The sequence below is a fragment of the Ambystoma mexicanum genome, chromosome 2p (genome assembly GCF_040938575.1).
Source record: "Ambystoma mexicanum isolate Mex_15411 chromosome 2p, UKY_AmexF1_1, whole genome shotgun sequence".
In the NCBI taxonomy this organism is placed as follows: Eukaryota; Metazoa; Chordata; class Amphibia; order Caudata; family Ambystomatidae; genus Ambystoma; species Ambystoma mexicanum.
The window spans coordinates 1,458,890,260-1,458,962,348 of NC_090923.1; the positions used below are offsets into that span (position 1 = coordinate 1,458,890,260).

Sequence of the window (72,089 nt, forward strand, 5' to 3'; positions counted from 1 at the left end):
CAATACTGAAATGTCTTCAAGCTCGCTTTATGGCCATGCGCAGCTAGATGAGTCAATAACAAGACAGTACTTTTTTTTACAAATCTCTTCCGTGTCAGCAGCAATTAACAAGTCGTCAATGTACTGGAGCAATACACAGCCTGTCGGATGTTCTAACATGTCTAGCTGTTCTTTTAATGCTCTACTGTATATACTCGGGCTTTCAGTGTAGCCTTGTGGAATGCGTGTGAATGTGAACGATCGCCCTCCTAACGTGAAGGCGAACAAATATCTGCTTTCCTTGTGTACTGGAATGCTGAAGAAAGCATTCTTCAAATCAATAACACTAAAGTATTCTGCTGAATCAGGAATCATTGTCAAAATTGTGGTAACATCTGGAACTAACGGAAATTGGGGATCTACTACTTTGTTTAATGCACGCAAATCAATTATAAAACGGTACGGTACCTCATTACCCCCTTTCTTATACACTGGAAAAATGGGGCTGTTGCATGTGCTGCCTGTAATCTCTTCAATCACTCCCAATTTCACCAAATCAGAAACAATACTTTTCAATCCTTTCTCTCCTTCTGATGAAATGTTATACTGCAGGATGCATGGTAACGTTACTCCTTCTTTAAAAACAATTTTCACTTGCTCTATCTTCAAGCATCCCACATCATTGTCATTCACTGCCCAAATACAAGTTGGCACCTCACTCAATTCCCCTGTTAAAGGTTTAGTCACAAATTCAGATGTTGGCATATTCTGAGGAGAAATGGTCAAAAATAACCCATCTGGTGTACAGTGGATAACTGCGCTTAGTTTTTTCAATAAATTCAATCCCAGGAGATTTTCCCCACAATTCTCTGTTAAAAGAAATGGACAATGTTCAGTAAAAGGCCCTATTGTCACTGCTACTGATTTGGACTCAGGATTTATTACTGGGGTACCTGCGAACCCTACTGAGATATTTTGTTGCCCTGACAGAGGTATACCTGGAACCAAGTGATGGTCTATCGAGCACTTCTGTGCCCCCGTATCTACGAGGAATCTATGCTCTTCATTCCCGACTTTCATCTCTACATAGGGTCCTTTCTGATTCACGGGAATGGACACCGGTTTCCGACCCCTGTCGTGGACTGTCCTATTGCAGTAACAACACATCATCCAAATGGGAAGTCACTGATATTATTCTAATACGCACCCGATTGAGTATCAAAAATGTTCCCGCCTCTTCCTCTATTTCCATTTTGTATACCCTGCTGATTTTGGCTCTGGGTAAAATTAGTTTGATTCGGAGCCTGACCTTGATTCTGTGCACCATTCCCTTGATTATTCTGGTGCAGTTGCATATGGTTTCTCTTGTGGTCATTTGTTCCTGGGTGCCCTCTGTGCTGCCTTCTCTGACCATACCCGCCTCTATTTTGCAAGTGTGGACATTGCGCTCGCCAGTGTCCTTCCTCTCTGCAATACGCACGTTGATTTAATCCCAAAGGCCCTCCATGCATGTTTAAATTATTCCTGCCCTGTGCATTTCCCCTTCCCCTGTTGTGCCTGATACTTGCTGGAGTAACCACCCTACTATTGTCTGCAGGGCTTCTATTCTTATTTGCAATGGGTACTCTTTACATATCTCATTTATTTCCCCCACGGAAATCCTAGGGCTTGACATCCATCTCTTGTCTCCCGCATACGCACTCGCAGTTTATATCTATCACCTGTCTGCCCCGGTGGCGGCAAGGATTTCTGCTGCATATAAGGTCCTGCCGCCTTCTTCCTACCAATATCCATCCTCCCATACCCGGGTGTGGCAAATACTTTGGAATATTCCTCATCAATTTCATTCTTAAGTTCAAACAGTCTGCTCACATGTTCTTTTATTTCTTCATCTCTCCCTCTACAACGGGCTAATGCATTCAAATCTAAAAATCGTTGCGGTGGTAACTTCCCAATTAACTTTTTCCATTGTGCCGACAAATATTCCCCCATGCATTCCAACAATACCGGTCTCTCGTTGTTCCTTCTGAAGTCATACAGTGATGCTAGCATGGATGCCCCATCATTTTCGTCTATATACATTTCCGCCTGCTCTTGCAACTCACGCTTTCTCTCCTTGCTGATCGCGCTGCCGGTCACTGTCATACATTCACTTTGCTCAATTTCGCTCATTGGGGGCGCAATCGGGACAGAGGCACCCTCTTGGGCGGGAGGTACGGAGGGGGCAGTGAGAGTGAGAGATGTCTGTTGGGGCTGTGATATTTGCGAAACACTCGGGGCTGGCTGACTAGTGGGCAGTGCAATTACTGATGCAGCCTGTGGCTGTGCAGGAGTTGGGAGGGGCTGAGCAACGGGAGGGGGTTGGATGACAGCTACTGACGGAGTCTTTTTAGTCCCTCCCCTCGGGCCTTGTAACTCTCTCTGTGGATATATTTTTTCAATATTCAATTGATCGCGTCTATTTGCCTTCCTCAAACTATTACTCCACTCATCCTCCTCAGCTTTCTCCGCTTTTGACTTATGCCTGCACGCATGTTTCTCTCTACTTCTAGATAGGAGCATTGCTTCCCTCCTCCAGTCCCTAAGGATATCAAGTGCCGCAGGGCATGCTTTCTTACTTATCAACACCTTTTCCAGGTTATCTATCGGATCCATCTCAAAACTAGAATTTCTCAGCCACTGAAGATCTTCCTGGTTTCTGGTTTGCTTATGCCAAATGTCACAAAACATTAATGCTATCACACCATACTTTACATACATATCATAAACCAGCGTTCCCCGCGGAGGCGCGACCTGGCCAGTTTCCAAAGATTGTTCGCCGCAGCGGAAAAATCCTGCTAAGTTGGACAATACCCCAGGCATGTTTTAACCTTACCCTTGGCTAATCAAACTTACTCTGGGTGTTCGATTTTGCAAAATCAACTCTCAACCAATATCAGGATCACTTACGAATCGGGGCACGACTCACCTGATTAGTCAATTTGTCTTTTCAAGACACAATTCGTCCGTATGCTGACGCAACCAATGACGTCATGTCTGCGTATCTTGGCTTGGCCTCGTTTCGGGACCCTCGCCCCTTGTTCGCTGGCCGGGGATGTCGATCAGGGATCAGCTGTGTGCAGATCTGCAGCAAGGAATCTCATCACTTACGCAGGGCGCCTCAAACACCTCTTGATCACGGCTCGATCGCTCCCGTTCTCGCCGTTCTTACCACCTTTCTTATTTTGCAACGTACACAATGGAACAAGTAGGGGAGGGTCCCTATTCAGGCGCCATCTTGAAGGGGCCCCTGAGGGACCCTCAGATGTGGAAACAAGGCACAATCACCACACACGAACTGATACGCCAGACACGAGGTTGTATTCCCAAAATCTAGGGTTTATTGCAAAACAAATAGTCCCAGTTGGCCAAATGGTCCCACGCCCCGCGACGTGTGTCTAACAGACCTCGGGGGACGCAAGAGAGTAAAAATCGTACATCAGTTACATATATACAAAATGAGCATTTTACAATCAGTAATGACACATTTGACACATTCGATGCCGCCGCTAATTCATTCCCTTTGAAGTGGAGGCGAAGATTGACCATGGTGACGAATATGACACTTTAGATCACCATATTTAGTAACAGTTTGCAATCTCGAATTTACAGACACTATTCTTTATTTGTGAGAACACAGCGCTTCTGTTTTCATGGACAAGCTGCGCGTAGGGGGACTGGCACATTCCAGGCCTTACTATCTCCTGGTTTCGATTCAGCTTGCTCTCCGGGGCCTCACAGTGCTCAGAAGGGGGGGCCGTAAAGAAGAACATAATTCAAACCCTTTGATATTAGTTTCGTACACTGCTATTCTTTTAAGGAGACTCACTGGCATCCGTGTACTGATTAAAATGCCTTGCTCCTTGTCTTCAAGGATATGTGCGGGAGTGAACCGGGCATTTCTGTCTGGCTCTCCAGCGTCATGTTTCAACATGTGTTTAGTAACCTTGGACCATTGAAGCAGAATAATATCTTCAGCAAAGTAGTTTTACATGAGGCAAAGTAGCAGCGTTAGAGAGAACAGAGAGAGAAAACAAAATGGCGATTCTGGTCATCTTAAAATGGCCGCACTTTAGTTAAGCTAGTAACCATGTAATAACTAATGAGTATATATTCTTAACACTTTAAATGAGGCGGTTGGTCTTCGGCCAACCAATTATCCTGCATTACCCTCCATTCGAGGGGTGTCTAATTTTCTAGACTGACACCACCTTAGGCAGGAACCCAGGCCTCAGTTTAAGAGACATTTTGCCAGTGTCAACCCTTACCTCTTTAGTTTTGGTGTCCTTTGCTGTGAAGAGGAAAGGCCTGTCCTTCCAGGTAGCCACTGTGCAACCCAATAGCTAAGAACAGCTAGGCACCGTGGCCACCCAAGGAGCCAGGTACCAGGGAAAAAAAACCTTGAGGGGCAAAAAAAAACAAATTGAAGAGAAGCCTTCCAGGTAAGTTGTTTGGCCACATAAACTCCTGGTGTTGAGTAACTGTTGGCTCCGATTTCCAGAATGTAAAGCAGTGGACTCCAATTCCCAGGAAGTGCAATGGTGGATTCCCAAATACCAGGATGTGCAGCAAAGGACTTCGATTCCCAGGATGCACTCATCCTGGGGAACTCCTGCTGCGACTGAGTAGCGATGGACTCCACTTCCCAGCATGCACTGGAAAGTAGTAATGGATAAACCCGCAGGAGAGCGCAATGGTAAGGTGAGAAAACAATAGCAGCCAGAGCCGAAACCGGTGAGAAGGCAGCAAAAGCAGAGTGGAATGAGCTGCAAGGAACAGGAGAGAAAGCGGGAAAATGCAGAGCTGTCGTGAGAGTCTGGTGGAAATCAAAGTAGAAAAGCGGACACGAGCAAACCTGTGAGGGAGAATGAGAAGATGCCAGCAACCCTGCAGGCATGCGGCACAGGAACCCGGAGGGAGAGCCAGAATCTAAGAGAAGGAAAAGTAGAAAGAGGTTTCACAGGCGCAGAATCGCCAAGCAAGGGGGAAAAACAGGAAACTAGCGTTTCACAATTAAAAGCAATTGTAACGCAAGGAGATCCAAACCTGAGAGCTTTTTATTTGCGGGTAGCTGGAAAACTGCAGGCACGCATGTGTCATGATACCATCACGAGATTCAAACGTGCAGACGCCATCTTGGGATGGGGAAGCACCCAAAGGCATTTCAAGAGGGAAACACGATCAAAGAGTCGCCAGGAACGAGGAAGCATGACACACTTATTCATGAAAAAAGCAAAGAAATGGTATTTGCAATAAAGGGCCTGCAACTCGCTGATCCGCCTGGCTGAAGTGACGACTACCAGAAAAATGGTTTTCAATATTCCCTGCAGCAAGCAGGAATGTAATGGCTCAAAGGGAGCCTCATAAGGAATGTGAGCACCATATTCAGATCCCAATCAGAGACAACAAAGGAAATAGGCGAAAACGTATTTACAAGGCCCTTCTGGAATTGGGCCATAACCGGGACCGCGAAGAAGGATCCTTGATCCAGAGACCTTTTTGGACACAGACTAAGCCACCAAGTATCCTTTCACTGTCGTGACCTGAAGGCCTGAAGAGGCCAGTGACAGAAGGAACTCCATAACTGTAGTGGTGAGGCAGGATATATGGTCAATCTCACGTTCCCTGCACCACACCTCAAATCTTCTCCACCGGCACACATACAGAGATCTTGTCGACGGTCGGCATGCAGCCAGCAGTACCTCCTGAGAGAGGTCCCAGTCATATGTCATCCTCTCAAGAGCCACTTATGTAGGTTGAGGAATTTCGGATTTGGGTAGAGCGCCTTACATTAATTCCCACTGTGTTTGAAGATCTGGACGGAGAGGTGGGCAGATGGTCAAGTCCAGAAGGTCCAAAACCATGTCCTCCTCGCCCAATCCGGGCCGATCACGATTGCTCGAAACCTCCCGAGAACCCATGTGTTGACATGAATCTCAGGGAAGGCGTAGTGGAGAGGAAATGTCCAAACCACCAGAAACGCATCCCCTATTGCACCATTCACTGGGAATTCCCTCGAGTGAAACTGCCACGGAGTCCAACAGGAAGTGCAAGCAAACATCCAACATTGGGGTACCCCAGAGAGAGAATACCTCGTCTAGGACTTCCTGGCACACTTCCCACTAGTGTGAGACCATGCTCTGCCTGCTCAGAGTGTCCGCCTAACTGAAGTTCATCTGGCAGGAACAGAGACCGAGATATGGTTCTCCAATAACCAGAACCACAGCTGCATCGTTTCTCTGCAGAGGAGGAGAGAGCGCATGCCACCCTGCTTGTTCAGTTAGTGCATCACCACTGTATTGTCCGTCAAGATCAGGACAAGCTTTCCTGCCAGAGAAGACGGGAATGCCTTCAGGGCTAACCTAATGGCTCACAACCCCAGCCTGTTAATGTGCCCCCGGCTTCTGTAACTGACCGAGGGTCGCTCACCTGCAAGCCCTCGCAGTGAGCACCCCAACCCTTCACGGTCACATTTGTGACCACTCCGACCTGAGGACATGGAGGCCAGAAGGGTTCCGCAGCTAGTATGTTGTTGCTGTTGGCCCACTAAGAGATGTTCTCAGGGTGTCCAAGAAAGGCAGTTGACCACGGACCTGAAGTGCTGAAGTACTGGGAGCACTGATTCCGCAGGAGCAATTGTAAATATTGCATCCACAGCCTGGCCTCTGGCACCTAGGAAATGCAGGAGATCATGAGACCTAAGAGGTGGAGGAAGGAAGCTGCTGGTAAGGTGGCTTGGTTCTGGAACAGTTGTACCATCTGTGCAATGCTGGGGACTCGCTCCCCGGGCGGGAAAGCCTTCCCTGCCCGAGTGTCTAGGACAGCTCTGATGAACTGGAGCCTCTGAGCTGGTGTCGTGTGGGACTTCTGCAAGTTCAGGGAGAAGCCCAGCCTGTGGAGTAGTGAACAGGTGCCCTTGAGATGGGACAAGACCTGCCCTGCTGACTTCACTCGGATCGACCAGTCATCCAGGTATCGAAACACATGGACGCTGAATCTCCTGAGATAAATAACCCATAATATATCATGAGCCACAACTACCACCATGAGCTTGGTGAAGACCCTTGGTGTGGAGGTCAACCCAAAGGGAAGCACCTTGAACTGATAGTGCTTGCCCGCAATGGGGAACCTTCTGTGCTTCTGATGTATCGGCACATGAAAGTAAGCGTCCTAAAGATCTGTGGACACCAGCCAGTCCTGTAACTCAAGAGCGTGGAGAATGTCTCTCAACGGCACCATCTTGAATTTGTTCAAAGCCCTGAGGTCCAAGATGGGACGGAGATCCCACCCCTCTGTTTGGATACCAGGAAATACCGGCAATACCAGCCGACCCACTCTGCTCGGGCGGTACCTCTTCCACTGCACCCTTCAACAACAGGGCTCGCAGTTCTTCCTGGAGCTCCTGTTCTGGTTGGCAAGAAGGTGGTGGGGGTCTGTCTGGAGGTCTTCTTAAGAAAGGCAGACAACCCCATGGCAGGAGCTGCAGAGCCCAGGCATCAGAGGTAATCTCCTGCCACTGGGCCCAAATCTCAGTCAGCCAGCCGTCCAGCAACCCGTGAGTTGTGGGAGGAGAAATCAAAGTGGCTTTGAGGACGGAACTGCCCCAGCCTCTATAGGCCCCCCTGCCCCTTCCGGAATGTGAGAAATGCCTCTGCTCCTGACTGGCTCGTGGGAGCAGAGCCTTCCTGCCATAGGGGATGTAGTGCCTGTAGCCTCTGCCCCTTGAACAGAAACTAAAGGTACGTTTGTCCGGCTGCTGTGACTGCAGCAAGCTTTAACTCCATGAACCTTTCCAAAGAGTCATCTGTCTTCAGACTAAATAGGGAGAATCTCTTCAAAGCAATGTCGAGTAAATTACTATGGACATTGGGAGAGAACCCTGAGGAGTGCAGGTAGGGCTGGCTCCTAAGAACCATAGCTGATCCCATTGACCGTCCAACACAGTCTGCCTCGTCCATGCCCATCCACGAAGACTGTCTACCCACATCCTTTCCATCTTCCACCAACTGCAGCAAACCCTCCCACATCTCCCCTTCAGGGATATTCTGGGCTGCCTGCTCAACCGCCTTCCACAGTCCAAGAGAGTATTTTTCGAAGCAACAGGAGACTTTAGTTGCCTTCAATGCCATGCTGCTGGAGGAGAAAATCTTCTTTGCTAGGACATCGAACTTGCCAACCTGATAGGAAGGGCAAGAAAGTGGAAGTGGCAGCCCTGGTGGACACTGACCACCTGTACATCCAAACCTTCCGGCGTGGGGTGAGAGGAGAGAAAAGAGGGATCTCCTCTTGCCGGCCTATATTTTTTAGGTCAGGTCTGAATTGACCGGGGGAATGGTGAAAAGATGTTGCCATAAGGTGGCAATGGGGGCGATTATAGCCGGATTGAAAGGCATAGTCCTTTCTGTGGCAGGACCTTCGTTAAGAAAGTCTGTAAGGTCATAACCCTGGACAGTCATAACTGGGGTATTTAACCCCAAGGTATCCACTACCCTGTAAACAAGAGCCCTACATTTTGCATGTGTATGGGCATAGGGGTGGGCCTGCTGCATTACAACATCTGGAGAGGTATCCAATCTGCTAGCGTCATGCAGTCCCTCGGCCAAAGCTATCAGGTCCACATGGTCGGTAAAGAAGTCTGTACTGCCAGCCCCTGAGTAAATGGGGTTGATATCGCTCAGATTTTCTACTTGAGCACCAAAGTTGTCTGCCATTGAGCTGAATAAGTCGGACCTAGACATTGGAACAAAGGACCGCTCGACAGCGGTCGACGTCGTTGGATTGGTGGGTGGTGCCGTCAAGGCCTTGGGTGCATCAAGGACAATCTGAGCCTGAGACACGCGGGAAAGACCCAGCATCTAATCCCAGACAGGTTTGCTCGGCATCAGGTCTGGAAACTCCCTTTATACCAAAGGGGTCTAAATCAGTGCTACTCTAGCAGCGCCCAGTGATTCCAACCCCAGAGCTACCATGGCTGGCTGTATCAGGGGCTCGCCCGCACCCACAGCCGCATTCTTGAACATCTCCAACATTTGGTAGTCCTCCCATTCCACTCAGACGCAATTCCAACTCCTCATCAGAATGTGTAGTAAGTCGTCGTCAGTCGGTGACGTCTCTTCTTTTTATGAGAGGAAGATGATGAGTGGCTCAGAGAATGGGATATTTTCTTGGCTTGCGCCGGTGCCTTTCTTCCTTTTCAGCAGTGGGCACCTCCGTTTCGGCCTCTGAAGAACAAACGGTTGACTGCACCAGTGACTTGGACGGCAGTCAGCCCACTGCGAGCTCAGCAGCCCGCTCCTGCAAGGGCTTTGGATTTATCTTGCCTCAAGATGAGCAACTCTCAGTTTTGTGACCTGTGCCGAGACACCACAGGTTGGTCACTGACATCTTCGAGTCACAATCAGAGCAGTGCTTGAAGCCCGAGATCCTCCAAGTTTGATGGCATCTGTCTTTTGCATCACACAGCACTCTCTGGGCAGTGTTGCTGTGAGCCCTTTGGACTTCCCTTTTTATTTTCTATTATAGGAGGATATTTTTATCCTTCCTATCTTTTCAGATTGTGAGGTCAGCACACCCCACCTTATGTGTAGTGCTGAGAGTCTATATAGTATCCCTTTTCTCACTGATCCTGTAACCTTTTGGTTATAGTGACTGGCTAATTAGAATGGCTGGTGGCAGTGGTCCTGCCTACTTTGGTGCAATGTTTACTTCCAGGCTGTACTCATAGCCGTGGTAGTGCACAGAAGGGTCACCGTTGACCCAAAATGGTGCCAGTATTCTTTTTTTTTGCAATATCTCTTTTGCTTGTCCCTTCTTGGTCCTTCTGTCGTGCTGGGTGGGAGAGGTCCTGGTTTGACTTTTGCCTTTAGCAGGAATCCTTTATGAATCCTGCAAAGGCTCCAGCGTGTCTGTGAGGACAGAAAGTGGGGTAGGAGTCTGAAACTCTGCTGTTCTTTGTCTTCTTGTGTGCCTTCCTGGAACCAGTTCCAACTAGGGAACTGGCTGTCCTAAAAGGACAGCCACCACCGAGAGTTTGAATGGCGCATGGGTGCTGATTGACTGGGTTCCTGCAAAAAAAAAGGCATGGATCCTGAGGCTGAAGACAAGCTGACCACTCGAACTGAAGAAGAGGAGGAGGAATGCCCTAAGCCACTTCCAGATGACTGAAGATGCCCTCTGTGTAACTGCTGCTATGTGAACCCTTTTTCCAAGCATGAGGAGAACTCTGAAGAGGATGACTCTTTCCCTTAGACTGGTGGGACCAATCAGTCTTGAGACGACCTGTATTTCGAGCCATTCCACAATGAGCTGTAATCTTCACGGGCTGCAAACTGCCAATACCCTGGGTCCTGTGGCCATGGTGGAGTGCATTGTATTCCGAAGATCGAATCCTCCCGAGACTTTGGACTCCTGCCGGGCCTCGAGAGGCAAGATTCCACTCCATGAAGTCCCCTCACCAAAGTGCTGGACCGATAAAGTGAGACGATTCAACCGGGCGGTAATCGTTCTTCACTGGTGCTTCCCAAAAGGTGCGAAAATCCCAGAACCGAGAAGAGCTTGTTGCTGAGAGCCTCTTCACTGGAATGCTGCTGCAAGATCTAATCCAGTGTCCCTCCTTTTGTCTATCTGACCAGGAATCCAGTGACCGGGTCTTCTGCTACTGCATCGTGAAGGCATTGTGCTGCATCCTCTTCACTTACACTATGGGACTCAAGGTAGAACTTACCTAGCATTGCTTTGCTGCTCTCGTGTTGCTGGATTGCTGATTTGTGTGTTAGGCCTGGGCGAAGAATGCATGGGGAACTCCCAAACACCTGTGTGCCTTCAGGGAGCCCTCTATGAAGTCCCGACCCATTTTCCAACAAAGAATGTTACTTTCTACAGAAGATTTTCTCTGGAACTTTTGAACTTTCTATAGCTGTGACTAGCCTTTTTTGCCTCCAGTCTGACACAGAGACGCTCATAACTAGATAAGTATTTACTTAACTTATGTTAGTTTTGTTTTATCCATTTGTACCCGAAACTGTAAATAACTTTTCAGAATATCTAAGGTTTTACTTACCTTTGAATGTAATACTTTTAGAATAGCAGTATGCAAAAGTGGTTTACTTACTGTGAATAATGGATTGGGTTTTTTCTAAAGTTACTTATTGTGTGTTACAGTACTTGACCTTTTACCTTAGCGTGTATATATAGAATTAACAGTTATATAAAAATAATGGTTAGTGTTGCTTTGGTTTAAGCGTATACTCGGACACACACAGTTCTTTGTACCACCTACAGCCTTTTCTCCCTCCTGAGATAGGCCTGGCTGCTCAGCCATTCCTACCAACATACTTGTGTCGTTCAGGCCTATACTTAGAGTTGGAGCACTGAGTCCCAAGTAAGAGTCTACTCTAGTCCTCTCTTAGATGGACTTTTGTAAAACTCCCTAAAAGTGGGCTCATGGGCTGGAGGGGCTCCGAGCATTAGGGAGAAATCTTGATTAAAGGCTAACTCCGCTCCTTCAGCCCCCTTGTTTTATTGTTCGTGTTTCGTTTGTCTTTCTGGTTACACAATCACGGTGAAGGTCTCATGCGTGCTTACACAAAGGGCAAATAGCATAATGAATAAGATAGGGAGCTCTGCGCTCTCTCCTGAGAGCAAGTAGTATAGATAAGGCAGGGCTGCCCTCTTTCACCCATGCTGTTTGTCCTGGTGGTGGAACCCCTGGCTACTAGGGTAAGAATGGGTGAAACGATCAAAGGAATCCCCTATGGAGACAGTGAAAGTATGATCAGAGATTAGAGCAGACCTTAAATCATGGACCACACACACAGTAGCGTTACTAAGCAGGGTGGCCTCAATAAAGATGAATATCCTGCCTATGCTGCTGTACATGTTTCAGGCCTTCCATGTTGTAAATTCTTAAGCATTCGAGAAGGGATTACAACAGGAATTGCTATCCTTTGCCTAGCACAATGCTGCTCACAGGATCTAAAGAACTGTGTTGTATAGAACAAGGATATGGGAGGTATGGCACTCCGTAATATCTTTTAATAGTCAGAAGTGTCCCAATGAAGAGTTCTTCATGAATGCATCCACCTGCACTCTAGTAAAGGCTGGACACAGATAGAGTAAGCAGTGGCAGGCAAACCTCTTAGATACATGCCCTGACTCCCGTGGAAAGGGAGAACCCTGGGTCTGTAGGAATTCCCACCTACCAAATCAACCCTATAGGCATGGGATAGCACTGCTACCAGGTTGGGACTATCCTTCTTTCACTCTCCAATCACCCCCATGAACATTGAATTCTCCCCAGCATGTGTTGGGAAGGCCTTCTCCAAATGGAAATTAGGTGGTTGCGAATTCCTTTCCCTTCTGTTTGACATTGGTCAGATCAGGTCCTTCGCCTCTTGCAGGTTCGCCCTGGATGAACTCAAGCACTTCCGTTATTAGCAGGTGCGACACTAAGCACAACACGCACATCAAAGACTGCAACCACTATACCCCTGACCGTCTTTGAATTTTATTTCTCTTTGGGCAAAACTGCAGGGTTGATATGCTGGTTATATGCCTCATTGAATGCCAAAGTGAACAAAAGCATGCCTTCTTAAGCCAAAGCTTGGCATAAGGACATGGGTATATTTCTAGAGAACATCTGAAGTAAATCTGGAGGAGACTCCAGCAATCTATGGTTTGACCACAATATGCCTAGGAATAAATTCCTATCCAGGTGTTATATCCCCGTAAATATAGCATATGGGGGCATGGATAGTTTGTGCTGGCGGGGCTGTGGAGGAGCAGGAACATGTATGCATATCTGGTAGCACTGCCCCAAGCTGACTAGGTATTGGATGGATGTAGTCCACATATGAAACCAAATGACTGTCTGGTCAGTGCCGGTTGAACCAGACCTTTGTATACAGACATGTCTTCTAGGCATATTTGAGGAAAAGCATCAACCACACCAACCTTCACTGTGGTGTGTGCTTTAGTAGCAAAAAGTACAATCCCGGCGCTTGTAAGTCAACAAAATAAACCTATCATGACAACTGCTGGGTCGACATGTGGACTCTACTAATAAGTGAAAAGACTAGATATACTGTGATATAAGTCATTTATAATGGTCCTGTACACAAGTGTTTCTAGGCATGACAAGGGAGGGAAGACAGGGAGGCTAAGACAAGGTCTAGCAAGATCGTTTGTGTCATTCAGATCGTGCAAATGCAACAGCGCAAGGGGAAGCAAAGTGGGAAGTGCCAGGGAGAGGAAAGGGGGGAAGTGCAATCAGGGCAGCGCAGCTCTGGATAAGTGCAAGGAGGTGGGGGACCGTAGAGGTTACAGGACCCTAAATGCGCAGTAGGCCCGGAGGAAGTGCAAGGGAGTATGATGATGGAAGAGCCAGGTACTCAGTGAGATTCTGAGGGTAGCCAAGCAACCAGTCGGCACAGCTTACATGTAGGTCAGCAGGGCAGGGAGTGTCACGTCTGCACCTGTTCCTCTCCAAGTGTCTAAGCCTTGCAGCCATAAGAAGGAATTGTCTGCCTTTCTGAAGCATAAAAAGAAGCAGTTTGCTTATGGTAGTGACTAGTTCCCATCCCAGAAACGGACCATAGCAACGGCTCGCCCACTCTTCTTCACGTGACTTCCTACGTCATCATTGTGCTTTTTCCGGTGCAAGTGCAACCGGACTCTTCCTGCCTTTGGCTTGCAGCAGTTGGGGTGGGCATTTTCTTTGGAATACCTGCAACATTTCTACAGACTCTGAAGCGTCCGACTTCGTCTTGTCTGAGCGGCAAGGCTCTGGCTGCCAGGCTGCAGGAAAATCAGCAATCCGTGTGTTCTTGGCTGGCTGCAAATACAATTTGCATTTTCTTGGGGATACCGTGAACGTTCCTGCAAAACACCAGATTTACACAGGGGAGCGGGAAATTACATTTACTTTAAAAATCATATTCAGCTATTCAACATGAAAGGTATGGAGGGCTAAGAAAAGGAACAGGGAGACAGTATATGGTGGTGTTTAACTGATCAAAGGGGACTAATCGAGTAATTTAATGTTTCATGAGGGTGTGTTTAGGATGGGTGGTTTTAGAGGGGGTCGGCTGGGGCTATCTGCGTGTGATTCAGGATCGGCACACAGGCATCTGTTGCAAGGGGGAAGGGGCACCTTGCTATGTGGAGGGGGATGGGGCATTAAGGTATTGGTCTAGACTCTAGAGGGAGGGATGGGGTATCTTGGTCTGAATGGTTGGCTAGGGGCACAATGGTGTGGGTCTGGCAGGATGGGGCACATTGGTGTGGGTCTGGACAAAGGTGGCACATTGGTGTGGGTCTGGGGGGAGGGATAGGAACATAGTGGTGTGGGTCTGGGGGGAGGGACAGGGACAATGGTGTGGGTTTTGGGGGAGGGTTGGGGTACATTGGTGTTGGTCTGGGGGAGTGATGGGGGACATGGGTGTGGGTCTGGAGGGAGAGATGGGGCACAGTGGGTCTGGAGGGTGGCATGGGTCATCTAGGTATGGGTTGGGAGGATGGGATGGGGCATCCTGGTGTGGCTCTGGGAGGTGGTGGGGGCACATTGGCATGGGTTTGATGGGACGGATGGTACACATTGGCGTGGGACTGGGGGGAGGGGGTGGGGACACATTGGTGTGTCTGGGGGAGGGATAGTTCATCTAGGTGTGGGGTGGGAGAGGGGCATCTTGCTGTGTGGATGGAGGGATAGTGGCATCTTGGTGGGGTCTGCAATGGATAGGGGCACATTGGTGTCGGTCTGGGGGCACATCCGTGTGGGTTTGGTGTGGGGGTGGGGCACATTTGTGTGGGTTTGATGGAAGGGACGGGGACATTGTTCTGGGGAAAGATGGGGTACATTGGTGTGGATCTGGGGGAATGGGGCATATTAGGATGGGTGGTTTTAGAGGTGTTCGGGGGGGTCAGCTGGGTCTATCTGCGTGTGATTCAGGAGCAGCACATGGGAATCTGTTGCAAGGGGAAGGGGCATTATGGTATTGGTCTAGAGGGAGGGGTGGCGCATCTTGGTGGGGTCTGAATGGTTGGATACGGGCACACTGGTGTGGGTCTGGTGGGATGGGCACATTGGTGTGGGTCTGGGGGAGGGATAGGGACAGTGGTGTGAGTTTGGGGGATGGTTGGGGTACATTGGTGTGGGTCTGGGGAGGGATGGGGCACATGTGTGTGGTTCTAGAGGGAGAGATGGGGCACAGTGGGTCTGGATGGTGGCATGGGTCATCTAGGTGTGGGTTGGGAGGGTAGGACGGGGCATCTTGGTGTGGCTCTGGATGGAGGGGGCGTGGGCACATTGGTGTGTCTGGGGGAGGGATGGAGGCACATTGTGGGTCTGGGGGAGGGATGTTCATCTAGGTGTGGGTCTGGAGGGTGGGATGGGGACATCTTGCTGTGGATTTAGGGATGGTGGCATCTTGGTGGGGTCTTCAATGGATAGAGGCACATTGGTGTGGGTTTGATGTGGGGGCGGGGCACATTGGTGTGGGTTTGATGGGAGGGACGGGGACATTGATCTGGGGAGGGATGGCGGGATATTGGTGTGGAGGGGATGGGGCACATTGGTGTGGGGATGGGGCATATTAGGATGGGTGGTTTTAGAGGTGGTCGGCTGGGGCTATCTGTGTGTGATTCTGGAGTGGCACATGGGCATCTTTTGCAAAGAGAAGGGCCATCTTGCTATGTGGAGGGATGAGGGGGCATTATGGTATTGGTCTAGGGGGAGGGATGGGGCACCTTGGTGGGGTTTGAATGGTTGGACAGGTGCACGCTGGTGTGGGTCTGGCGGGATGGGGCACATTGGTGTGTGTCTGGAGTGAGGGATAGGAACATAGTGATGTGGTCTGGGGGAGGGATGGGGCCAGTGTGTGGGTCTGGGGGGATGGTTGGGATACATTTGTGTGAGTCTGGTGGGAGCGATGGGGAGACATGGGTTTGGGTCTGGAGGGAGAGATGTGGCACAGTGGGTCTGGGGGGTGGGATGGGGGCATCTTGCTGTGGATTTAGGGATGGTGGCATCTTGGTGGGGTCTGCAATGGATAGGGGCACATTGGTGTCGGTCTGGGGGCACATCGGTGTGGGTTTGATGTGGGGACGTGGCACATTGGTGTGGGTTTGATGGGAGGGACTGAGACATTGTTCTCGGGAGGGATGGCGGCATATTGGTGTAGGTCTGGAAGAAGGGGATGGGGTACATTGGTGGGGGATGGGAGCATATTATGATGGGTGGTTTTAGAGGGGGACGGCTGGGGCCATCTGCGTGTGATTCGGGAGTGGCACATGGGCATCTGTTGCAAGGGGATGGGGTATCTTGCTATGTGGAGGAAGGATGTGGCATTATGGTATTGGTCTAGAGGGAGGCATTGGCCATCTTGGTGGCGTGGGTCTGGAAGAAGGGGGCACATTGGTGTGGGTCTGGATGGTGGGATAGGGACATAGTGGTGTGGGTCGGGGGGAGGGATGGGGCACATTGGCGTGGGTCTAGCGGTAGGGGATGGCAGACATTGGTGTGGGTTTGATGGGAGGGATGGGGACACTGGTCTGTGTGTGTCATGAACCATCGCCTACGTCCCTTTTGGACCTCGTGGTCCCTGACCCATAGAGCACTGAATGCAGTAACCTTCCCAACATGGCCGTCGCATTCAAAACGCAGCTTGCCCGCCTTTACGCTCCACGCTCGGAGCACTACTAAACAGACACACCCCCGCGGCTCTGCGCGTCTCAACACTACTCTTCGCCGCAGCTGGACGTGTGCTGTCAGAGTTCGCTCGGGGCTAATATCCTGATCTCTCTATTCCCGGTTCCTTGATTCCTCCTCCTTTCCTTTTATCCCTCAAACTTACCAAACTTTCCTGGATTCTCACCTGCGCTTGAGCCACGGTTTCCGTGCCTCCGCGTGCAGACATTGTTCCTTCCTGGTTCCGTCCTGGACAACCTGAACGAAGCACGCTGGAACCTAAAGACCCGCGCGTGGGCTTATATAAATCCTGGACCGTGTGGAAGAAGTCACAAAAGAAGGTTGCAAGCAAACAGGAAAGACAGGTGAGAAGGGGAGAGACTTGTGACAGATTGAGACACCTAAAAATCGATACGGATACAGGGATGGAAGCCGCGGTTCAAGACCTCATGCGAGGCATGCAGGAACTCACCACAGAAGTTCAAAACCTTAAAGCTGAGAACGCTGCCTTAAAGCAGCTGGTATTGTCTCGTGATTCTGCTACCAAGGAAAGTGTGTTATTGGGAGGACTGGTGGACAAATATGATGGCTGCCCAAAGACCCTTTGTGCCTTCCTAGATTCATGCTTGGTGCATTTCACCTTCAAGCCCTACTACTTTTCCACCCCTAGAGCAAAAGTAGGGTTTATGATATCACACTTCACCGGCAACGCATTAACCTGGGCAACTCCCCTACTCAATTCGGTGACTTCCTCCTGGATGATTACAATGGATTCGTGGAAGCCCTAAAGGCCATGTTTGATCGCCCTGAGCAGGTTTACAGCGCTCAAGAACGTCTACTTGATTTTCGACAAGGATCCCAGGATATGCTTACCTACGTCACCCGTTTCAAACAATTTATGAAGGAAGCTGATTGGTCCCAAGAGGCTAGCTTCACTCTCTTTCGCAGAGGGTTGAATGAAGAAATAAAGGACGAGCTAGCCAGGGTACCTCGCCCTAATTCCTTCCAGGCCCTCTTGGATCTTTCCTTGCAAATTGATTTCGAATCCAGGAAAGAAAGGCGGAGAAAAAGAAGTCAAAATCATCATTCCCAAAGGCTGACATAGACCACCCTTCTAATCCAGAACCCGCACTCTCTCCGACCTCAGATCCAGAACCCATGCAACTGGGGGCATTCTGTGGACCCATCACCCCACAAGAAAGGATGCGCCGTCTTCACACTGGTCTCTGCATGTATTGCGCCTCCAATAAACATCTTGTCAGAGAGTGCCCTATTGCTCCTCCACGGCGTTCGGGAAACGCCAACTCCCAATCCTAGATGTGGCACAGTTTCGGGAGAATGATGTCTGCTCCACATCAATTCCTTCCTTGAACTCTCCTGGACAAAATAACCTTGTGATTCTACAGGCCTTTCTATCGCCTTACAAGAAAGAATCCTACCCCATCCTGGCATTACTGGATTGCAGAGCCATGGGCATATTCATAGATCATGATTGGGTCACAACTCTTCACATTCCATGCGAAACACTAGAGACTATGCAACCTGTTGAAGCTATTGATGGAAGACCCCTGTCTTCAGGACCCATAACCCTTCAAACCATAAACCACCACCAAGAAAAGGTTCAATTTGATGTTATAAGATCTGCCCATTATCCAATGATTTTAGGCATGCCCTGGTTACAGAAGCACAATCCTTAAATCAATTGGGCAGCAGGCTCTCTATTTCTTGGTTCGGAACATTGTATGTCCCACTGTTTGTCCCTGAACACCTTACCAAAAGCCTCTGAAGACTTCCAAAAAAATCAACAAATACCAGTCACCGTCTCTAACGTCATCCAGATTCCCAGGGCCTATCAGGTGTACACAGATGTCTTTTCAACAGCCATAGTTCAAGCTCTACCACACCACAGACCTGAAGATGGTGCCATCAATACCGAACCTTAAGCAGTAATTCCGTTTGGAAGAATGTTTATCTTGTCAGAACCTGAAAAGAGGGCCCTCTGGGAATACCTGGATACCAATCTGGAAAACGGAACTATTCGACCATCCAAGTCCCTGGCGGGCGCCTCCCTATTTTTTGTTCCCAAGAAGGATTCCAAGGAGCTTAGGCCATGTCTCGATTACCGTGGTCTTAATCAATGCACTCTTAAGGACCGTTATCCATTGCCTCTCATATCAGACATCCTGGAAGCCGTCAGAGGTGCTGTCATCTTCACAAAACTAGACCTCAGGGGTGCCTACCATCTTATTCGTATAAAGGAAGGTGACGAATGGAAGACAGCCTTTAGAACACCCTTCGGCCATTTTGACTATCTAGTTATGCCCTTTGGACTTGCTAATTCTCCAGCAGTCTTCCAACGCTTCATGGATCGGGTATTTTCTGATATGCTGTTCCTCTTCGTCGTCGTATATCTAGACGACAAACTGATCTACTCCAAGAACCATCAAAAACATGAAGAACACGTAAGGGCAGTCTTACAATGTCTACGGGAACATAAACTCCTGGCCAAACCCGAGAAATGCCTTTTTCACCTTATTTACTGTTCACTGTTGGGGCTCCCGCCCACCAAATGCAAAAATGAGGGCTCTCGGCGTCGCCAGCCTCGGGGGTGGGTTGAGCGCGGCATAATGTCCTCTCGCCATTACGTTGACTGAGGCCCCCGTGTCGACCAGCACCGGGACCGGCGAGCAGTTCACCTTCACGACGCATCTCGGCTGTCTCCTGCTCCTCCCCTTGAGGACTTCCATGCTGGAGACGAAGAAGATATTCTCCTCATCCTCTTCCTCCGCTTCTTCCGCCGGCGTCTCCTCTCCCGCCTGTTCCACCTGAGCTACATTGGGCGGGCGGTTTTGGCGAGGGGTCCACAGACGAGGTTGTCCCCTCGGAATCAGTACAGGCAGGGTCGCCCTGCACACCCTCGAGAAGTGGTCGGGCACCCCACAGCGTCCGCAGATCTTTCCTATTGCCATGCACTCAGACGAGTGGGGGAGGTCATAGCCGCACTTCTGGCATGACTCCACTGGCTTACCAGCTCTGTCTCTGGGAGCCCCACCGGGCCTTCGCACCCCTCTGCCGCCTCGCCAGACAGCGCACACCTCTTCCAGCCTCGCTGCGCGGGATCCGGCCTCCATCTTGTTGGCACGGGCCTCCGCCACCTCATGGCACCGCCCGAGCTCCAGGATTCTGGGCAGGGTGAGTCCGGGCTCTCTCAGGACCTGTCGCCTCAACTTGCCAGATGAACATGCCTGGATTAGCATGGTCCTCATCATATCCTCCGCATCCCCCCACGCACACCCTTGGGATAGGCGGCGCAGGCGGCCATAGAAGGTGTCGAGCGTTTCATCCTCCTTTTGTCTAGCCGACAGCATGACGAACCTCTCATAGTCCACGTTGGCAAGGGGAATGAAATGCGCGAGGAGGGCGGCTTTGGCTTGGTCATAGGAGTTGTCCACCGGAGTTAACGACTCAAATATCTCCTGTACAGCTGCCCCGGCCGAATACAGCATCGTAGCCACCCTGCTGTCATTGTCAGTGACCTGGGCGGCCCGAAAGTACATGTCCAGCCGTCCGATCCATCTTCTCCATCGGGGGCCCAGGCTGGACGGAGGACCCGTAGCGTCAAACTCCGGAATGGGCTGCAAGGCCGCTTGCGCCCTGGCTTGGGCCATGGCCAGGGGTGGTGGTTGGTTCGGGGGAAGAGCGGCACCAACCGTGGGTGTAGGCAGCCCAGACGTCGCAGGATGTGGGGTTGGCTGTGGGGGATTCTGTTGAAACAAATCTGCCAGGCCTTCGTCCTGCGAATCCTCCGAGGTCGTGGCAGTCGCACCCTCCAGGGCGCCGAAATCACTCATAGGCCCAAGCGCACAGGCACCCTCGTTCTAGTCCTGAGGGCCGCAACTTGCACCTCTCCCCACACTGCCACCACCCTCGTGATGATGAAAGGGTTAAAGAAGCTACCTTGAGACGTCTCGTTCCAACGTGGATCTCAGGAGCGGGTATGCCATCACCCACGTGATGATGAAGGGGTTGAAGAGGGTCCTTGAACCAAATGTTCCAAAAATTGAGCTTCAAAAATGGAGTGGGCTGAGAAGGCCCAGCCACCTCAGTCCATCTTCCAGCTACCACACGACGTTACAGACTGAAAATTGGCCAAAACATCAAAATTCAGGCATGGGCCTGCGGGTTAGGCTGCCCGCAGTCAGCAAATCCAAAAATTGGGCTTGGATGGCCTTCCGACTCCAAACCGGAGCTTTCGGAAGTTCCTCAGCCACGTACGCAAGATGGCCGCCAGCCGCGTGTATGGTCCGCGGCCACAGCGTGAGACGAAACATCCGCGGATGTTTCGTCGTCGGAGAAAAAATTATCCGGGATCGCTCTCACCGCCGGGCCCGGGCATCCAACACTCGTCGCCACTGTTGGGGGTCTCTGGGTGCCCCCATGCGTGCCCGTGAGCCCCTCCACCCACAGACTCAGACCAGACACGTCTGTGTGCTTCGGGCTCCCCGGTCGCTCTGACGCGGCCGGGAACGCCCCGTTTATTTAAGACGCACGCGGCGACGTGCAACGTCACGTCGCCGCGTGCGCGTCTCCCTCACGGGGCATCGCCACATTCACTATCTCAGATTTGTTCTTAGCCAAAAAGGAATTGGAATTGACTCTTCGAAGGTTGACTCCATTCTATCTTGGCCTGTTCCCACTAGCGTTAAGCAAATTCAATCCTTCCTGGGGCTTGCTAACTTCTACAGAAAGTTTATTCCAGCATTTTTGGAAATTGTTCATCCTATTGTTACATTGTTAAAAAAGGACACCTCCTTTCAGTGGATCTCAGTCCAAGATTCGGCGTTTCAACAATTAAAGTCGGAGTTTACACAAGCTCCCATCCTTGCTCAACCTGACACAGACAGACCCTTCATTGTCGAAACTGATGCTTCCAAATACACCATTGGGGGAGGTCCTGATACAGGAACTTGGAGACAAACTGGAACACCCCATTGCCTATCTCTCCCGCACCTTGACTCCCAGTGAAACCCATTATTCCGTCCTGGAGAAGGAATTGTTGGCCATCCATCAGGCCTTCGCGGATTGGCGTAATCTCCTTCTGGGAGCTAAACACCCGGTTCAAGTTCGCACAGACCATCAGAATCTCCAAGTCCTAAAATCCCTAGAATGTAGAAACAGTCGCCAGGCCCACTGGGCTATCTTTTTCCCCAATGCCAATTCCAAATCCATCACTTCCCTGGAACACATAATGTTATAGCTGATGCCTTATCCAGGCGTCCTGACTATGAACCCCTTGAGGATCGGACCTTTCCTAAGATGTTTCCCCACACAATATTTGTTGCCCAAGCAATTACTCTCCTGGAGGATATTCAAATTCAAACCCAGTCCTCTGAACCTTGGAAGGAGTTTAAGAGAAACAATCGATGGAATCTTAAAACAAAGGACAATCGCTTGGTCATTCCCACTCCTGGACTGAGACAAAAGATCACAAGCCTATGTCATGATACTTTCCATTTAGGACACTGTGGCATCACCAACACTCTCCATCTAATACAAAGACAGTTTTGGTGGCCAAAGATGAAGGATGATATCAAGATCCAAATCCAGACATGTGCAGTCTGCAATCAGAACAAACGTGATAACAAAAGACCAGCAGGTCTCCTGCTCCAACCGGCGATACCAACAAGACCCTGGGAAATCATTGCCATGGATTTCATCGTGGAACTACCCTCTTCCAGGGGCTACACAACTATAATGGTTACCATTGATTTGTTCACTCACATGGTACATTTTACACCTTTATGCAAACTGCCATCTTCATCCGAACTTGCTGGAATTTTCCTGGAACACAAATTCCGGCTTCATGGGCTGCCTTCCAAGATCATTTCAGATAGAGGGCCCCAGTACATATCCCAGTTCTGGAAACAGTTATGTCATATACTGGGTTTCCAGTGTGCCTTGTCTTCGGGTTATCATCCACAGACCAATGGAGCTACTGAGCGAGTAAACCAAACTCTGGAACAATATCTTTGTTGCTTCGCCACCAAGGTCCAGGACGATTGGTCACTCTTAATACCTGTGGCCAAATTTGCATACAACAGTTCGAATCATTCAGCTATCAAAATCAGCCCTTCAGTCCTATTTTCCATTCTTCCACATCCAACCCCAGTTCCTACGGTTGATTCCTGGATTGACACACTAATCAATGTACATGAAGAAGCTAAAGAAAACCTAGAAAAGGCTCGAAGAGAGGTGAAACATTATGCTGACTTCAAAAGAAGACCAGAGCCTTCCTATTCAATAGGCGATAAGTTCTGGTTATCCTCAAAACTCCTCCCACGGCACCTACGACCAAATAAATTGGCTCCCAGGTATTACGGTCCCTTTACTATAAAAGAAATCGTCAATCCAGTGGCTTTTCGACTGCGACTACCAGAATCATGGAAAAGGAACCACCCCGTCTTCCATACTTCTCTGTTGAAGCCATATGTTCAACCCTCTCCAACTGCTCCAAGATCTACTCCAGTGATTGTCAATGACCAACTCGAATACGAGGTCTCTAGAATTTGTGATTCTAGGTACCGACGTGGTCAGCTGCAATACTTGGTCGAATGGAAAGGATATCCACCTAGTGAGCGCACCTGGGAACCCATATCAAACATGAATGCCCCCAGGCTGATTAGAAGATACCACCTTATCCATCCAGGCAAACCCAGAGGAACTGGGCTTCAGAGGAGGCATGCTGTCATGAACCGTTGCCTACGTCCCTTTTGGACCTCGTGGTCCCTGACCCAAAGAGCACTGAATGCAGTAACCCTCCCAACATGGCCATCGCATTCAAAACGCAGCTTGCCAGCCTTTACGTTCCACGCTCGGAGCACTACTAAACAGACACACCCCTGCGGCTGTGCGCATCTCAACACTACTCTTCGCCGTAGCTGGACGTGTGCTGTCGGAGTTCGCTCAGGGCTAATTTCCTGATCTCTCTATTCCCGGTTCCTTGATTCCTCCTCCTTTCCTTTCATCCCTCAAACTTACCGAACTTTCCTGGATTTTCGCCTGCGCTCAAGCCATGGTTTCCGTGCCTCTGCGCGCGGACCTTGTTGCTTCCTGGTTCCGTCCTGGACAATCTGAACGAAGCATGCTGGAATCTGAAGACCCGCGCGCGGGCTTATATAAATCCCGGACCGTGCGGAAGAAGTCACAAAAGAAGGTTGCAAGCAAACAGGAAAGAGAGGTGAGAAGGGGAGAGACTTGTGACAGTGCGTGGGGGAGGGATGGTTAATCTAGGTGTGGGTCTGGATGGCGCGATGGGGGCATCTTGCTGTGTGGATGGAGGGATGGTAGGATGTTGGTGCGGTCTGCAATGGATGGTGGCACATTGGTGTCGGTTTGGAACAGGCATGGGGCATCTGTTGGTCTGGGAGTGGATTGGGGCATCCTGGTGTGGGTGGGATGGGGACATCTGTGTGCATCTGGAGGGTGGGATGGGGCATCTTGGTGTGGTTCTGGAGGCAGTGCATGGAGGCACATTGGTGTGGGTCTGGGGAGGGACGCAGCCTATTGGTGTGGGTCTGCAAGGAGGGATGGAGCATCGTAGTTTGGGTTGGATGGGGACATCAGTGTGGGTCTGGAGGGAGGTGATGGGGGACATTGGTCTGGGGGAGGGATGGGAGCACATTGTGGGTCTGGGAGGAGGGATGGTTCATCTAGGTGTGGGTCTGGAGGGCAGTATGGGGGCATCTCGCTGTGCATGGATGGATGGTGGCATATTGGTGTGGGTCTGAGATGGAGGTATGCGACATCTTGGTGTGGGTTTAGAGGCATGGTGGCATCTTGGTGTGGTTCTGAGAGGGAGGAATGGGGCATATTGGTGTGGTTCTGAGAGGGAGGGATGGGGCATATTGGTGTGGTTCTGAGAGGGAGGGATGGGGCATATTGGTGTGGGTCTGAGAGTTAGGGGTGGGGCATATTAGTGTGGGTCTGAGGGTAAGTGATGGGGTACATGGGTGTGCGTCTGGAGGGAGGGATGGGGACATTGCTGTGGGAATGAAGGGAGGCATAGGACATATTGGTATGGGTCTGGAGGTAGGGATTGGGCACATTGGTGTGGGTCTGGAGGGAGTGACGGGGGTGTTAGGCTTAATCCTGTGCAGTTCCCTTAGGGAGCTCTACAGAAGATTAAGACTACAGGTATGAGTAAATTCCCCTTTGGTATCAGTCTGTACCACAAAGATTTAGTTGGTAGCTGTGGCTAAGCAGTCAGACTTATCTCAAGAAGGAGATGAGCAGTATTCAGGGTTTACACAATAGGACTACAGTACTATGGCTTTGTATTAAAAAGAATATATATAATTATTTTACACACTTCTAGTTCAACACATAAATCACAGTTATTAAAGCAAGTTAAAATCAGTCAAGAAAAGTATACACAACTCCCTGGTTAAATTGTAGACAAATTTGAGCAACAGTGAAAACTGAGCAAAACGGCACGGTAAAATCCAAACACAAATGACACTATCAATTTCTCACAAGGGAGGGAAAAAACAAGTTATACAGGAATATAAATATACTCTTAGGCACCCTAGCAACACTTCCCATAAGTTTGTGAACAAGTTTAGGCAAGGCAGTACTTTAGTTTGTATTATACTAAAATGAAAACCGTGCAAAATGGCACTTCATAAGTTTTATAAATGGGAAGAAAAAAGTGGTTATAAGAAGTAGGTGCACCAACACAGTTCTAGTTGAGAAGCAATCTAGACAAGGCAGTTCTAACAAATGTAGCCAGAGTCAATCGGCCTGTGCCAGAGTCAGTGGTACAGGGCAAAGGGCCTAGGAGCAAAATGATCTTGTAGCTGCAGTCAAGTCTTTGGTTAACGATTTGAAAAGATGGATGCAGAAGGTGAAAGACAATGCTAAAGGATAGGGGTGGCCAACCCAACAGGTAGGTAAAGGATTTAAAACACCTTTAGCACTACCACGCGAAAAGGGCGGCCTGGCGGAACAATGTACCTTGAAATGTAGAAGAGGCTCCTGCGGTGGCGGTTGTTCCTGGCAGTTCCTGCAGTTCGGGTGATCCAGCAGAGGAAGAGAGACTCTCGTCGTGGAGGAAGGTTCGAGTTACTGCACTGCCCAGTGGTGAAACCAGCAGCGGTGCTGCCCAACGAAGAAAAGGTATGCTCCTTTAAATCGCGGTCCGGGTGGATGGGTGCTTGGCTATCCGGTTTCCAAGTACAGGGTACTGGCGATTCAACCAAGGCAGGTCCAGGAAGGCGATTGGCAAACTGGTTGGCCCCACCAGCTAAAGGGAAGAAGGGTCTTGCAGATGAAGATCTTCTCTTGTCGTGTGGAGAAAAGTGGTGAGACGCTGCAGCAGGGCCTCATCGGTGGTTCAGTCGTGGCAGATATCGTTGGCTTCTCTCCTCTTCGGCTCCTTAGTTCCAGTGGCGACGTATTGCTCTTCCAGTCCTCAGGACCCTGCTTTTATGCAAAAAGATCCCCATTCATACAGCCTAGCTGTCACTCACAGTGGACTGGTCATCCTGGCAGGACACCCTCCAGCCTATCAGGGCAGAGTGCGACATGGGTTGCTGAGGCAACCCTGTCCAGGGGTCCTACTCCCCCTCCCACACAATGGATCCACCCCAGACTCAGTGGCGCCAAAAGGAGGGCTTCATGGCAGAAGCCCACCAAAAGGACGAACAAAGGATCCCCGACCTGGGTTAGAAGTTTCGAGAAAGACACGAGAAAGAATTTATATCAAAGTTCTGACAAATAAAACCTACCGGAGTAAAGTTAATATAAAAATAAACCGGCGGTATGTTAGAGGCTGCCAGTAAATGTGGTAGCCTCGAAGAATAGGAAAATCCCATAGGGAAATATTCGCAGTAGAATATTTTTGGTGGTAAACACTGCCACCAGCCAGAAACTTTTGAGAGAGGGACTGTACGGTACCCTCTCGAAAATGAACATAAGGGAAAAACTATGAACCCTTGCCAGTACCTCCATAGTAAGATGGGTTGTACTGGTTTTGTTCATAAAGATTGACTAGTAAAGTCAATGGGGACTTTACATGCCCTGGCAGACAGTAGTCAGTCCCAGGGTATGGAGTCTATTTTTGGGGGTCACTACGACACCCCGGTGTCACTGCACGGAGGGTGCTGTGTAACACATGTGGATAAAGATGGTTTCTATAGGGGTGAGATAAACCCCACAGACATTAAACACAAAAAATAGCCTAGAACACACATAGCAAATATGCCTAAGAGTGGGAAAAAGAGTCAGCAGGAGAAAAAAACAAACTCTTCAAATCCAGCAAAGCTGCTGGGGGACTCTATAGTAAGGGAAATTAGCCATAGAATGAGAATTCTCCCTAACAGGGGCATGAAGAATTATCAACAGCGGAGCAGAGGGAGGGAGAGCCACGGGCCCGACCTCGGTTGCATCCCAGATGCGCACACCCACAGCACCTCTCGCAGGGTCAACCAGGCGCCAGGGAGAAGGGATTCCCTTCCACCGGAGGGGGTTCCGCGAGCCAGCATATGGGCAGGGATGCCTGGCAGGGTTGGGTTAACCTGCTGGGGATGTCCACACCACGCACCAGAAAGGGAGCCCCGCATGGCCCCTCTCCTCACTGAGCCCGCCTCTGAGCCGGCTGGGGGCGCACACTCCTCTCTCTGACCTGCCAGCGGGTGGGCATTGGTGGGCAAACCCTGGTCAGCAGGGAAGCCCCGAGATCGGGCAGCCGGGAGCCAAGGGAAATCTGACTGCTCTCGAGACGTCCCACCCCTGGCAGACAGGGGTCCGGCACGCCGGGCATGAGCCATGGCACAGCAGGCTTACTCGATAGGCGGGTGCCAAGGTCCCAGCCACCCACATCTGTGGGCAAGCGATGGCCATGCCTGCTGGCGCAGCGGGTCACCTTCCCTCTTGCCCAGGTACCTGGAGCTGAGCCCTAGCTGGGCCCTATGTGGCCAGGCTGGGGTTTGAAGGCTCTAGCGACCCCCTGTCCGTGCTGTATCAGGCCGCCTCGCCATCTCCCAGCCCCCCCCAAAGGGGAAGGGATCGGGGAAGGATGAGTGGATCGGGCCGGGTGGGCAGGTGGCGGACCGGCCTGCCTCCATCCCACTGGGAAGCGTCGTGCTGCTGCAGTTGGTAGTCATGCTTCCCAGGCTGAGCGCCTGGATTTTTTCTTTTTTTCTTTTAAATCACAATGGTCTTGGTCGAGCTAGACAGGGCGCTGGGCTGTCTCCCTACAGGCGGCGCTACCTCCTCCAACCTCTCCTGCACCGGCAGGGTCAGGCCGAAGTCTTGAACAAAATAAAGTTGCCTGTGATTCTTGGCAGTGGATCACTCGGCTCATGCGTCGATGAAGAACGCAGTTAGCTGCGAGAGTTAGTGTGAATTACAGGACACATTGATCAACACTTGGACCGGCGTAGCCCCGGGAAGAACCCAGGGCCACAGTTGTTCAGAGTGTTGCTTGTACATCAATCGCCCCGGGGTTCCCTCCCAAGGGCATGGCTGGGGCTGTCGCAGGGACCCCGTTCCCCTCGTCTCACTAAGGCCAGACCCCGATCACCGTCGCTGGATTCCTGGACCTGGCGCTCAAGCTCATTGCTGGTGCATCCCGGCCTCCCCGGTTTCCCCGTCTCATGCTGGTTTCGGCAGGGCCGGGTGGCCGGCACGCCCCAGATGTGGTGGCGGCAGCAGCGTGCCTTAAAAAAGCCTAGCGCACCTTCACCCTATCCCGGGGCACCTGGCCTTGCTGTGTGTGGCTGTCTGTGGTATCCCGCGGCTGCCGGCGCAGGATGGCAAAGGAGCGCGGACCTTGTGATCATGTGGGCTTTGGTTGCAGATTGGGACAGCGCACAGTTGCCTGCGACAGAGGCACAGGGCTGGGGCAACCCCCTGTATGGGCCCGAGGACAGCTGCTCCAAGCTTTGTGCTCCCCAACTATGGCCTCAGATCAGACGTGCTGACCCGCTGAATTTAAGCATATTACTACGCAGAGAAAAAGAAACTAACCAGGATTCCCTCAGTAACGGCCAGTGAAGAGGGAAGAGCCCAGCGCCGAATCCCCATTCAGCGGCAGCTGTGGGAAATGTAGCGTACAGAAGACCGACTCCTCGGCATCGCTCAGGGGGCTCAAGTCCTTCTGATCGAGTCTGACCCCGCGGACAGTGTTAGGCCGGTAGCGGCTTCTTGCACACCAGGATCAGGTCTTCTTGGAGTCAGATTGCTTGGGAATGCAGCCCAAAGCATGTGGTAAACTCTGTCTAAGGCTAAATACAGCACGAGACTGATGGCCTACAAGTACCGTAAGGGAAAGTTGAAGAGAACTTTGAAGAGAGAGTTCAAGAGGGCGTGAAACCGTTGAGAGGTAAACTGATGGGGTCCATGCAGTCCGCCTGCAGGATTCAACACGGCCGGCTGGTCAGTCGCCTGGAATTGTGGAGGCCCTTGTGGGACTGCCGTCCGGGCACACCCAGCCCCAGCAGGGTACATTTCCTCTGTGGCGGTGCACCACAACCGGCTGGCAAGGCCCCAGGGGGCAGGTGGATCTCTGCTCCAGCAGAGAGTGTTACAGCCCCCTGACAGCAGTTTTGCTGTGTCCGCGGTGGCAACGAGAGACAGGGCTCCAGATGCCACTGTGGTGGACTGCCCTCAGTGCGCTCCGACCATGTTGTGCTGCCGGGTGGGGAGGGCCACAAAGGGCACCAGGGGTCTGAGGTGATGTCAGTTAACCACCCGACCTGTCTTGAAACACAGACCAAGGAGTATAACACGTGCACCAGTCAGAGGGCCGAACGAAATCCTGTGATGTAATGATGATGAGGGCCGGCGCTCACCGATTGCAGTGGGATCCCGTCATGGTGGGTGCTCCACCGACCCGTCTCACCTGCTCTGTCAGGGAGATGGGGCATTAGCGTGTGTGATAGGACCCGAAAGATTGTGAACTCGGCCTGGTGGAGGTCCGTAGCGGTCCTGATGTGTAAATCGGTCGTCCGACCTGGGTATAGGGGCAAAAGACTAAACGAACCATCTAGCAGCTGGTTCTCTCCGAAGTTTCCCTCAGGATAGCTGGCGCACGGAAACCCCAGTTTCATCTAGCAAAGCGAATGATTAGAGGTCTTCGGGCCAAAATGATCTGAACCTATTCTTAAACTTTAAATGGCTAAGAAGCCTGGCTCGTTGGCATGGAGCCGGGCATTGAATGCAAGTGCCCAGTCGGCAACTTTTGGTAAGCAGAACTGGCGCTGCAGGATTAACCGAACGCCGGCTTAAGGCGCCTGATGCCAACGCTCATCAGACCCCAGAAATGGTGTTGATTGATATAGACAGCAGGATGGTGGCCATGGAAGTCGGAATCTGCTAAGGAATGTGTAACAACTCACCTGCCAAATCAACTAGCCCAGAAAATGGATGGCGCTGGAACGTCGAGCCCATACCCGGCCGGCGCTGAGAGCCAATGGAGCTAAGTCGCAACAAGTAGGAGGTCCGCTGTGTTGTGCACAGAAGCCCAGGGCGAGGGCCCAGGTGGACCGGCCACAGGTGCAGATCTTGGTGATAGTAGCAAATATTCAAACGAGAACTTTGAAGGCTGAAGTGGAGAAGGGTCCCATGTGAACAGCAGTTGAAAAGGCATCAGTCGGTCCTAAGAGATAGGCGAGCACCGTTCGGAAGGGATGGGCAATGGCCTCTGTTGCCCTCGGCCGATCAAAAGGGAGTCAGCTTCAGATCCCCGGACTGGCAGAGACGGGCGCCCTCGTGGCATCCAGTGAAGTAACGAAAATGATTCCAGAGAAGCCGGCGGGAGCCCCTGGGAGAGTTCTCTTTTCTTTGTGAAGGGCAGGGCACCCTGGAATTGGTTTGCCCAGAGAAAGGGGCCCCAGTCTTGGAAAGCGTCATGGTGCCGGTGGCATCCGGTGAGCTCTCGCTGGTCCTGGAAAATCCAGGGGAGATGGTGTAAATCTCTGCCGGGCCGTACCCATATCCGCAGCAGGTCTCCAAAGCAAACAGCCTCTGGCATGTTTGAACAATGTAGGTAAGGGAAGTCGGCAAGTCAGATCCGTAACTTCGACCCGGCCCTTTGGGATAAGGATTGGCTCTGTCGGGGTGGGCGCGCGCCATGGCTGGGCGAGGCGTCTTCCCTCCAGGGGCGGTGCTGACTCTAGATGCAAGCCAGGCCCTTCCTGTGGATCACACCAGGTGCAGTGGTCGCCTCTCTCATTCCCCCTCCTGAGGTTCGGGCCGGCATTCTGCCTCGGCCGACACCTAGCAGCTGACTTAGAATTGGTGCGGACAAGGGAAATCTGACTGTTTAATTAAAACAAAGCATTGCGAAGGCCCGCGGTGGGTGTTTTGCCGCAATGTGATTTCTGCCCAGTGCTCTGAATGCATAGCTCTCAACTCACCCGCTTTTGGCGGGTGTCACCCGCCTTGTAATCAGGTGAGTCACCCGCCAAGCCTTGTGCACGCCCATTCATTTCAATGGGCCTCTCTCACCCGCCAAACACAAAATCGGGTGATTTCACCCGCCTTTGCATCGAAAAAGGTTGAGATCTATGTGAATGTCAAAGTGAAGAAATTCAATGAAGCATGGGTAAACGGCGGAAGTAACTATGAATCTTAAGGCAGCCAAATGCCTTGTCATCTAATTAGTGATGTGCATGAATGGATGAATGAGATTCCGACTGTCCCTACCTACTAACTAGCGAAACTACAGCCAAGGGAAAAGGCTTGGCAGAATCTGGAAGGAAAGACGACCCGGTTGAGTTTGACTCTAGTCTTGTAACGCTCACCTGATTCCCGCAGAGGCGCCGGTCTTGACTGGGTGAATGCCGTATCTTCAAAGGTGATGTGTAACACACGGTTGGCTCTTTGGGCTGGACCTCTGTGCACTGTATGTCTGACTCGAAGAGTAAGATGTCTGCAGATAGAAAATATGGGATTAATGAACTGGGGTTATTGGGTGCCTCTCTCCTCTTCCCTTTCTCTTCTCCTGTAGAACCCCAAAGGTTAACGCCCTCACCTTAGGTAAGTGAACGCCGAGCTCTCCATCTGCCTCGGGGCAGGGTGCCGTAACCAGTTTCTTCACTGGATAAGGGTGCAGGCCTCTTGATCTCAGAGGACTGCTGTCCGTCGTTAACTGCACGAACGGTAAGTTCTGGGCACTTCAAATGTCTTAAAAGTCTTTTGTAATGATATCTCTCGTTTTGCAGGGTTCCGGCGATGGCGGATGGCGGGCTGATGAGAGTTGAGGATCGAACCCGCGTGAGGAATAGAAGCGCCTGGAAGCACATAAGTAAGCGCTTGTAGCCTGCTTCACGATGCGCACTAACTGTCCCTTTTATCTTGCAGGTACAAGTTCGGAGCTTTAGAGAAGCTGAAGGGTGCTGGAATACCCACTGCATTCACCGTGGGAAGGAGTAATGGCACGTGAGTAATAAAGTTGCCCAATGTCTTTAAACGCACCTTCTTTTGTCTTTCAGATGCGGGATGCAGCGCCGAAGGCCTCCGGAGCGTGCGAAGAGCTGGTAAGCTTTTGTCTTTCAGATGCCGGAATGCAGTGCGAAGACCTCCGGAGCATGCGAAGAGTAGGTAAGCCTTTGTCTTTCAGATGCCGGAATGCAGCGCGAGGCGTTGGTGACAGCCGATGGACCAGGTAAGAGATGCGCTGCCACTGAAGACCGTAGTGCGAACCTGTCCTTTCTTTGTCTTTACAGGTGCTGCTGAAGACTGGATTCCAGGATGGTAAGCCTTTGTTCCCTTAGGCCCAGGATCAGAAGCAGAAGACACAATGAGCGTTCTGCTGCAGAGAATGCAGAATAACGCAAAGCAAGATTCATCCATCGGGTGTGGTTTAAATAGCCTCCTGTAGTGCTTAGGTGTCTCCTTCCACAGCCACGCCTAGGTAAGAAAAGAGTTCCTGCTTTCCAGAAGAGTTCCAGTGTTCTGAACCTAGGGAGTGGCTCCTGCCCCACCCAACAGGAAAAGTAGTCCCAAACAGAAGAGGATCAGGGCTTCAACTGGCAGGTAAGTAAGCAGCATGGTCTGCTGCAGGTAAGTCCACCCAAGCATTATGAGCCCGGCGCTTCCAGCGCTGGGACTGGGCATCTTTACGAGCCTGGTGCCACTGGCGCCAGGACAGGGTCCAAAAGGTCCCAATTGGGACTGGCTGGCACTCGGAACCGGGGTTATGGGTCTGCTTCCAAGGGAGTCGGGCAAGTCCTGATCTTTTGGAAGCAGAGATCATGACAAGTCTGCCACTGTGGAGAGACATGAGAGGTGTAGGATAAGTGGGAGGCCCTCAGGCCGCCAATGAAATACCACTACTCTTATTGTTTTCCTACTTAAACGGAGAGGTGGGGGGCAATTCCTGTTCTGCTGGGCACGACCCGCTCCGGGGACAGTGGTAGGTGGGGAGTTTGAGCGGTGTACCACCCCAGTCAAACGAAAACGCAGGTGTCCAAGGTGAGCTCAGGGAGGACAGAAACCTCCCGCGGAGCAGAAGGGCAAAAGCTAGCTTGATCTCGATTTTCAGTATGAATACAGACCGTGAAAACAGGGCCTCACAACCCTGCTGACTTTTTGGGTTTCAAGCAGGAGGTGACATAAAAGTTACCACAGGGATAGCTGGCTTGTGGCGGCCAAGCGTTCATAGCGGCGTCATTTTTTGATCCTTCGATGTCGACTCTTCCTATCATTGTGAAACAGAATTTACCAAGTTTTGGATTGTTCACCCACTAATAGGGAACGTGAGGTGGGTTTAGACCGTCGTGAGACAGGTTAGTTTTACCCTACTGATGATGTGTTGTTGCAATAATAATCCTGCTCAGTACAGGAGGAACCACAGGTTCAGACATTTGGTGTGCATGCTTGGCTGAGGAGCCAATGGGGCGAAGCTACCATCTGTCGGATTATGACTGAACGCCTCTAAGTCAGAATCTCGGTTTATAGTCATAATATCGAAAAAATAATGTCGAATTACAAAAATGTCGAATTCAAAAATGTCGAATTCAAAAATGTCGAAAACACATACATATAATAGAAAAAGTCATTAATTCGAAAATAAAATGTCGAAAAAAAATCGAAAAACCAATGTTAAAATAACTATGTAAAATATCACATATACTAACGTTTTTTATTGGGGGGGTCCCCCGCCAAACCCCCCATCCCAAACCCCTACCCCAACCCTCCACTCCTCCCCATCCCCCCCAACACCCCCCATGGATATACCTGTAATTTGTTTAAAAAAGTATTTAATAAAACATTAATTCAATAATTATTAAAAAACCCCATCCCAAACCCCTACCCCAACCCCCCCTCCTCCCCATCCCTCCCACTCACCATGGATATACCTTTAACCATTTAAAAAAAATATGTTTTATAAAATATAATTAATTAATTATTTATTTAAACATTATTTCGAAAAAAAAAATCGAAAAAAATTCGACATTTTTGTAATTCGACATTTTTATTTTCGACATTTTTTTTTCGACATTTTGACTTTCGATATTATTGTATTCGACATTATGACTGGACACTCAGAATCTCCCGCCCACTAGACCGTGGTAGCGCAGCGCTGTCGAGCATCGGTTGGCCTAGGATAGCCAGCCTCAGGGCCGGTGTGTAGAGCCGCTCGCCTCGGGACTTGAGTGTGGACAGAAGGGGCCACCTCTCTCGCCCGTAGTGCACCGCATGTTCGTGGGGAACCTGGTGCTAAATCATTCGTAGACGACCTGTTTCTGCTTCAGGGTTTTGTAAGTAGCAGAGCAGCTACCTCGCTACGATCTATTGAAAGTCATCCTCTTAGCCAAGCTTTTGTCGCAGGGTGCCGCTACGGCCAAGGTTCTCCATCCTTCCTCCTGGTGCCCGCGGGGTGCACAGGAAATCCCCTCCCCTAGGTTTACACCTATGGGGGTGTGCAGGCTGGACGGAGAGTGCTCTTCTAACGTTTCCTGATCAGCCTGGCGGACCAGATGATCTCGGGCCTTCGAGGTGGTGCCTTAAGCCCCTGGACAGTGAGGGGGAAGAGAGGCTGCAAGCCACCCCAAGGTGCGGGGGGTGGTACCTTAAGCCTGTGCCCCTGGAAGGTGGGGTCGGGGCAGGCACGGCCGGCCACCGGGCCAACTGGCCCGGGAGTAGGCCCAGGTGGCCGAGTTGTGGCTGGTGGACCAGATGGCCCGATTTGTGGCTGACTCCTGCATTTGTCTCCGGTCGGGTTCTGTAACCCTTGTGGGGGCTTAATAATCGGCATGGAAGTGCAACCATGTGGCCTCGAGTGCGACCATGGCGCAATTACCGGCCTCGGTTCAGTGGCGTTCGTGGGTTGCTCCTGGTCCTCGGGCAAGTGTCACCCGCATGTGATTAGGTCCAAAACGGGGTACATGTGTCACAGGGTGCCCTGAGTGGGCCCCTTATCCCCACAGGGCTATAACCGCTTATAGCACCCAGCCTTGAGTTCCATGGTGTTCGTGAATTGCTCCTGGGACTCAGGCAAGTATCAACCACGTGTGGTCAGGTCCAAGACTAGGTGTGTGTGTCAAGGGGCTCTCCGAACGGGTCCCTTTCCTCCGCGTGGGGGTAAATGTGCTTGCAGTGGCTGGTCCTGAGTTCCACAGTGTCTGTGGGTTAGTCCTGGAGGGAAATGCTCTAATGTGGTGGGAGAAGCTCTGAGGGGGGCCCGGCCAGAGCTCCAGGGAGATGGTTGGGGCTGCTGCCCCCAGCCTTGGACGCCTGTCTAGTGCTTGTTTTCGAAAGCCCCCGTCTAGTGCTTGTTTTCGAAAGCCCCCGAGCCCAGTGGTGGTTCCGGGGAGCCCCGGTGGGGTTCCCATCGCTCCCCACAGGGAAAAGCTCTAAAGGGGCCCTGCTAAAGCTCCCGGATGGCTAGGGGGGGTTGTGGCTCCCAGCGTTGGGCACCTGTCTCACGTCTGGGTTGACTGTCCCCAACCCCTGTGGCGATCGTGGGGAGCCCTGTCCCTCCCCGGAGGGAAAAGCTCTAATGTGGCGGGAGAAGCTCTAAAGCGGCCTGATCCAGAGCTCCAGGGTGGCTGGGGCTGCTGCTCCCACTGGCTTTGGGCGCCAGCCTTGTGCATGTGGGTCGAGAGTCCTCAAGCCTGGCAGCGGTCGCATGGAGCCCCGGTAGGGTCCCCATCCCTCCCCAGAGGGAGAAGGTCTAAAGGGTCCCTGCTAAAGCTCCAGGCCGGCTGGGGGGAGGGGTGGTGCTGGCCCCTCAACCCCCTGGCCTTGGGTACATGTCTCACGTGTGGGTTGACTGTCCCTCCCCAGAGGGAGAAGCTCCAAGGTGGATGAAAAACCTCTTACATGGAGGGGGGAAAAAGCTCTAAGGTGGGCTGGCCAGAGCTCGAGGATGACGATTGGTGTTGGCCCATGCCCTTGGGCAACTCCCGGTCCCCTGTCCTTTGTCAGGTGGGGGGGGCCAAAGTCCCTTTATGTCCAGGCCCATTGGAATGCATTGCCCTACCAGATGGCCGCTCTCCGAGCCAGACGATCTGTTCATTGGCCATAGGAATGTCTGCAAGGACCAGATTGCCAGGCTGCTCAGCAGCCTGACTTTTTTGCAGAGAGGTCCCACTCTGGGTACACAGATCACAAGAAAGCTTAGTCACCTTCCTCCGGATTACTATAGACAGGGTGAGAGGGACCTGTCTGCACTCCTCTTGGTTCTCGCTGCCCGATCCGGGCTCTGTGGCGAAACCACTGCACCTCTCCGGGCTGGCCGGGGGTCGTTTCCCACGCAATGCCCCAGCAGAGACTGGCCTGTTGGGGGGCGCTCGTACGAGCACTCCATGGGATCGATTTGGCGCACTTGGTCCGTCTAGGGTTGGACTGCTTAGCCAGCCTCGGCTGTTTCAAGCAATTCACTTCCACCCACCTTGGGACTGTGTCAAGGGTATACCCCCCTCGGGTAGGGCCTCCTCGTGTGGGCAGCTCTCCCCTCTGAGCAGAACGAAGGCCGATTAGCCTGGCAGCTCCCCAGCGGTCAGATCAGACGGGATCCCCCTGCAAGCCACGCCACGGCCCCTCCTCACCAAGCACGTTTCTCCAGCAGTTCAGAATGCACGTTGGGTGCTGACCCCCTCTGTCGCCACACCGGTGGTGGCGTGCGGGCAAACCCCCTACCGGTTCAAGTTGTGCCTGGGCCCAGCCTCTCCCTCACACCCACCCTGTGGCGTGGCAGAGCAGGCCGGCCCGCCGGTGCCACGTGACCGACCTGTCCACCTGACCTGCACGCATCGGGGGCTGCTCTTTGACGCAAGACAGCCTCAGAGGGTGCAAAGGTTGGCTCTGAGGTGGGCATGCGGCTCCCCCATTGCCAAACCTCCAGCAGGTGTGGCTACCTGGTTGATCCTGCCATTAGCATATGCGTGTCTCAAAGATTAAGCCAGGCACGTTTAAGTACACACGACCGGTACAGTGAAACTGCAAATGGCTCATTAAATCAGTTATGGTTCCTTTGATCGCTCCATCTGTTACTTGGATAACTGTGGTAATTCTAGAACTAATACATGCCAATGAGCGCAGACCTCCCGGGATGCGTGAATTTATCAGACTAAGACCAATCTGGGCAACATCCGGCCGCTTTGGTGACTCTAGATAACCTCGACCGATTGCACGTCCCGGTGACAGTGACGATGTATTCGGATGTCTGCCCTATCAACTTTTGATGGTACTTTCTGTGCCTATTTGTATTTGTATTTATTTTATTTATAACGCGCAAACCATCAGGCCCGGAGGCACCAGGGCGCAATTTGTACAAGGTTACAGATATGCAACGACGTGCATGATGGTAGTCCTGTTTACCTGAGTAAGAGTGAAGAGCTAGGAGGCACAACCATGGTGACCATGGGTAATGGAGAATCAGGGTTCGATTCCGGAGAGGGAGCCTGCGAAATGGCTACCACATCAAGGAAGGCAGCAGGCTCCCAAATTACCCACTCTCGACTCTGAGAGGTAGTGACGAAAAATATTCCAATTACAGTGCCTCGAATGAGTCCTGTATTGTTGAGTACACTTTAAATCTTTTAACGAGTACCAATTGGAGGGCAAGTCTGATGCCAGCAGCCGTGGTAATACCAGCTCCAATAGCTATATTATAGTTGCTGCAGTTAAAAGGCTTGTAGTTGGTTCTTGGGATGGAGCTGGCTCTTGGCGCCCCCTTGATGCTCTTGACTGAGTGTCCTGGGGGTCTGAAGCATTTACTTTGAAAAAAGTAGTGTGTTCAAAGCAGGCTGGTCGCCTGAATAATTCAGCTAGGAATAATGGAATAGGACTCTGGTTCTTTTTTGTTTTTCGGAAACTGGGGCCATGATTAAGAGGGACGGCCAGGGACATTTGTATTGTGCCACTAGAGGTGAAATTCTTGGACTGGTGAAAAACAAACCAAAGTGAAAGCATTAGCCAATAATGTTTTCATTAATCAAGAACGAACGTCTGAGGTTCAAAGATGATCCGATACCGTCGTAGTTCCGACCATAAACTATGCCGATTAGCAATCTGGCGGCGTTATTCCCATGACCTGCCGAGCCACTTCCGGGAAATCAAAGTCTTTGCGTTCCGGGGGGAGGGGGGTGGAGTATGGTTGCAAAGCTGAAACTTAAAGGAATTGATGGAAGGGCAAAACCAGGAGTGGAGCCTGCGGCATAACGTGACTCAACACGGGAAACCTCACCCGGCCCAGACACAGAAAAGATTGCCAGATTGATAGCTCTTTCTCGATTCTGTGGGTGGTGGTGCATGGCCGTTCTTAGTTGGTGGATCGATTTGTCTATTTAATTCCAATAACGACAGAGACTCCTCCATGCTAGCTAATTATTTCCCATGAACGAGGAATTCCCATTAAGTGCAGGTCATAAGCTTGCATTGATTAAGTCCCTACCCTTTGTACACATCGCCCGTCGCTACTACTGATTGGATGGTTTAGTAAGGTCCTTGGATCGGCCCCGCCAGCAATGCCCCTGGTGGATCGGTTAGAAGATGATCAAACTTGACTAGAGGAAGTAAAAGTCGTACGGGTTGGGTTAACCTGCTCGGGACTTCCCCCCCACCGGAGAATGGGAGCCTCGAGCGGTCCCCATCCTCGCCTCACCATGCGGCCCCTGAGCTGCCAGGTGTGGGGTGCTTGTCCACCCTGACCCACCAGCAGGCGAGCATTGCTGAGCGCAACCCGGTCGGCAGGGAATTCCCGAGTGGGAGCAGCCGGGACCTGAGGGAAGCCCGGCCGCTCTCGAGGGCCCGGTGCTCCAGGTGAGCCCTGAGCCACGGTGCAGGCGGGCGTCTAGGTTCCCGCTGCCCACCTCCGTTGGCGAGCGATGGCCAGGCCCACAGGTGCAGCGGGCGACCTTCCCTCTTGCCCAGGTATCTGGAGCTCGGCCCGTGCGGCCGGGCTGGGTTATGAAGACTCTAGCAATCCCTGCCACCCCTGCCTGTGCTGTCTCTGGTCCGCCTCTCTGTCTTACCCCTGAAAGGGGAGCAGCAGAGGGGGTCGGGGAAGGATGAGCGGGATTGGGCCGGGTGGGACGGCAGCAGCGTGGCCTGCCTCTGCCGTGGGAAGCCCTGCCGCTGTGCTGCTGCAGGCGGCAGGCAGGCTTCCCAAGCTAATTGCCTGTATTTTTTTTGTTTTGTTTTAAAACCCTGATGGTCTCAGCCGACTCCCAAGTGGGGAAGCTAGACGGGTCGCTGGGCTGTCTCGCTGCGGCGGGCGGGACAGACTGCGCTGCCTCTCCCCTGGCCTCTCTTCGTCCCATTTTGCTTCTTCAATTTCTTATGACGCTTTTTTTTTAACATCATTTTTATTGGCATTTTAAAGTTTTGAACATTAACAATCCCCTTCCCCGCCTGACGACCCACCCAAAACCCCTCACTCCCCAGATCACTGCTCTGCATATCTTCTGAGGCGAATGTACATGGTATAATGGGTCTTAGTATATAGTATATCCAATAGTCTTAGTCTCTGAGGACATCATTGTTCACTGTAGTCTTTGTGCAGGAAATTCAGGACGGCGTCCCACTCGTTCTTGAATGTAGCGTAATCCCCCTGGATAGTGTATGTTACCAATTCCAGTGAAGTGTAATGCCATATTTTTGCTATCCATTCCTGTTCGCTGGGGATCGTGGTTTATTTCCACTTTTGTGCAATTAGGGAGAGGGCTGCCATGCTTAGGACCCTATATGCTTTCCTCTGTGGTTTAGTCAGGAGTGTATCCAGTACCTCACTCAGGCCCAGCATAGCTTCTCCATTTTCTCTCTGTATTTGGGGACCAAAGATGGCTTTCATTTCTTTGTTGACCACTTCCCAGAACGGTTTTAGGATGGGGTAGGACCACCAGACATGGAGCCACGTGCCTACTTCTTTGCAGCCCTGCCAACACATATGTGATACTGAGGGGTATATTTTATGTAGCTTCTCCAGTGTTAGGTGCCACTGCACCGGTATCCTGTTCCACATTTCCCTGATCTGCACCCCTCTCATCAATTTGGGGATTCGTTGCCACACTTCCCACCACCGTTCTTCGGAGATCGGGAGGGGCAGCGTGTCCATTGTTTCATATAAGGCCACTGGACCTGTGCCTCTGGCATGGTGGATCATTTGTACATTTTACTAATCATTTGTCTATCACCGGAATTTGTTAGCAAGTACCTTTCTAATTCTCTGGTGGTGGATTGTTTCATATCTCGAGAAGAGAGCCAGTGCTGCAGTTGAGCATAGCGGTACCTGTCCTCCTCACGCAAAGCCATGGTTTGTTTTCAGAGCTCGAATGACTTAACCTCCTGTCCCTCCATCATGTCCCTTGCGCGAATGCTGCCTTCCTCTTCCCACCTGGCATATGCCCCTTTCTCTAGCCGTGGGGTAAACTGTGAGTTGCGAAATAGGGGAGTGAACAGAGATGGGTAGGACATGATCTTTGCTTTTATAACCATAGCATCCCGTTGTATCCCCCACCAGGACTGTAATTCGGCTTCTGTACATGTTGGGGGGACTGTCTGCTCTTGGGCACCACAGGACCTCGTCCAGGGGCCTTCCCACCACTGCCCTATCCAACTTTCGCCAGATGCTGTCGGGATTCCCATTGAACCAGTCTTGGATGACCCTCAATTGAGCTGCTCAGTAGTACATTTGAAAGTTCAGAACTCCATTCCCCATGCCCCTGTGGGAGTGACCATGACCCTCCAGGCCACCCTCGGTCTTTTCCCTTTCCAGATGTAGTTACTTACTTGTTTATTCAGGGTTTTGAAGAATTTTTGGGGGACCACCAGGGGGGGAGAGCCTGAAAGTATTACAGCGCTCTGGTGAGAATGATCATTTTAATGACATTGATGCGGCCCATCCATGATATGTTAAGGAGCTTCCTCTCTTCCAGCCAGGTCTTGATAGTTTCCAACAGGTAGGGATAGTTTGGTTGCTACATAACCTCTAGGGTACTGGTTATTTTCACCCCGAGTATCGAAGGGATCCCTCTGCTTGTGCAAATTGCCCTGTATCTGATGTTTCTGAGGTCGTGCCTTCTTGTAGCACCATTAGTTCTGATTTTTGGTTGTTGGTCTTGTCTTTAGGCCTGCCACTCTGCCAAATTCCCCAAGAGTGCCGTTAACCTCGGGATGGAAATGTCCATGTCTGTTAGCACGACCAGGCCGTCGGCAAAGGCCATTGCCTTATGGTCTTCCCCCACCGAATATAATCCCTTTTATTCCCCTCTCCTGTCTAATTCTAGCTAGGAAGGTTTCGAGAAAGATTGCGTACAGGACTGGTGACATGGGGCAGCCCTGCTTAGTACCCTTAGTGACCCTTATCACCTGGGAGACATGCACATTGATAGCTAGCCTCATAAGTGGTGCTCCATAGTTGACTTTGCCCAGATGGAGAAAGCCCGGGCCAAACCCCATTACCTCCATGGAAGCGAACAAGAATGACCATTCGACTCAGTCGAATGCCTTCTCGGCATCTAGTGCTAATACCCCCGCCCTCAGGACCGCCTTGTTTGACAACATTAGGCGAGTATCCCACGTGATAGAGAAGTCAAACGTTTGTCTACCCTTGACAAAGCCTGCTTGATCAGGGTGCATCAGGTCGAGAATTAGTTTATCCATTCTAGATGTTAGAATTTTTGTAAAGATTTTGGCATCAAGGTTCATTAGGGCAGTAGGGCGGTAGGAGCTACAGAGGGTTTCTTTCTTGTTTGGCTTTGGGAAGAGGATTACCTTGGCCTCCTCCATGGACTGGGAGATGCGGTCCATATAGGAGAAGGAGTTGAAGAGGGATGTCATTAAAGGGACTAATGTAGTCTGGAATGCTTTATAAAATGTGGCGGGGTACCCGTCTGGGCCTGGGGCTTTATTTAGTTGTAGCGATTGGATCCCCGCGTGCACCACGTCTTCGGTAATCGTCCCTTCTAAAGCATCACGCTGGCTCTGTTCTAATCTTTTTAGCCAGCAAGATTTTAAAAAGGCCTATTGGAGGTCTCTGTCCGGTGCCTCCATAGAGTAGAGGCTCGTATTGAACTCTGTGAACGCCTGCAGGATCTCTTCTGTACATGTGGTTTCCTGTCCCCCCACCATCCGAATGCCCTGTATTGTACCTGTCGCCTCCTTCTGCTTAACCTACTTGGCTAAGAGCCGGCCTGTCTTGTTTGCCTGGAGGTAATACTCTGCCTCAAGAATAGGAGCGATTTTGCTACTTGTTTAGCTAGAAGGATATTGATTTGCCCTTTGATATGCCTATACTCCCTCCTGATCATTACCCCCGCACCCACCTATCGGTCTCCATTCTCTCTGTTACCCCTTTTAAGCTCTGTTCTAGGTCCACCTGGAAGGCCTACTCATGTTTGGCTCAGGATGCCTGCTTTGCAATGAGCACCCCCCGCATGGTTGCCTTAAAGGCATCCCATACTACATGTTCCTGCACCGCCGGGGTCTTAGTTTCCCCAAAGAAGTTGTGGATGGAATCGTGTATCTCGTTGCAAATTACTGCGTCTCTCAGGAGATGGCAGGGGAATTGCCACTTCCAGAGCCCCCCCCTTCCCATTGTATTTTTCGCTGCAGGGATGCGTGGTCGGACAGGGCTATGGGTTCCCTTTCTATGATCCGTACTTGGACAAGCAGTGTCACCAAAACTCATATGTAATCAACTCTTCATTATCAAAGGTGGAGATGGGAGGATGCCTTTCTACATAGCATCAGCTCATTCCGGGCTTCTATCGCCTTCAATGACTGTAGATTCAGTTCTCGTTGTATTAGGTTCATAGGTGTCGCCTGTGGGCGAGATAAAACCTTCCGCCAATACATTCCCTCTAATGTTTGCCAGATGGTTTCCGGAATTTTAGGCATGGCTTCGGGTCCATATGTTAAGCTTGTAATTACCTTTGTTTTATTAAAGGTTAAGACCGGCCTTAACGAGAAGCGTCCATATTTTCTGTCAGTTGCTTTTGATTGTGCTGACAGAGATTTTACTTTTTCAAACAGGCTGTCTTGCATTCGTGTTTTCAACAAGTTATTGTTTAGGATAATTCCCAGATATTTCAAGCTTTACAAGTTTTTTGCCATCAATGTTCCAGCTCAGGTGTTCTACTTTTTTAGAGGTTCTTTCAAATGACATTATTTTTGTTTTCTCTTCGTTCATCTGAAGATGGTTCTCTTTTAGATAAGCCGACAGGTTGTTTAGTTCCCTTTGTAAGCCAGTGGGCAGCTGATCCATCAGAATGATACCGACCGTGTACAACAATCTTGATATTTTAGCGTTTCCAATCACTGGGGGAAAGATCTTTTGTCCCACTCTGAGTTCATGTAATCCGCTATATATGCATTATATAGGGCCGGGGCCAGCGGGCACCCCCATTTCACTCCACGCTCCGTGCTGATAGATTTGGATATGCGTCCTGCTCCATTCAGGCGCACGTACATTGAGGTTCCGGAGTAAAGGGCTTTTATAGGGCTCAGTATATCATCGGGACAGTTTCTCGTTTCAAAGTATTTCACAATGAACCTGGTTGAAGGCTTGGAACAGGTCCACGAACGCCATAAAAATGTGCGGCCTGCCCTCCATCACCTTTGCCTTTAAGATGTTTAAGATCAATATGTTCCCTGAGGTGCCCAGGTTTTTTACGAAAGCCGGCCTGCCAGGGATCGAAGCAGGCGGACTGGGTAGTCCAATCTTGTAGCTTGTCTAATATTAAGGAGCCAAAGATCTTCCCTATAGTGTCCAGCAAAGCTATCAGACGGTAGTGATTTGGGTTTTTACTCTGTCTCCTTTTTTAAAGATTGGGACTACCACCGCTTTTTTCCATGAAGGCGGTATGGAGTTGGTTTATATGCAGTTCTGAAGGACTTCTTTGATGAATTGTGCCCATTATACAAGATGTTTCTTGAGGTCGTAGTTCGCGGTGCCATCTGGGCCCGGAGCTCGCAAACCGTTCAGTTTTATTTTTTTCATTAGTATGGATTCGTTATTATACGGTAAGGCCCAAGATTTTTTTTGTTGTTGTTACCAGGGCTCTGGATTCCTTTTTCTCTTGCGGTTTACTATATAGCATTGTGTAGTGATTGACCCATTTCTGTTCGCTCATGCAGTTCTGAAGGCTAAGGTTCGTTCCTTTTGTGGTTCCCTTAATTAGTGCCCAGAAGTCTCTTGTTTGTTTGCACGCAGCATCGCCTCAGAGTCTTCTTGATACAGACAGTGCCGGTTCTGCTAAAGCCATGTTTTGTAGGCTCTCACTGCCTTCTCTATTTCTGTTGTTTTTGTCTGCGAGCTGTCCTTACGAGCACTTCGTTTCAGTTGCCTGATTGCTTTTCTTTTGTCCATTTGTTGGTTATATTCGTGAAAATGTGCTCTCCTGAAGGGAAATCTTTGTTTTGTTCACTTTTAACACGGAAAGAAGAGCTATGTAGTCTGCTAGGTTCGAGTTTTCTGCTAGCCCCAGACTACATTTGTTCATATATTGTTTCGTGAGACATACTATTGCATTTTCTGATAGTCTCAGTCTGAAGCCCCCCTCACACGTCTCGATCTCTGGGCCTCTGCTTTGTTCCAGGTCTCACAGGTACTTCCAGGTTGATATTAATATGTTGTGGTCGCTCTGCTTCGTTCTTTGGATGCTAAAGGACTTCATGAGGATCAAGAGATTTCTTGATACGAATGTGTAGTCGATAGTTACATTGTGTCCCTGGTTCTCCCATGTGGGAACTTTGAGATGGTTTTTATCCAACATCCAGTGCATATCGTGTAGATCTCTTGCATCCATGAAGTTGGACTATATGCAACCTCTTTGTCTTGAATCTGCGGAGCCTATGAGCGGTCGTTCTCCGTCGCTTGTGTGTGGCATTTAGGTCACCGTTAATGAGGATGTATTTTATGTAGTAGTTATTCTGGGCCTCGTCAATGGTCTTTTCCATGCTCTTAAGATACGTGTCGTTTGGTACAGCTCTCGAGTTCCAATATGTATTGATTAATAGTATTACTTCACTATGCGGGTTTCCTTTTTGGGCCTCTGGCCTGTTCCATGTCACTAGAGAGACGAGGATGAATTCTGAGGCCGTTAGAACTTTTATCAGTTGAAGCCTGCTACCAATTTTGATGGCTGTGAGGAGGCCCGACGTGGGGCGACCCTTTGGGCCCTTGGATGCTGGTGAGAATGCTAACTCATAGCCCTCCAAAAGGGGTTTCATTCTGAGCCAGGTTTCCTGCAAACACAGGATGTTGAAAAAGCCCATGTTGACGTCGCTAGGGGTTGTCAAATGTCCAAAGCCGCGGGTGTTCCAGGAACCCATTGTGATTTGTGACTTCTTTAGTTTGTTCTTTTCCGAGTTGTCACGTTTTGGATCCCTTTTTGGCTTTGAGTTGGGTGATGGCTAGTTTCTCATGTCGCCAATTGCCACTGCATGGAGCCATTCCCATTTCCTGGGGGAGGCGTTGGAACAGAGACTCAAAAAGGAGAGTCTGTGACAAAACCGTCTCTCATCCTGGATGTCCTGAGTAAAGGTGATTTTCAATTGGTGGACCGGGCCTTTGGGGAGTCTGTCTGGGTCTGGGGTCGAAGGACAGGTTATTCTCTCGCTCCTATCGCGTACCTCAGGACGTTTAGGGTCTCTGCTCAGCTCTGAGCTGGGGTGAAATCCGCCGAAAATTCACGCTCATACCGCCGGCGGGAAATCCGCCGGTGGTATGAGCGCGAAATTTCCCCATTGAGCCCAATGGGGAATGGGGCATTCCCGAATGGGCTGAATGGGGAATGGGGATTTCCAAATCCGCCAAACCCGTGATCCGGCGCTAATAGCGCCAGTAGGTTTGGCGGTAGGGCAGATAGCGCCAGCGCTATTAGCGCCGGCGTTATCGCCCAACTTGTGATGAGGCCCTGCGCTTTCTTAAGTTTGTCCTTAACTTTTGATGGTTCTGTATCCGGTCTTGCATCAAGCTCTGTGGTGTAGCTTAGGTCGAAGCCCAGCGTCCATAGGTTCTCCCTAGCTTTCATCAGAAGGGTCTTGACCCTTTGCGAGTCTATGTGCAGCAGTGAACTGTCTGTTCTCCCATTAGGGTTTGGTTCTATGATTTTGATGTCATTTAAGGACAATCTTCGCAGAGCGTGTACTTGTTCGAATAGTTTTGTTATTGCTCTTCTGTTTAACGTCCAGTTGTCCTCCAAATCGTGGATTCTCTCGAGCTTGAAAGTTCTTGTGGCTACAATTTTTTATGCTAGTTTTTGATGCTTGGCTTTCATTTTGCTGGTGTTACGTTCAGATGGATCATCATGGGGTTTGTCGTAGGCTTGCAATCTTACATGTCTGGTCACACGGGGTAGTTGCTGATCAAGAGTTCTCCATTGAGGGAGTTGTTTGCCCAAGTCGCGTCGTGTTTTTGTTAAGCCCCATGGCAATTGTTCTCTCTTTTCCCTTGTGGGATGTCTCCTTGGGGGGCTCGGTTCCGATGGAAGTAAAATGTGTTCGTTTTGTTTCTTTAATTGAGCTTCTATGGGCCCGTCGCTCACAGTATTTTTAGATTAGTTCCCTTTTGTCCGCCATGGTTTGAAATGCTGGAGAGGGCGGGTTAATGATCAGAACTTTCTCCTTCGGGCTGCAAGGTGACGACTCTTCATGAGAAGTGTCCAGTTTTCTCTTTTGTTGAGGGATGTTAGTCAGTTCTGATTCCGAGTCTTTGATGGTGTACAGACTCATGTTCATTAGGTCAATCGAATTATCGGAAGACTCTTCTTCCTCAATCTCTTTTAGTTCCTCGATTGTCCCTAGTGTTTCTCTGTTGGTATTCCCTGGCTTTTTAAACGTTTTTTCCAGGACTGATTTTACGGTGAGTGTTAAGACCACAACCCTCTTATCGTTCTCTTGTTGAAGGCTCATCTCTTCTTGAGGTTTTGAGTATATTGTTTGCCGTGTCATTTTCTTGGGTTGAGCGTCTTGTGTCATTTGTTTTCTGGGAGAAGATGCCAAAGGTTAGCGGAAGGATTCCTTCCAGTCTTACTCCTTGGATGGGTTCGATGTCCTTAGAGATCTTGTCAAGCCAGCCTTGCTAATTGAACCGTTGTCTTGTCTGTTGGTACTTGGTAGTTGCAAACAAGGTTTTGGGATGGGTTTTGTTGATTTCTGGTCCGCAAGTTGCTTTGCGATGGAAATTGTGTTAGCTCTGTTCCGGGGAAGCGTAGGTGAAGGTCTTCTAGCCTTTCCTTCTGGAGCCTTCTCTAAGGTTTCATCTTTTGATTTCCTGTGGTCAACCCCTGCTGTTTGAGAGCCCACAGATGTTGTAGTCCATTTTGTTGGAACTCGCATTGGTGCCTCTACTGTTTCTGGTGATTCAACCCCATTGGGGGTGTCCATAGTTTGCACTGCTTGGTTTACCAGTGCCAAATTGTCGCTGACCTTCCCTATAACAAAACTTTCCAGGTAGGATAATTTAGTGTGCATGTAGGCGATCATGGTGGTTTGGTCCTTTAGCGTGTCATTTATCGATTCATACAACTTTCCAAAGGGGGCCAGCGCTATTGTCACCGTTGACAATGTCATCAGGTCCATTTTCTTTTATGGGGAATCTCTAGGTGTCTGCATTTCAATTTCATTTAGCTGTCAGTTCTGAGGTGTTTTCATGCAGACATCTGGTTTGGTGGTTGATTCCAGGTTGGGCACGGTTCTAGGAGTGTCACTCTCCAGATCTCTAGGGCTGCTTATCTGGCGAGCCGGAACCGCTTCTTTGTGGGCTCTCGAGTCTTTCTGTAGGGGAGTCTGTCCACCTGCAGGTGGCCCATTAAGGTTTGCAATAGGTGTCCTTGGTTTTTCCTGAGCCAGCGGCATCTGTCCATCGTTGAGAGGTCCGCTTTGGAAAAGTTTCAGGGATTTAGGAGTCGTGCTAGTTATTCTCGGCTCAAGTGTGGGCACGTCATTTTGGTTGGTTTTGGGGGGCTCATGCATTTTTCCGACTTTATCGCGAGGTTTACCAAAGTGCCATCTTTGGGGAGTCCCACTCATTCGGGCTTGTTTTGCTGGTGATTTTGTGCCCCCCTGCCCAGGCCTCTGTAGAGCTGATGAGAGTAGCAGGTTGTAGTCACGTTCTCAAACCCTCTACCGCTGCCAACATTTCAGCGTCCGACAGCTTTAGTTTCTTGTCTGTTAAGAGTTTTTTGCTGAAGAGCTCTTCCAGTTTGTTGGTGAGGATTAGTTGGTGGCCTGCTTGGTGTCCTGATTGGGCGATGGTCACTTTCCTGTAGGGGGCCTTTACTCTCGATGAGCGTCTTGTTGTTAGTTTTTGATTTTTTGTGATGGTTCGAGTTTGGTGAGTCGTGTGCTTACATCCAGCCTGTCTTTGGAATTTCTTTTTGCTTTTGTCGCTATCTTTCAGCTACACACTGCCTACAGGCACACTTGGTGTTTTTCTCTTATCTTTTAGAGCTGCTGTTGAGTTCTGGGCTGCTGAAATGGGAGCTGGCGTCTTCCCCTCGAGGATGATGGGTGTTGGGCCGTTCTCCTGCAGTGCATTCTTTGGAGCGAGAGTCTCTTCAGGATTTACTTCCTCCCTTTCCTGGATGTCGACAAGTGAGTTGTCTCCATGTTGCAGGGGACGGGCTCCTCAGGTCTGGTCGTTGTGGTATAGAGTGAGCCATGACCGAGGCTGTAGTCTTTTTAAAGTCCTGTTCCGCTTATCTGTCAGTTCCACCACTTTAGCATTCTCGGATTCATGCGGGTGGAAAAGATGAAAACGTCACCACCTCATTTTCTGGCGATTGACCTGTCCAGGCCCGCTTCCCTCCACCCACTCATCTCGCTCGTCAGGTGACCGTCCAGGTCATGGAGGGCTGTCTGATGCCGTGGGTATGACTGTTTGCGTCTCCGCTATAGGCCGGTTAGTGTGGGCGGGGGGCCCTGCGGTAATGCTATTGATTGGGGGCGGAGAACACAGTGTGGCCGGAGAGGTCTGGCGGGTTGGTGAGGCAGAGGGAGTCTTACCATGTGATGTTAGCGGGCAGCGAGAGGTTACCGGCTCTGTCTCTAGGGCAGGCATCTGCCAGAGATTCATGTTCCTTCCGTCCTCGGTCCTTATCCGGGGGCGGTTTCGCTTACTCCGCAGAAGTCTTCCCTCATATTCAGCTGCAAGACCTTGCGTCGTGGCTCTGTGGCCGCTCCGCGGTCTAAGGAGGTTCTTGAAGTCTGCCTCTCACGTTGCAGTGAACACAGTAGAGGGACTACGCACTGCAGTCAAGGAACAGTCAGGGAACAGCAAAGACTGCAGAGGCTGTAGACGACTCTGCGACGCCTCTGCGGCCGCTCTGGGGTCTAAAGAGGTTCTTAAAGCCGGCCTCTCACATTGCAGTGAACACAGTAGAGGGACTACACACTGCTGTTCCCTGACTGTTCCTTGACTGCAAAGACTGCAGAGACTGTAGACGACTCTGTGACGGCTCTGCGCAAAAAGGTTCTGTCTCCCATCCCTAGCAAGGGACGCCCCTGCAGTATGGAGGAATGGGGACTATGGACTAAGAGTACGTTAGTGTCACATCTCGCAGACATGACTGGTCGTTGTGGCACCATTGGCGGCGTTTGGCAGTGGTTCATTCAGCTCCTACCAAGATGGCGTCTCCAGCGAGCAGTGTCGTTCCAGATATTCAGCTCAGCTCGAGTGTTCCGGCTCCACTCCTGAAGCCGGAAACAATACTTCAGGCGTCCCCACTGGCTCCACATTGCGTTGCTACTCTTACGGTAGCCATGTATCGTAAGTACGCTCCCCTTAGGCTGTTGCTTATTTTCTGCTTATTCCAAGTCTAACCTGCCTTTCGCTTTATCTTGTACCTCCTTGCATCCTCAGAGCTCCCCCTGGCTTCCCGGTGCGTATTCTCTTCCCCGCAATCCTTTCCGCGTTCCTGGAAGTGGCCTCTGATCTGGTACATTATGATTCCATTCATCTCCCAAACTCTCCAAACCCTTACCCCTTTCATCCTACTTACCTGTTCTCTCTTCTGTTCCTTCAGTCCTAGCGTTTAGGTCTTCCCTCGCTCGAAACCCACAGACTCAGTGAAGCAACTGCCACAGCAGTAATTCAGACACTCGGCAGAGGAGCTCACTAGCCCCGCCTTCCGGAATCATTGCAGCAGTAGGAACATTTCCCTTTATCCCCCTCAACAAAATTAGCGTTCCCCTTGTTCTTATCCTTTCTATTCTCTTCAGAATACTGCTGAGCCTTTGTCCAGTCCGTTCCTGAGTGTCACGGATTCCCCAACCCTTACCAAAAAGAGAATTCCTACGGCGATCAACGGTAATAGAAAGTGCTAAGGCAAATGGAAGGTCTATCTGCCCTCATTAATTGTACCCTTCTTATTACAGGGTATTCCTCCAACTGCCATAAGCCGCTTTTACAAGAAGAGAGTCCCCGCGCAGACCACTCCAGCTTTCAGACTCCAGAACGGGGTTTTATTCCCCAGAGGGTTTCTCTGGAAGCCTTTCTCCTTCAGTCAGGTTTCACTGGGAGGTGAAAGGTGACCAGGATGATTCTCAAGACATCGGATTGCTGAATCTGCTCAATATTTTCTATTGTGCATGCAAAAAGTGGTCTGTCATTACAGTTAGTCACTTTGGTGAGTAACTATTAACCTCTGCTTGGTCGGCCCCCTTCGGCCATACCTCTTCAGTGACCAACTTGCAGCGGTGGATTGTTGAAGTCCCCCCTAACACTGTGACCCCTTCCGCTCAGTTTTCCATCATCCCCATTATCCTACGGAGGAATTTCACCTATCCTACATTGGGTGCGTATACCGTGGCCAGTGTAAACCTAACACCCTTGTGGAGACCCTCACACCCAGAAACCGGTCCACAAACCCCCTCTTAACCTGTGTCACCACCAACTTTAATGCCTTCGCAAGGAGGAGGGAGTAGGTATTATACTGGCAGTCTTTATGGGAAGCCTAGAGCTCTTTAGTAATGTCCCTACCTTTGATTGGGGACTCCGCCCCTTGTTTATAGTGGGTCTATTGCAGGAAGAGCACTGGCAAGCGCTGGTTATGAAACATGTTACCTATCAATGACCTTTTATTTTGGGAATTCAACCCCTTAACATTTAGCATGGCTATCTGCAGCTCAGCCATATCCCCTTTTCACCTTGTTCTCATTACTCCTCCAGGTGTCGTGGGAGACCTTGTCCTCTGTTTCCCATGGAATTAGCTGCACAAGACCCTCCCCCATATCTCACCCTCCCCTGTTCTGCCTCCGCATCTCCCCACACATGTTCCCCCTCATCAAAGCCTGTGGTCCCATGTTTCCCATACTGTGGCGTCACAGGTCTGACCACCGAGGCCGGGACCCCTACCCTGGTCCTCGTTTTCCTCTCAATCTATACATCTAAATTCATCTGTATCTTCCCCCGTGACATATTGCGCCTCCTCAACCCCTCCCTAGTCGCCTCCAACCCCTGCCCAACACTCTACTATAACAGATCTCCTCGTCAGCCCCCCTCAGGACCAAGTGTTGATGGACAGGTTATTCTATGAGAGCCCCTGTCATGATTCAAAGGTTGCATTAATACTAACAGTAAAACCTTGTTTGATCCCCTTCTATTCCCCTCAAGTGTCTCCCCCTCTAGATGGTGGGGTATTAAGCTTCCAGAACTTTCTGGTACCCTCAATCCTGCGACGTCCTTGTGGCGTTCCTGATGTCAACATTTCATCAGTCCAGCTAGAGCTCTCCTTCGTTGGAACTGCTGCCGTCATCAGGGCCCTGCCCCATATGTTTCTCTGTGGCCCATTTAATGTCTTTCTTTGAGTGGGAGGGTTAGCGATGCCAGGCGATATGTGCAAAGGGGTATCCCCATCTGTCCTTCAGCCCTTTTTCTCTGAGCCATCTGGTTAGGGGGCTGCATTTCTTATGCCTTGCAAGTGTCTGGGCGGAGAGGTCCAGGTAGATAGCCACTTTTGAACCTTCATATTCAATGTCTGTTATGCATCTGGCCTTTTCCAGAATGTCCACCTTATCTCGATAATAGTGCATCCGGCAAGGACCGAGTGAGGCCCCCTGCCACCATCCCCATGATCTCTTGTATCTTGCGCTGCAACCCCGCTGCAGACTCCCATTCCCGTAGGCCAAAGAATCAGAGGTTGTTACGCCGCTCTCTGATTTTAATGTCGTCCACCTTGAGCCAGAATTCCTCCTTGCGCCTTTTCACTTCTTGGAGGCGGGCCCCCACCTGTGTCTCCAGGAACATGGACGAGGTGTGATTTGCCTTTAACCCCTCCATCTTGTCCTCTAGGGTGATCACCCTCGCCAAGAGGTCTGCCACTATGGCGCCAATATCGGTTCTCATACAAGTAATCCTGGAGGAGATACAGGGCATGTCTGTCTTGATAGTACCAGTCTCCGTGGTGCATGGCGAGGCCCTTCTTCTCCCTTTGCTGTTGCCATTTCCTTTTTCTCCCAGTATTGGTATCGTGCAAGGTCCTCCCACCAACTCATCAAAGCCAGCTGTCCCGCCCCAGTTTGTTACCCCTCTCCAAACCACAGGTCTCTGCACCTTGGTGTCTTCCCCCAGTCCAAAGGGCCCTCTTCACTCAGCCCCCAGCTCTAGGTCAACAGTCCCGGTGTCCAACCAGCAAGCGCCTTCTCGGAGCACGTGGGTCATTCCTGTTCCCTCTCAGCTCTATTCTGTTAAAGTGGGACACTTGTACCTGGCACCAATGCCCTTAGGGTCCTCACTGCTTTCTGGGCTCCGTCACTCCTCCTGCATGAGGCTACAGCACCCCAGTTCTCCTGAAGAGGTTTATTTGGGTGTCCAGTTGGGGCAGCAAGAGGAGAACTGGGAGTCCGGCCTCCATGGAACATGGTGCCTCCTCAGTCCAGGTTATGTGGCACTTCAGGTCTCAGTGCTGCCCACCTGGGGTGGTGGTCCTCTTCACACAGCCCCTCACACCAGGTCAAATGTCCACTGGTGGTAGTGTCAAGGTTAAACTCCCGACGTGTGGGTCCTCCCGGAGGGGTGGAAGTGGGGGGGTCAAGGGGGTGGGCTGCGGGGCCCTTCCTGGGGTCTAGGGCTCGACGCAAGGCCCCCTCTCACTCACCAGTAACTCCCTGATGGGTCACTCAGCTTGTTCACCAGACCTTTCCTGCAGTTCTTCTGGGGCCTACTGCTGTACCTGCAGCCACCACACTGTTGGTCCACCACTGGATCTGGCCACTGCTATTTGTCTGCTCTCTTCACTTGATGCGGCGGAACCTGAGAGAGAAAGGAACAATTCTCTCCTCAGTCATAGATGTCTTCCACCACTGCTGCTGTGGGGGGGTGACACCTTAGGGGTTCTACTCAAGCCCTTGCAGCCCCCGCTGTAGTCGCACCGCTTCACGGGCTCTCCTCAATGCCTCCAGGCTTTCTTTAAGGGAGACATGGGAAGGGTGGCACTGATCTCCGTTCTCTCAGACCCTGCCGGTCTGGGGGTAGGGAGGAAGGCCGCCGTCATGTGGCACCTCAGGGTTGCTGTACAAGTTCACTGTGGCCCCTACTGTGACCATCCTGTGCTGGGCCACCTCACAGGCTCTCGTTGGCCTCGTTGGCCTTACTGCTTACAGGCTTTCACCACGGCTGTCGGGTGTGGGGTGCCTCTAATGCCGGGTACCGGTCTGCTAACCTTCAGCACCCCACTCCTATCATACCACGCTGCAGCTGCCTGGATCATCAGCAGCCTCCAACTCCCTCGGCTGCAGTCCTCCTTTGTCGGGCCAGCACACAGGTTGCACCATGCACCCCCTGCCTCGCGTCCACCGTCCCTTTCGCCCAGGCTAATTTGAGGGTTGAGGCTCGCACAGCACACCTGCATGAAAGCAGCACGTCTTCTGCTATCCCGGGAGCCAGTGTGGGGGCTCCCAGGCAGTCAACTCAGAAGATGCTCCACAATTCACGGTGGCAGGTAACAGAGCCTAACTATCAGGCGTCCATCTTGCCTGCACCCCCTGGTCGCCCTATTTAGGTTTATTTGACATCTTATGCCTGCAGGAGACGTGGTTGAGAGAGAATCCCCACTGTGATGGTTTTGAGTGCTGTCTAAACCCGATTCAGAAGGGACGGACGTGTAGACCGTTCCTGGGTCTCTTAACCCTTACAACAAAACCATTGCCTGCTTTTATAAAGGGCACCCATAATCTTAAAGGGATAGTGCGCTCAAAAATATTATTGTGGGGGGCGCTGTTGCGCACGTAGAAGATGGCCGCCTAAACCTGACGCTCCTCCATCACCTCAAGATCCTGCGCTTGAAGATCCGTTCATAGGCCGTCTAGAGGGCTGAAACTTGCTGTAGCGGTTGCCGGTGAACTTATCCACGACTTGTGAAAATCCGGGCCCGCTGCGGTTCTGGGCTCCTGAGTTCAGGCTGTCAACAAATATGCCGACGCGAGCATCGGTGTCGGGCCGATGCGCGGCACCAGAGGAATTCAACCGGAGGCCGTGGTTGCTGCGCGCTGCGGGCCGCAAGTGGGCGGAGTCTATGCTGGAGGCCCACGCCCGGCCCTGCTGTCCGGCCTGCTCTCTTCACGAGGTGGTGGTTGGAGGCGCCTGTCGACCCTGTGGAAGCCCCAGCATTAATCTGCCCCCTGCGCCGGCCTGCTTGACACTCCCCTCCCCTTGATCACGGAGTATCGTGGCCTCTGTCCACGCAAAGACCCACAGGTGGCGGAGCTGGACAAACAAGTAAGCGGCCAACGAGAGGTGGGAGGGTGGACGCGGTGTCCCTGTCCTGCCGTGTTTCATCACATTAAGCGCATTTTTACGCTGGATGCCCCTGGCAAACATTTTAGATTAATATCCGCTAAGCTGTGGCTGTGCTCCTCCTGGTCCCTTCCCACCTCTTTTGGGCCCGTAAACACACGTGAGGCCGACTGGAACATACGGGGCAGCTCTACGTGCTCGGCTCAATTTGGATTGAGGTGGAGCCTCGCCGCCGCCATATTGCGGCTACACGGCCCTTCTTGATACGCCCTGCAGGCCTGGCCGAACCTCGTGGTTCTCCTTTACGGATCCTGACACTTGGAGGGGCGCTGACCCCAGCCCACGGTCCGACGTTGATGTCACACCCCCGCCGACCCGCAGGCGAGATTGGCGGCTTTGGAAGGGCTGGTGCTGGCACATCCATTAGAATGTTCCATTCTACTTTTTGCTTCCTGGTTATCGCTCTAGTCTTTTGTCCTGTTTCCTTCTCTATTTAGTCCTGCCCCTGTTTCCGGTTCGGTGCGTTGCAACTTCGCTACCTGTTGTTGCCGTGCTCTGCTTTGTTTCCTGCTTCCTGGTTCCCCGCTCTCTGCTTTTTGGAGCTAAGCTTTTCTCGCTAAGTTCCGCTTCCAGTGATCTCTTTAGGTGGCTTTCTTTCCGCCTGCTTTCCTTATATCCTTTTTCTCCTTTTCTGTTTCTCCCTCTCTCTCTTTCCCGTTCTCTTCCTGCTGGCTTCCCAGTTCTCCCTCCTAGTATATTTTCCCTCTCCTCTCTGTGTTTTTCCTGCCCATTTTTGTTTTTTCTCCGGTAGCGGCTCCGCTCCTCGGATCGCTACCAGCTTCTTCCAGGTGCTTACCTTTTCCTCTGGAGTTACTTCCGCTGCTGTTAGCGTTTCCGCTCCTCGGATCGCTACCGACATCTTCCTGGTGCTTACCTTCTTCACTGGAGTTTCCTCTGCTGCAGTTCTGGTTCCGTTTGTCAGCTGCTCTCTTCAGACTTTTAATCCGAGGCTTGATCCAACCAATTCCACGCCTCTGATCCTCTCGGTCCTGGAACATCTTACCTCACCACACATTGGTGCTACACACCGCGAGAAGAGTTTTTTTTTTAAGCTTTGGCTTTTTTTTCCTCTTCGTTTGGTTTCTGCGGAAGAGGGGTCCCCGGCTTCCCTGTTTTTCAGGGAATCAGGGTGGCTTCCTACCGCGGAAGACCGTTTCTCTTCTCGAAAAAGAAGAGGATCAACAGAAGACCCCATCAATGCGGGATCTCCCCCGAAGAAACAGGTGAGGAGGAAGGGGAGGTGGAATTGGACATTACTGATATACAGCTGGCTACAGCTAACCGTGACAGTTGGACCCTCCTGAGCTCTTTTGACATACTCAATATTCACACGCGACTCGCCGTGGACATGGGGGAACCAAGTAAGTCGAACAGGGCCAAGACCCCCGCTGCCAGGAAGAAGGGCCCTATGGAAACGTTTACCAACACGGCCAGTCACGCTGTGGCGGTGGACACGCATCCGGACGAGGGTGCTCAGGGTGAGCAAGACGTGGCGGACAGAGAAGATAAATTGACCACACTAGTACAAAACGGATTCCTTGCAGTGAACACTAAGCTGGACGAAATAGTTGCCACTATCGGCTCCTTGAGAGCCAGAATAGACAAGGAAAGTGCGCGTGTCACAGAGACGGAGAGTAGGATAAGTGTGAATGCCCGCCACAGTCGAGATATATCCTACATCAGAGACACGATGAACAAACTACAGAGCAAATGTGAAGACCTCGAATCCAGGTTGAGGAGAAACAATGTCCGCGTGGTCGGAATGGCGGAATCCTTCGGCAGGGGCCAGATGGAGAAACATGTGGAGGGACTTTTCAAAACCCTGTTTGGGCCCGAATCGCTCTCTGAACATTTCCTGGTGGAGAGGGCGCATCGTACTCTAGCACCAATACCCAAACCAGGAGCCCCGCCACGTACAATCATTGCCCGCCTACTGAATTACAGAGACAGGGATACAATCCTTCGGTTGGCACATGATGCCGGTACATTGCAATATGAGGGGAACCGTATACATGTATACCCAGATTTCTCTGCTTCTGTCCGGCAAATAGGCGCTCTTATGAATCGGTTAAGAAACTCAGAGCACGACAGATCCCGTACGCCTTGATGTTCCCAGCCAAAATGTGAATACAACATGCAGGAAGAGCACACTTTTTTGAAAACCCGTCTGAAGCCCAGTCTTACATTGAGTCTTTTATTCCCCTCCCTCCAAGGGGGGGGAACGACCTGCGCCGAACAACGGACCCCGGCCGGCAGACTAAGACTTGAACACTCCACGGATCCAGTTGCAACTGGTGGGGGCCCAACTTCAGGGTCCTTGGTAAATTGATACAAAAGATGGCCATATTCTATAATTGGTGATGGATGTGAGCCGGGGATGCCGGTCATGTGAGGCAACGTGACTACCCCGGGAATTATCCACAAGTTAAAGGGGTAGACCTCGTCAAGTTGGGGGAGACTATGAGGGTGGAGGGCAGGATGGGGAGTTTGGATTGAGTTGTTGTAAATGCGATATCCCATGGTATGAATTGGGTAAGTCCCACCGCAGTATGGCACCTTGCCCTGTGATGACTACCGGGGGATCTGGTTATAGTTTATTGGTTATATAAGTGGTCTGTGAGATTCTGACACAGCTCATGCTATTTGAAGGATACATCCAAGAGGTAGGAGATGCTATTCAAACATTTCTACGTAAGACCTGGAACACGCATTAAGGGTTAAACTGCTCCTCATGGAATGTAAGGGGTCTGAACAATCGGTCAAAGACTAAAAAGGTTGGAAATTATATTGTCAGACATGGCGCTCAAATTGTTATGTTGCAAGAAACACATACGGTTGATACTGGCAATCAGTGCATACTTCCCAGCTGGGTCAAATCCAGGTTTTGTACAAATTACTCATCTCAGTCCAGGGGTGTCGCCACGCTCATACATCCAAATCTGGGATTTTGCCCGAATTGCTATAAGCGAGAGAGTGAGATTCTTCCTCGTACGCTGTCTGACCACTCCCCGATAACACTTGAGGTTGCAATTCAAAACTGCCCTAGATCTCCCAGAAGATGGAGGATGCCTGGGGAGTTGCTGAGTGTCCCTGGGATGGTGGAGGGGTTACACACCGAAATTGCACAGTTCCTCGAAATCAATGTGGGCTCGGTTGATAGATGTTCCACGGTATGGGAATCCTTTAAGGTCTGGGCTAGGGGGATGCTTCTATCCAAATCTGTGGGTCTTCTGAAAGGGGTTAGGGCTGACCTTACCCAAACTGAGAACGAGTTGGGGAAACCTGAGGACGAGTACGCTCGTACACATGATAAGGCCATACTAGCTGGAATACAACAACACCTCCAGGAATTTGGCAGACTAGCTGTTATTGAAGTACAATATATGGCGGCCCCGGTCCAAGCCCGTAAATATGGGGAAGGTAACAAAGCGTGTAGGACACTGTCTAAATTACTGAAACAGGACAGGCACCCTAATCGAATTACTAATATACAAGAGCCTTGCGGTGAGGTTGTGCTGAATGAGAGTGGGATAAATGCTGAGTTTGCAAAATTTTACCAACAACTGTATAGTAACAGAGACACTAAGACGATCACGGAAATCAGGGCATATTTGGAGACGCTGACAATACCGGAACTCCCTGAAGAGACCCGCCTGGCAATTGACCAACCTCTCACTACTGACGAGCTCACTGAGGCGATTAAGGACTTGGCATCCAATAAAGCCCCAGGCCTAGACGGCCTGGGAGCCGAGTTTTACAAGGAGTTTAGTGCGGAACTTGTTCCATTGTTATTGCGGGTTTGGGAGGAATCCCTCCAATGCAAAATACTGCCCCCGTGCATGAGAGAGGCCCTTATAACTGTTCTCTCCAAAGCGCGCCGCCCACCCCAGGACATGTCGTCATATAGGCCACTATCTCTGATCAACACAGATGCTAAGATATTCGTCAAAGTACTGGCTAGCAGGCTTCTGCGGGCAGTTCCTACACGTGTACACCCTGACCAGAATGGGTTTATCCACACTAGATCTACGGCTCTTGACCTCCGTAGGCTCTTTGGTATTATGGCCTAAATAGACCCGGGCAGAAACGCTGTGGCCGTATCATTAGACAGGGAAAAGGCCTTCGATTCTGTGTCATGGGACTACTTGCTGGCAGTGCTGGAGGCATTTGGTGTTGGCCCGAACTTCATTAATTATGTGACATTACTCTACACGGAACCTGGGACGCAGGTATTGACCAACCAGTCAATTTCGGATTTGTTCTTATTGGGAAGGGGCACTAGGCAAGGCTGCCCGTTCTCGCCCATACTATTTGCCTCTACAATAGAGCCAATGGCTATAGCGATCCAACTGCGACATTCTAACAGGGGCATCAACCTTAAGGGGGCTACCCAGCTTATCTCGCTATATGCGGACAACATGCTTTTATATATTTGTGAACCGGAAAACAACTTGGCACCCATTATGGCTGAGATTCAAGAGTTCACCGCACATTCGGGATACTCTATAAACAGAGACAAGTCTGAGGTTTTCCCCCTCATACCATCAACCAGCCGTCCCGACTCCTTGTGTGGTTTGAAGTGGTCTGGGGTGTCAATACGATATCTGGGGATACTTGTCTCACGTGGGAAACACACGTTGTACATAGACAACTATGATGCCACACTGTAGGCCTTATAGACCAAGTTGCTGTTATGGGACCGCTTGCCAATGTCTCTGCATGGTAGGGTAGCAGTCCTAAAAATGATAGTCCTGCCCAAATTGCTATACTTATTTGTGAACATCCCGATATGGCCGGGGAGACTCTTCTTTAATAACCTCAAATCCATGGCGACAACCTTTCTTTGGAATGGGAAGACTCCAAGGTCTGTAATCTTTGATGCAAACTACAGGGACTCATGCGACTTCAATCCGGTGAGCTGTACAATTGGCGCATGGAAGGCTATATTTAAAAGTCTGGGAGTACTGGCCCCATACAACCCCGAGGTTTCCCTCTGGAACTACCCTGACATGACACCAACACATGACACCAGCCTACGAGAGGCCTGGGATCCCATGGGAGAAATGAGACTGGGAGATATGTTTATAGATGGGAAGTTTGCGACCCTTCAGCTGATCATGGGGGCTCTTGGTGGGGGCCCTCTTAGGACACTACAGTACTATCGTATGAGATCGGCCTTCCAAAAATGCTGGGCGTCCTTCCCTGATGAACCCCCTACTCACCCATACGTACAGATGATAACAGCGGGCGACCAACTGGGGGTGTCCAGTCTATACAATGCAATACAGGCACACACACCCTCGACCAACCTGATCAAAGGTAAATGGGAGAGTGACCTCCAAATACCCATAGACGATAAGACCTGGGACAGGTACTGTTCCCTTACCAAGAGGGTTTCCCTGAACGCTGTGCTACGCCTTATACAATTCAAAATTATAAACAGATTGCATTACACTCCGGCCAAGATAGCAAAGTTTGTTCCGGACAGTCCAGGCAAATGTCCCAAATGTAATGCCGATCAGGCTGGTTCATTCCACATGTACTGGGGCTGCCCGGTGGTGACTGGCTTCTGGAGGGAGGTGGCAGAGTTCCTTGAGGAGGTTACACAAATCCCCCCGGCATTGACCCCACAGAAATATTTATTCAGAGATATAGGCAAGTGCTCTGAAAAAAGCAGAAGATTATTTAATGTCTTGTGCGCAGTTGCCAAAAAATGTATACTACAACAATGGAAAAGTGCTGCGCCACCACTGTAAAGCAGTTCCATCGAGAATTGACATACGTGAATGAGGCTGAAGAACAATTTGTCCTCACCCGCCCATCGGCTAGTAGACCTAAAGATATTTGGGGACCCTTCAGAATGTTTCTATGTGATATAATCTCTGATGAGGATGAAGCTATGTAAGCGTACCACCTTGATGAGATGTATGATATTTGTACCGATTTTCTTTTTGTCATGTTTATTTCTAGCTTTAAGGCAAAGCTGTAACTGTGTTATGTATCTTCTGGACCACTAATAAAAAAGAGTGTTAAAAAAAAAAATGTTATTGTCCCGATTGTTCAGGCATGTGTTTTTCAGCATAGTGTGATCGATCGTAAAAAACTTTCCTATGCATCTTGCCTTAGTTTTCCTTACTTTTACACATGCGAAAACAAGGGGTTGGGCGAGGCCATCTTGGGCTAATCTTATGCGTTGCTGCATCGCCCTAAGTTTGAGTGCCTTGGTGGCACTAAATCATATCTCCCGCCCCTGGGGCTGACATCACTAGACGCTTACGCCCCTTTTCACAAAGCCAATGCACGTCTCATCTCGTGTCAAGGTTCTCTGTGCGCAAGCTATTGCCGTGTCTCCATGGAAATGGCTGGACGCCTCTTTCCTCAATAAGTATAAACAGACCCCTTCTCATCAGACAACATCAAAGTTGCTTTTTCAATTGTTTCACTGTCTTTTTTTAAAAAATTTCCTGTGACTCGTTTCTGCTCTGTTCAGCTACTTTCTTAGCACAAAGCCCATGCGAACAATACTTAGAGTAGCATTACTATTAAATTAAATAGTTACTTGGATTTTATTCAAAAATGTGTTGTATAATGGCAGCAATACAGCAGTATCAGTACAAGCCTGAGTATTCCGAGGAGGAAGTAATTGAAAGAGAAAGATGTGGAAACAATGGGGATTCAAACGATAGTTTGGAAGATGAATCACTGGAGCATGAGTCAGAGCCTAGACACATGGAAGACGTTTCCACCTGGTGTACCTGCAATCGCTGCAAGGTCATGCCAACCGAGGTGGAGAACTGCTGCTGTGTCTAACTGCAAAACCAAGTCCAAGACTTCCGGAAAAGTGTTGGGAATCACGGATAAACACGCTACGGTATCTTGTGGTTCATCAGGTAGCCCACAATAAAACACTGCAGTTTTCTTAGTTTCCGGCCAGGTGGTTTCTGCAGTGAGTTATTCAAAATGTGCAACATAGGATGAGGGATAGTTTTTCCTTGTGAACACGAGGTATATTATTTGTGCCCTAAACCGGGTATAGAACACCCAGTTCATAGCAGTCTGAAGTGCATCAAGTCATAAGGCACTGAATCGTTAACAAACACACCATACTTTTGGGTTCACCAGAGAAGGGTTCTGGGTGTGCTTAGGGGAACGGAAAGCGGACCCTCCGAGGTACCAGATCCAAGGGCTGTGCCACAAAAGGGGACAACCATGCCTCTGGCAACACCAGGATATAGGAGGCCATAAGACACAGAAAGGCAGAGGCTGGGACCAATCTCTGGGCATGGAAGACATGCCCAATCCGAAGGATGTTTGCTACCTGATCCTAGGGAAGGAAAGTCTTATCTAGTCAGGTCTGCAAAAATGCTCTGATGAAGCTGATGGACTGGGACAGCAAGTCATGGGACTTATTGAAGTTTGGGGCAAAGCCCAAACTGTGCAACAAGCTGCATGTGCAGTATAGATGTTCTGACACCAAGTTTGGGGTGCAGGCTTCAATGAGCCAATAATCAAGTTAGTGTAAGACATGGATTCGCTCTCATAAAACGAGCCACCAAGCACCACCACCAGTTTGGTGTAGACCTTGGGTGCCAAGGAAAGACTGAACAGCAAGTCTCTGAACTGGCAGTGGGTAACACCAACCCCAAACAGCAGATACTTCCTGTGCATGGGATGGATTGACACATGCAAGAAGGCAACCTGGAGATCCAGCACCCTTTCTCAGAAGCTGATAGACCTCGTCCCACATGGGAGAGTCCAGGGGTGAGGAAAAAGAAGGTGGATGGCCGAGTGGTTGTTGAAGGAACAGGAAGCAGTAACCCCAAGTTCTGATCTGTAGTGTGGTGGTGGTGATTTGACATTCTTGGACAAACATCAACAGCCTCATGCCTACTGGCAGCAGATGAACAAAATCCAATTCACAGCGGCTTTGCTTTTGGGTCAGCTGTGGGGACCGTTGAGGTGGCAAAACTCCCTCTCTGTGCTCTATGGCCTGTACCCCAGCAGGTAGGACAATGCTTTTGTTGCATTCTAGAGGGTGTTTGACCTTTGTCATGGTGAGCAAAGAAGGAATAGTTTGCGAAAGGCACAACCTCTTGCAGTATTCAGAGGAGGAAGTAATTGAAAGAGAAAGATGTGGAAACAATGGGGATTCAAACGATAGTTTGGAAGATGAATCACTGGAGCATGAGTCAGAGCCTAGACACATGGAAGACGTTTCCACCTGGTGTACCTGCAATCGCTGCAAGGTCATGCCAACCGAGGTGGAGAACTGCTGCTGTGTCTAACTGCAAAACCAAGTCCAAGACTTCCGGAAAAGTGTTGGGAATCACGGATAAACACGCTACGGTATCTTGTGGTTCATCAGGTAGCCCACAATAAAACACTGCAGTTTTCTTAGTTTCCGGCCAGGTGGTTTCTGCAGTGAGTTATTCAAAATGTGCAACATAGGATGAGGGATAGTTTTTCCTTGTGAACACGAGGTATATTATTTGTGCCCTAAACCGGGTATAGAACACCCAGTTCATAGCAGTCTGAAGTGCATCAAGTCATAAGGCACTGAATCGTTAACAAACACACCATACTTTTGGGTTCACCAGAGAAGGGTTCTGGGTGTGCTTAGGGGAACGGAAAGCGGACCCTCCGAGGTACCAGATCCAAGGGCTGTGCCACAAAAGGGGACAACCATGCCTCTGGCAACACCAGGATATAGGAGGCCATAAGACACAGAAAGGCAGAGGCTGGGACCAATCTCTGGGCATGGAAGACATGCCCAATCCGAAGGATGTTTGCTACCTGATCCTAGGGAAGGAAAGTCTTATCTAGTCAGGTCTGCAAAAATGCTCTGATGAAGCTGATGGACTGGGACAGCAAGTCATGGGACTTATTGAAGTTTGGGGCAAAGCCCAAACTGTGCAACAAGCTGCATGTGCAGTATAGATGTTCTGACACCAAGTTTGGGGTGCAGGCTTCAATGAGCCAATAATCAAGTTAGTGTAAGACATGGATTCGCTCTCATAAAACGAGCCACCAAGCACCACCACCAGTTTGGTGTAGACCTTGGGTGCCAAGGAAAGACTGAACAGCAAGTCTCTGAACTGGCAGTGGGTAACACCAACCCCAAACAGCAGATACTTCCTGTGCATGGGATGGATTGACACATGCAAGAAGGCAACCTGGAGATCCAGCACCCTTTCTCAGAAGCTGATAGACCTCGTCCCACATGGGAGAGTCCAGGGGTGAGGAAAAAGAAGGTGGATGGCCGAGTGGTTGTTGAAGGAACAGGAAGCAGTAACCCCAAGTTCTGATCTGTAGTGTGGTGGTGGTGATTTGACATTCTTGGACAAACATCAACAGCCTCATGCCTACTGGCAGCAGATGAACAAAATCCAATTCACAGCGGCTTTGCTTTTGGGTCAGCTGTGGGGACCGTTGAGGTGGCAAAACTCCCTCTCTGTGCTCTATGGCCTGTACCCCAGCAGGTAGGACAATGCTTTTGTTGCATTCTAGAGGGTGTTTGACCTTTGTCATGGTGAGCAAAGAAGGAATAGTTTGCGAAAGGCACAACCTCTTGCAGTATTCAGAGGAGGAAGTAATTGAAAGAGAAAGATGTGGAAACAATGGGGATTCAAACGATAGTTTGGAAGATGAATCACTGGAGCATGAGTCAGAGCCTAGACACATGGAAGACGTTTCCACCTGGTGTACCTGCAATCGCTGCAAGGTCATGCCAACCGAGGTGGAGAACTGCTGCTGTGTCTAACTGCAAAACCAAGCCAAGACTTCCGGAAAAGTGTTGCGAATCACGGATAAACACCCTAGGGTATCTTGTAGTTCATCAGGTAGCCCACAATAAAACACTGCAGTTTTCTTAGTTTCCGGCCAGGTGGTTTCTGCAGTGAGTTATTCAAAATGTGCAACATAGGATGAGGGATAGTTTTTCCTTGTGAACACGAGGTATATTATTTGTGCCCTAAACCGGGTATAGAACACCCAGTTCATAGCAGTCTGAAGCGCATCAAGTCATAAGGCACTGAATCGTTAACAAACACACCATACTTTTTGGGTTCACCAAAGAAGGGTTCTGGGTGTGCTTAGGGGAACGGAAAGCGGACTCTCCGAGGTACCAGATCCAAGGGCTGTGCCACAAAAGAGGTATGTGGTGGAACAGGTGGTTGGATGGGTGCTGCTGCATTCAGTAGAGGATGAAAGCTACTTTGTAGAGCATCTATCCTCTGAGGGTAGCATGAGAAGAAACCATATCTGTTTTAAGATTGGCTATGGCTTGAACAATCTCCGCTAATAGATCTGCCCCGGCCTCCACATTGTACTAGGAGGATGTGTATATGTTGGCTTTTAAATCAGTCAGGCCGCTCATAACTAATGTCTGGCAGGTACAGAAACATCCTCCGAACAAGGGCTCCACCAAGGAGGACCTTTAACTCATTATCACTGCCTCCCTGAAACCCAAATACCCAAGTGCAGAGGTAGTGAGTAAAAAAGACTGGGCTAAGCAAGCAGGAGCAAGGGGGCACTTTCCTCTGTCTGGAAAGGATTAAAAAAAACAAGAAGAAATGCAAGTACGATAACCCGAAACACTACCCACTTTTACTGCTTGGGAACCCCAATGCATATCTGAAAATAACAAAACAGAAGGCCGGTTAACCTAGTTTACGTGGATTGTGATACTGAGACAGGAGATGCCTAACCCAGAAAGCACGAGGATGCCTATAGCACAAAGCCGGTTCGAGATAGTTCACTGTACGCAAGTCACAGTTCAGTGCCATCGAAGGTAATGGCGGATCCCAAAATAATCAAAGACCAGCCCATGTTCCAGAGGTTACGCTTCCACAAGTTCCAGAGTAGTCCTGAACACAATTCAGAGGAAGGTCCAGGCAAGAGAACCAGAGTTACTGAGAGCAGAATAAGTTCCAGATAAAAATCATAAAACACTTTGCCGGGAAGGAATAGGTAATCAGGCAAACAAATCCAAAGGGTGAGGCAAAAGCAAGAAGGTAGCAGGCCAAAAACGTGTGCAGAATATAGGACAAAACATTTTCTGCACAGATGAAGACTCCTGACTTTGGAGAAGCAGTGCAGCGCCTTTGCTATGCTTCTTAACCTGTTGATTTTGGTCATCCTCTGGTTGATGGGCATGTGTAGCGGCATGAGATCGTCTTGCCTGCCATATGCTTGTGGCCATGGGAAGTCTAGTCCGAGTCTTCCGTGCCACCCCCAGGCACCATGGGAACCTCCACTCAATGCATTATCAGTTGCCATGTGCGCCACTGCTGACAAGGATCCTGACACCACTAAACCAATGGGCAGACCAAGAAGCTCATCCAGATCCTGGAGCAATATTTAAGATGCTTTTCCTCAGCTACAAGTGAACATTAATCAGAGAATTGTCTGGAGCTCACTCACCCATCTCGTGGAAGCAAACGCCATCAGAAAAATCACCTTAAGTGTGAGCAGCCTTAAACATGATTTCAAGAGCTCAAACCAAGCTCCCATTCGGAAAGTATGAACAAAATTCAAGCTCCATCCAGGAACAAGCTGGCATTGGGGATAGGACAAATGCAAGTATCTAGACTTCTGACACCAAGCCGACAACTTACGCCACTTGCAGGCATACATGGACTTGGCGGTTGACATTTGAGCAGAAAGGAACATGTCCAGACTGTCATCCAAAAAGTCACATTCCTTACATCTCAACCTCTCAGCAGCCAAGCATGACGGTTCTGACTACTGAGGCTCGGGCGGAGGACAGCCCCTGCCACCGAGTGGGAGAGATGGCCCACCCATGCCGGTATGCACCAGAGGGGGCAGAAGGACATGTCCAGAAGCTCTGCTACCTCCTGGCCAGGTCTGGAAAGACCAGAATAGACATGGACCCAAACTACCACAGTCTCCTGAGAACTAGTAGGGTGAAAGGGATTGCTGAGAAGACATAAAAGAGACTGAAGTGACATTTGACCGTCACTGCGTTCTTATAGCACTCTGCTGAGGAAACGTCATGGAGCATAACAAATGACACTTCCTGTTCATAATGAAAGCAAAGAGGTCCACCAAATGAGACCCTTAAAAAGTGAAGATCTCCTTCAGAACGCCCCTGTAGGGCTCCCACTCATGGAAGGCCAAAGGCTGTCTGCTCAGAGCATCTGCTGTGATATTCTCTGAGATGGGCTGCCATTAGGGAAATGTCGTTCTCCAAAGCCCAGAACCTCAGCCTCATTGTGGTTTGCAGTCTTTGCCTCGATACAGAGAAGCAATGTTTGTTGTGGTAGTACATAGCCACAGTGTTTTCCTTCTGGACCTGTGCAGTCTTGCCTCGCAGAGAGGAGGAAGGCATTCAGAGCCAGTCTGATTGACTGCAGCTCCATGAAATGAATGTGTTCCTTAATCAGAGGCCAGAACTCACTCAGTGTAGGATCTAGCAGGTAAGTGCCCCAGCCCATCAGGCACACATTTGTGACAACAGTCAGTTGGGGCCCGGGTTGCCAAAGCAACACCCACCTCACAAACTATTTTGCAGGGTCCACCACACAAGATCCCGAGATGCTGTGTCCTGGCCCTGGAAAAGGTCCAACATGTTACCCTGGAATTGAGACCACAAACATCGAAGTAGCCATTGGAGCAACCTCATGCACAACCATGCCTCTGGCAACACCAGGATATAGGAGGCCATAAGACACAGAAAGGCAGAGGCTGGGACCAATCTCTGGGCATGGAAGACATGCCCAATCCGAAGGATGTTTGCTACCTGATCCTAGGGAAGGGAAGTCTTATCTAGTCAGGTCTGCAAAAATGCTCTGATGAAGCTGATGGACTGGGACAGCAAGTCATGGGACTTATTGAAGTTTGGGGCAAAGCCCAAACTGTGCAACAGGCTGCATGTGCAGTATAGATGTTCTGACACCAAGTTTGGGGTGCAGGCTTCAATGAGCCAATAATCAAGTTAGTGTAAGACATGGATTCACTCTCATAAAACGAGCCACCAAGCACCACCACCAGTTTGGTGTAGACCTTGGGTGCCAAGGAAAGACTGAACAGCAAGTCTCTGAACTGGCAGTGGGGAACACCAACCCCAAACAGTAGATACTTCCTGTGCATGGGATGGATTGACACATGCAAGAAGGCAACCTGGAGATCCAGCACCCTTTCTCAGAAGCTGATAGACCTCGTCCAACATGGGAGAGTCCAGGGGTGAGGAAAAAGAAGGTGGATGGCCGAGTGGTTGTTGGAGGAACAGGAAGCAGTAACCCCAAGTTCTGATCTGTAGTGTGGTGGTGGTGATTTGACATTCTTGGACAAACATCAACAGCCTCATGCCTACTGGCAGCAGATGAACAAAATCCATTTCACAGCGGCTTTGCGTTTGGGTCAGATGTGGGGACCGTTGAGGTGGCAAAACTCCCTCTCTGTGTTATATGGCCTGTACCCCAGCAGGTAGGACAATGCTTTTGTTGCATTCTAGAGGGTGTTTGACCTTTGTCATGGTGAGCAAAGAAGGAATAGTTTGCGAAAGGCACAACCTCTTGCAGCACACATGGATGGCTGCTGGAACACTAGACCCAGGGAAGTAGATATGGCCTTGGATGTCTGACACACATAGGGCTTGTCAGCCGTTACCCCAAAAAGATTATCCTCCATCAAAGGGCATGTCCAGAAGATTACACTGGTCATCAGAATCCACAGGCCCTCATCCAGGAGAATCTCCTCTGGACCTAATCTGTGCCAATGCCATGCCCCACACAATCTACTGTGTCAAGGCCCCATTGCAATATCTGGAGGACAGCATCCTTCTTGCCACTGACAAGGGTGTTACCGCAGACGACAAACCAAACGTATGTTTGGCCAGTGTAGTGTCCTACTTGTTGCTCTTCCTGTCGGGCTAAGAAGGGAAGGGCATGGACTTCAAGCCCGCTATTGCAGGCTCCGCCACAAAGATCTCCGGTGATGGATGTAGATGTGTGGTGAGAAAACCCAGATGCAAAGGAGCCAAGTGACGCTTTTTTGCAAGTTCTGATCCGCCCCAGTGGTGGTGGTGGTGGCTGGCATCTCTCAGGCCGACAACATGGGGCGGCAACCACCCATTTGAAAAGCATCAGGGTCTCCAGCAGAGGACTGAAGTCCAAGATATCCACCATGCTGTACTGGACTTGGGGCCTAGTGGGGGCAGACAATCCCATCATCTCTACTACATTCCCTATCACCTTTCGAAAGGAAGTGCAATACCTAACCGGTCCAGGTGCCACAAAGGTATATAGATGCCGGAAAAGTGCCCTAGCCGCTGGTCCCTTTAAGGTCTGAGACCATGTCCACCAGACATTCCTCACTGTAAAAATCCACAGGGAAGCCCTCCATCTCCCCAGAAAACACAGGCTCTAAACCAAAGAGGACTGCATCTCCTTCGTCGCCAATGATTCTGGACTTTTTTTAAGGATATTCGGCTTCATTACAAGTGTGGTATTACCGCCGGATTACAAGTGGCAGTGTAAATCCCAATTTTTTTGAGTCCATAGGACTCAATGAGGCATTTTCGGAAGAATTACCGCTGCAGTAATTCTGCCGAAATTTGGTGGAAAGCTGTCAGATTTACCTCCAGCTCATAGCTGGAGGTGAATCCTCCAACTTTCTGACAAAGTGATGCCACCGCATTTTACCTGCACTACCCAACTTGTAATGAGTCCTATTGTCCTCTTAAAAGATAAATATATCCTGAGGAAATTGCAACAGCGCTGGTCGGCAGCAACAACACCAAGGTGAAATTGGCTGGAGCCGGGGTGTCAATGACCAAAGGCAAAACCACTAGGCGCCAAATGGAGTGCAGTGGGTTGAAAGATCAGAGTATTTGTTTGTCACTGCCCTGCATGCTTTGAGACTGGCCTTTGTGGACCGCAAAAATGTCCAGCATCTGTTGTCTGAATCTTTCCTGTTCCTCAGGAATAAATGATTTAGTGGTAAATGGTACCTGCGTAGGTAGTGAGTCCTCAGAGGTGTCCCTGGAGCAAGAGTAGGGACTCTGCTTCCTGGAGGACGAATGATGCCTAAAAGAGTTGCTGGGAGAGCATGACCTCTTCTTGTGCTGCTGCTTCTTCTTGTCCTTGTGGACTGGCACCTTCACATGCCCATCAACCAGTTTTCTTGGCCTCCCAGCCGGAAGACTTCAAACAGGCCCTTTTACTACCTTTGTGGTAGAAAGTGGGACACGTGGTTGCACTCTCTCTCTAGGCCTTTTGAATACTTTGACTGGCAGAATCCACAATCATCCCTGTCATGGTCTTCCCTGAGGCAGTAAAAGCATAGCCTTTGGGGATCCAACACAGACATTTACCTCCTGCAGAACTCAGCACAGGGCTTGAAGTCCAAGTTCTTAGGAGGGTAAGGCATGATGTAGTTGGAAACTAGGTTTGCTTAATCCGAGTTGCATTCCAGAAGCATACTGAGTAAGCAGAAAAAAGGAACTAAGGTAAAAGAACTAAGGTAATGGGGACTGGCAGTTCCATATATAGAGGCCTCAAAGTCATATCCCGCTTGGGAAGCCCAACAGCACTAGACAAAGCTGACACAGGCCACACTGTGCCTCCTGGTTATGGAAAGATTTCCAAAGACAGCCGGTGCTGAAAATAGAGTTAAGCAATCTGTAAGATGAAGGAATCTATTAGAAATAGAACACTTGTTCGGGAGTACTTTTGAAAATTGAGACCGTTGCCAGATACCCTTCAAGTTCAGGCCAGACCTAGCCAAAGAAAGCATAAACTTCAAAACTGTACCAGTGGAGCACGACAAGGGGTCAAGCTCTTTGTCCCAGCACCAAGGGATACTTTTTTGCAACAGACAAGCATAGATAGACAGGCTCCTAACAAAGACCATCACACCAAGAACCCCCTCAGAAACATCCCAATCCTTTGTAATAGTCAGGCATGGAGGTTCAGATTTCTGGCATTGGGGTGATGCACCATGCCACATGATTGGGCCAGTAGATCTTCCTTCCAACAGATCTTTCAAGAAGGACACATCAGCTTGGCCAGTACGACTGGATACAATATCCTCAGTGCCTAGTAAGGAGTGATCAAGATCATGTTTGATCAACCCGCCTTCAACTTCATCAGCAACAAAGGAATCAGCAGGAAGGCTTACACCAGGTCAAACTCCCAAGCGTTCACCAGTGCATCATCCAGTGAGCCCCTCTGTTGGAAACTCCCTGGAGAAGAAGTTCTGGCAGCTCCTGTTTGAGATGGTTTCATACAGGTTGATCTGGGGTGTCCCCCAGATGGAGAAAATTTTGTCCAGTGCCTCCCCGTTCAGCTCCCGATTGTGTGACACCCCGAGAGTCAACTTCGTATATTCACCTGAATTTTCAAACTGACAGCTATTTGTGATACTGTCACTTTGTTCCATATCGCCAAAACCACATGGACAAAGCCTCGCTACACGGCTCGAGCAACCCCAAGGTGTCATGCGCCGTTTTGGATCTTGGCGCATTTGGCCCCGTTGGAGAATGTTAGGAGTCCGTCACGTTTCACCTACTGCAGCAGTCTAGTCTTTAAGCTTCGCGGAAGAACGGCTTATTATCCACGCCCTCCATCTTCCGCGTCGTGTTGCAACTTCTACTGTCAGACTTGCTTTCTGTCCTGGATCTCCGTTGCTGTACGCTCCTTTCTCTCTTACCCTGTCGCTCTCGAGCGATCTTGTTCACAGTTTATCTGCCTGTTTCAGTACCAGCATGCTGACCTCCTCGGCTTGTTTTCTGATATTTCTACCTTCTACGCTCGTACCTCCTGTGCGAGTGCATTGTTTTACTTACCTGCCGGATTGGTGAGGGGAGTTTTCTTTTGCCATTCCGTTCTTCCTCATTTCTTGTTTTCTTGCTCCCTACTGGATTCTGTTTCTTTCTCCAGTGTTTCCTCCTTTCATTCAGTTTCCTCTATCTATGCTGATTTTTGTCCACGAAAGGCAGCCAGTGCATTCCACTTTCAGGATATTGAGTATTCACCTGCAAGGCTTTTTGGTCCTCACGGAGCTCATTTACCAACTGGAAGCCCTCTACAAGACGCTTGGCTCTGGGGGGTTTTGTATATCTGTTAAGGTATTCATTTTCTTTCAATGTGGGGGCAGATAGACCCAACAACTCCACTA

General features: G+C 50.3%; 1 pseudogene; it reads left to right on the top strand.

The window, feature by feature from the left end:
• The first annotated feature begins 28,660 nt into the window (after window positions 1-28,660).
• LOC138568185 (28S ribosomal RNA) lies at window positions 28,661-34,532 on the top strand (annotated as a pseudogene).
• Window positions 34,533-72,089: the final 37,557 nt, after the last annotated feature.